The 67112-nt window shown below is 43.5% G+C and overlaps 2 protein-coding genes across 7 annotated transcripts in view; one reads left to right on the top strand and one right to left on the bottom strand.

Annotated features, from left to right (window-relative positions):
• The window catches only part of LOC123992655 (protein C-ets-1), a 50499-nt gene extending 45241 nt beyond the window's left edge, over positions 1 to 5258 (bottom strand). Inside the window, exons 1-3 of the mRNA XM_046293993.1 lie at positions 5133 to 5258; positions 3764 to 3858; positions 916 to 1072 (exon numbers count right to left, since the gene is read on the bottom strand). Of these exons, the coding sequence (XP_046149949.1) occupies positions 916 to 1072; positions 3764 to 3832 (226 nt within the window). The 5' untranslated portion in view covers positions 3833 to 3858; positions 5133 to 5258. The remainder of the gene's footprint in view (positions 1 to 915; positions 1073 to 3763; positions 3859 to 5132) is intronic.
• Positions 5259 to 28084: 22826 nt separating this feature from the next.
• Positions 28085 to 66837, top strand: LOC123992654 (Friend leukemia integration 1 transcription factor-like). 6 transcript variants are annotated; one of them, XM_046293990.1, is made up of 10 exons: positions 28085 to 28239; positions 30802 to 30876; positions 39047 to 39258; positions 39594 to 39748; positions 40487 to 40690; positions 48059 to 48127; positions 62833 to 62892; positions 63698 to 63757; positions 63905 to 63952; positions 64224 to 66837. In XM_046293990.1, the coding sequence occupies exons 2-10, from the start codon at positions 30832 to 30834 to the stop codon at positions 64748 to 64750; spliced, it is 1380 nt and encodes a 459-aa protein (XP_046149946.1). In that variant the 5' UTR covers positions 28085 to 28239; positions 30802 to 30831; the 3' UTR covers positions 64751 to 66837. The 6 variants fall into 6 exon arrangements, with proteins under 6 accessions (XP_046149946.1, XP_046149945.1, XP_046149948.1 ...); XM_046293989.1 differs by having other exon boundaries at positions 28086 to 28239; positions 39591 to 39748; XM_046293992.1 differs by lacking the exons at positions 28085 to 28239; positions 30802 to 30876 and adding an exon at positions 35189 to 35337.
• The last annotated feature ends 275 nt before the right edge of the window (positions 66838 to 67112 follow it).

The raw sequence follows: 67112 nt of genomic DNA, 5'->3' as shown, positions 1-67112 counted from the left end.
TGGGAAAAAGACGGCTGTCCTTTTGTCCTCCTTTCCCCTGTGCCCCTGCATCCAGCCTGGGAGGAGACGGAAGAAAGCTGGTGCCTGGCCTAAGCACCACCCCCCCAATCCCCCATGGCGTGTGTCCCAGTCCCCTGAATAAATCACTCTTAAGAAAGAGGGAGGCCAGAGTCAAACAGAGGCAATGCACTGGGAGGAATGTTCCAGTTTAAAATAAACGGCAGAAAAAAACAGAGTGCAGGAGGAAAAATGCGGAGCATGTGGAGGTCCCCAGAGGAGGAGAGGAGGAGGCATCTGGTAAAGGCATTCGGCCCTGGGGTCAACGTCACCATGGTCCCCAGGGAGGAGGAGACCCACAGGGGGCCTCGGGGCTGCTCAGCCGGCCGCTCTGTATGCAGCACTCTGGAGCAAGACAGACTGCCTGGACTGGTGTGTGTGTGTGTGTGTGTGTGTGTGTGTGTGTGTGTGTGTGTGTGTGTGTGTGTGTGTGTGTGTGTGTGTGTGTGTGTGTGTGTGTGTGTGTGTGTGTGTGTGTGTGTGTGTGTGTGTGTGTGTGTGTGTGTGTGTGTGTGTGTGTGTGTGCGAGTGTGTGTGTGTGTGTAAGATGTGGGGATGAGGTGTGTGTGTGTGCCTGTATGGGAGTCACAGTTAATTTGCCACACCTCTCCACAAAAAGTAATTTGTTTGCAGTGAACACTTGATCCACAATGGACAATCTCTTTCATCCCCAATCTCAGATCCATTTTACCCCAATATAGTTTATGTTTATATGAGGCTGTCCATGTGTTCCTTTGAGAAATTTAAAAGGCAGATTTCTCTTAATTCACTGTATTAAGTGCAGTGACCTGAACAAACAGGCAAACAACTGTGTTCTGTAGGATTTGTTCTTAGGCAGAGGCTTCCTTTGGCTCCTACCTGTGGGTATGAGGTCATGTCCATTGGGGACCTCCTGCAGGGTGATGTCCTGGGGGTAAAGGGTTTTGGGTGGGGGGTAGTGCTGCTGCTGCTGGGGGTGAACCACCATACCAGGGAGCTGGGTCAGTGGTCCCATAGCCACCCCTCCACTCTGCCTCTGTAAAGGCAACACAAAACAGGGGGTTAGCTAACTTAGCTTGGAAATGGTCTAGGGCTTGGCAATTTGGCCCAACATATTATACCACAATATGTTTCTTATTTTTGACAGCATAGTGGTATTTTATGTTTCTGAATAACATGTTTTAAATGTTTTATGAGTAGTGCATGACCCTAGGATGGCAACAAATGAATTCTAAGTAGTTTTAATGGGATTTCTCCATCATGATAGTTTTATAATCAACCAAACTAGGACAAACCTGACAGTGAAGTAGTCCAATTTGTAGAACGTTTCATTTATTTAACACTGTATTCAATTACCTTTATATTTAGTACTGTAAAAATCCATACCGGTATGTGGATCCATACCTTAAAAGATGATATATCGCCCAACCCTAACCTGGTTCCTACTGCACAGCAACAGCCAGGCACAGATGCAGTATATCTCAACCTCACATTTGGTTTACTTTTAAACTGTGTTTGCTTACTGTACATGTGAGTAAAAGGTTTACTGACATACTGTAAGAATGTCAATGAGCTCGATTGTAAGGGGGAAGAGACCAAGCTAGAGTTTTAAAAATACTATTTTGGAGTGGAGATGGTTTTGTTTTACGCTTTCAGTACAGATAAAATGAAGGCTAAATTGGATTCAATAGGTTTATCTTTGTTTCAATCTGTTGTCCCCTCAGATTGGACTGAGCGGAAGTCCAAAGTGAATGAGTAGTTGGGAGGAGGACCATATAGGAATACTGTACGTATGTGGATACAAGAAATAGCAGGAGAGTAGATAACGGATCAGGACTATTCTGAGAACCTTTTCCATTGACTCAAAATCGCACTAAGCAAGCACATGGAACATGATTCAGTTCTGATGCAGTTCTGATGCACTACTTCAAGAAATGGGTGATCATACTCTGGTGACACTCTGAAAGTGATATCTGATGCATACCTGGTAGGGATGTGATGACCAGTAGCAAGAAGCATAGGAGCCTCTACAGTAGCAGTTTCCATCTATCAGCTCTATCAGCTCACCATAGGGACAATAGTGGTGGCTCCTGTAACCTCACCACTTTACTGACTACCGCCTGGTCGGTCTTCACAACAGGCATGGCTAGGAGTAGAGACCTCAGATCAGGGTACCTGACTGACTGCCCATCTGATAAGGACTCTTGTTAAAGCGATGCCGGGTTTATCAGTAGGCTGTCAGCTTTACAGCCAGCTAATAGTGAGAGGGGACTATGGAGTCTAATCTAGTGAAGTCTCTAGGGGGTACGTGGGCCGATGACGGCACTATCAGTCCAGTCTGGCAGGGAGAGGGGAGTGATAGCCAGGGGAGGCGGGCAGTCGTATCGGCACTGTTAAGCACAGGAGGTGTGTGGCACCTTAATTGGGGAGGACGGACTCATGGTAATGGCTGGAGCGGAATAAGTGGAATGGTATCAAATACATCAAACACATGGTTTCCATTTGTTTGATGCCATTTCATTTGCTCTGTTGCAGCCATTATTATGAGCCATCCTCCCCTCAGCAGCCTCCACTGTTTTAAAGTGATATTGGAGGACCAGCAAAAGTAGATTGCCATGAGTCCTCCATCCCTTGTGTGGATGAACCTTTGATACCACACATCTGATATGTGAAAGTAGGAGAGTCAGGGGCAATTCAACTACAGCCTCTTCCACAGTCTCATTTTACAGGACATGGTCACAAAACATGGAAACCTTGGCCATTTCTTTCACATAAACAACCTCTTTTCATCCAGAATAACATGGAAAATCACAAAAGCAGAGGGCAGGGAAATCAGAGGACCTTTCTCTACTAATAAATGTCAATTCATAGGAAAATCTGTGGCAACCTAGGTTCACCTTTTGACCACGTCTGGCCTCGGGTACAGTAATCTCAATTTCAAAGGCATGCAGAACCACCTGAGCCAATTAGGGGAGAGGGAGCTTTATCCCTCCATGTTTTGTACCAGAGCCAGGTTGGGTTGATATTTGCATGTGACCTCGTCCTCTTTGTCTAACAGGGCTACATTCTGCATACAAATGGGAACATTTCTGCCAACGCTTCTCGGCCTTCACCTTTCAGAGCTCACCTGACAGGAATCCCAATGTCCCTGATTCCTGTGATCTGACAGGCTGTATTCATATGGTCCTTTCATTTGGATGGTGTTAAAAAGACTGTGTTTACAAATAGCCTAAATAACCTGCTCTATAACACATCAATATGGTATTACATGGTAAAGTGTTTTCCTGTGAGGGTGCACTGCATGACTCCAAATAGACTCAGTGATGGTTGGGCCCCACACTTCTAAGTATTTACTGCCGATATGGTTAGGAGGTAATAATTGTTTTGCAGAGCAGAGTTGATTGAAACTATTGGTTTCAGACCTGGGTCTTCGTCGTCCATCTCTTATTCCACTGCAGCCTCCCAAGACAATGTTAACCTTACATTCACCTCTGGTCCATAGTGGTCTAGAATGAATAACTGATAGTAGCATTTTTTTACGACAAATAAAGTGCCAATTTTTTATAGTAAACTTAACAACGCTCCAGTGTTGCAGAAGGTTGATGGAATCCAGAGGTGCATTGCTAACACACACTTGCATACTCCTCCTACATCGTGGCATGTGGTAGGTAGCTAGCCCGTCCACAGGCTGTAACAGGAGTGTGATTTATGGTGGTCGGGGTCTTACCATCGCGCCCAGACGGTCACAGGGGTGAAGGGTCGAGTAGGAGGAAACTGGATCCATGTAGTAACTCATCCTGGGGTCTGGATGGAGCAGCAGGCCTGTGGAAGGGATCAGCATACAAACAGCCGAGGCGGGGCCCCTATCAATCACACACTGTTTACACTGTGTGTGTGACTACAATAAGCTGTCACCACAGTTCTACAGAGTGGCACCACCCCACACTGCCCTGTGTAACATCTAATGCAGACATCCCAAACAACATTGCGATAATTCTTCCTTTTTGCAATGTTGACTTTAAATTACATAATCACTTGATGGAAATGTGTTTAGAAATAGAGGATCTTTAATGAATAACAACTTCATAATTTCCTCCTCTTTGCATGGGCAATTTTTTTTTTTAATGAGCATGGACAACAATGCAATAACAGATACTAAATTCGAGCCGACAACATCCCAGTCAAGATTATAATGAATTCAGTTGCTAGTGTGTCTCCATATTTGGACATTTATATGAGGCAGCTTTTTCAATATTCAGAGCTGAACATGTTAAGTCACACTAGCTCCAGCGTTGATAGATAATTCTTTGCCTGATCCCCCCCTTCTTTACCTCCCTAGCGCTCTCCTCCTCCTCCTCTGTCCCTCCCTCCCACTCTCCTTCCTTTCCTCCCACTCACTTTGGGCATCTCATTATCATGTGTTTACTAGTAGAAACATCAACAGACGGGGAACAGGAACCCAGCTGAGAGGAGAGCGTTTCCAGGGGAGCTGACAGACAACGTGGGTAGGGACAAGTGGCCTCGAATGTATGCCTTATTTACCACACATCACAAATAGTTTATCATTGTCAAGTGATAACTATTGTAATTGACTACAAGAGGATCATATGTATCATAAATCTCTGCAGCCAAAGTCACAAAATTACATTAGGACACCAATAGTTAGCAATCAATTAAAGGTGTATTGTGAGGTAAAACATTATATATAAACATATTTTCCAAATGACTGGGTCAATGGCCAATGACACAGCAGATAATCCAAACAGATACGCACGTGATATGCTATTGCATATCAATGCAGATATACCACAAATATTATTAAGCTGTCATTAACATTATTTTCAAAACTATTTTTACGTAGGTTTGATCAAATAAACGCGGTCTTCTCCGTTTAGTTCAAAATGCACCAGATTGCACAGTTCATTCACGCTCCAACAGCATTCCCCTCGGGAAGCGGGACTGCACTTCAAAGCGAGCCTTACAACCCGACATACACATCACACTCCTGTTGTTTCTCCTATTTATATGTAAACAACACTATTTTATACTAACATATATCTACTGGATTTGTAAAATTGGTAAGAGTATAAACTTACCGTGTGTTGTGAGTGAAACTTCCTGCAGGTTGGTTGAGTGGTGCGCTCTGTAGGCTAGTTGGCTGTGACAGTTCAGCTGTAGACAGACTCAATGCACTGATGCTGTACCTGGGCTTATAGTGAATCCAAGGAGGAAGGAATATGCACTTGCCTGATTTAAGTCCCACCCTCGAATCATACCAAGACCCACTCAAATTCCCTTTGGGGTTTTCCACACAATCGCTGAGTACCCTAACTGTTACTCCAAAAAGAAAAACGTGTTATTGTTTAGTGACACATCTGGGTTTTCACCATCAGTCCTATGCAGGTTTGTCAATCATATAGACTTTTTTCAGTGTCATCTTGAATTCTTACCATCAAGCCAATGATATGAACATCTCGCTTGGTTTTGCAGGCGTAGTTGGTACTTGGTGACAATGGATAGGCTTCCTGGGTGGCCTGGAAAAAGTCCCCAATTATGGGCACACAGGCCACACAGTATCACATTAGTGAAGTGTCAGGAAAGGGTGAGACCTAGGGAGTGGTCAGTCAGTTGTTAGGACATACAGGCCAAGGGCCCTTTCTATCCTGCCTGGTGTCAGAAGGCATGTGCTCATCAACAGTGTGCCACCACCAAGGTGTCGCAAACAGCACATGTAGTTGCAGCACATGGCTGTATCCAGGTCTATAAAGGATGCCTTTGAGAGGTATCTGGTTCCTGAATATTTGTCATCTATTTGCCCCTCCACAGCTCTCTAGTGGCTGGTGCCCCATCGCCGTTCAGCCCCATCCCAGGCCATGCGTGTGTGACGCTGATTAGAGCCTTGACGGAAACCTCAGCCAGTAGTCTGCGAAATGAGAAGAGGTGATTCCACACGCTGGGAAGTCTACAAGCCCTCTGTATCTGATAGGGTGCTGTGATATACAGGAAACAACATGATATGTATCTATTCATTTGGTTATTAACTGCACTATAAGTATTTTTCTATCTGTAAAAAAGCATTCTACTGGAAAACATGATGGTGAAATGCGAAAAGCAGGGATTTATCAGCTCAACACTTGCGACTCATCTGAAACACCCTGTGACTCTGTGATGTTCTCCTGACCCTGGCAGAACATTTGTTTGAATGATGAAGTACCAAGCCCCTGGCAGAGGCTGCCTCTTTAAAGTACATCTTGTTCAAGTCCAAGGTGAGAGGCGTGAAGGAGTGCTGTAGATGAGGAGCCCAGTGGCAAGCTGGGATGGGGCGTGTGGCCTGCGCTTTCTCAGCACCCCATTTGAAGCTCTGACGCGGGCCCCCCGGCCCCCCCTGTTCTCCCCTGGCCCCCTCAGGGCACAGATGGACAACACGTTGGGGGCAAAAAGGGGAGGGGATGAGTAATTGCCATGCGAATAGAGGAGATCAGGCTCGCCCCTCTGATGAGCTAAATTGAATAAAGGGGCAGGAATGCGATCCAGATCTATTCTAATGCCCCCTCAATGCTGTTTCAATTATCGGCATTGGGAGTTCAAAGGGGAGGCCCCAATACACTTCTGCTCCACATGAAGCAGCTCTCATCACTTAACCTCATGCCATTGTTGTGCCACCTTTTTACGCTCAGTCACTCTCTCTCACTCTTTCCTTCTCTCTCTGGCTCAACTGCATTCATGCTTTACATTAAACAGACAGTGAACACCATGCCATCACCACCAGTAAGCCCCATAATTCAAAGAGTAGGAACTTTTTTTATTGCCAACTGTACCTTTCACCAAAGTCATGGTGTTACTTGACGTTCATTTTCTCCATCCTGTTTTTTGTCTTAGTGAAACTACAGTTGCATGTACTCTGGTTATTTATTTCACTATGTTTTACTTTGAGATGGCTGTTTGCTTTTTTAGCTTCATGGTTAGCTACGTCTTCTTCTGCATGAAGCCCAAGTCTACCCTACTGTTAGTCACTAGGCCATCAGACAGACCCTTCTGGGTATTAAAGGAATAGTTCACCCAAAGTTTGGCAGACATTTTCATACCTCAAACGTGATTTGAAGTCAAACGGAACCCGTTTCCACACCATCTGTTGTCTATAGGCATCAGGAGAGTTCTGCAGGTCTCAGTCCTCAGTGAACTGGCACAGGATTGGCATGGTAAAGTTGGAACACTATTGAAGTATTAAAAACATCGAACAAACTAAGATTTTGGGTGAACTATTGTGTTTAAACTGAAGTGAAAAGTAAGATCAGTGCTCTCCAGATGAGCCAATAGAACATGAGTAAATCAGTAAGAATATTGTTATGGCAAATAGAAATCAAACCTGGATGGTTTTCAAAGATAGATAGGTGTCACGCTCTGATCTGTTTCACCTGTTCTTGTGGTTGTCTCCATCTCCTCCAGGTGTCGCTTATTTTCCCCAGTGTATTTATCCCAGTGTTTCCTGTCTTTCTGTGCCAGTTCGTCTTGTTATTTTTAAAGTCAACCAGTGTGTTTTCCTGTGCTCCTGTGTTTTCTATTCTCTTTTTCTAGTCTTCCCGGTTTTGACACTTGCCTGTTTTTTCTGGACTTCAGACCTGCCTGCCTGACACTTCTGCCTGCTCTGACATCGAGCCTGTCTGCCACTCTTTACCTCTTGGACTCAGAATCTGGTTTTGGCCTTTTTCCTGTCCACGACCCTTCTCTTGCCTACTCTTTTTGGATTATAAATAAACTACAAAGACTCTAACCATCTGCCTCCTGTGTCTGCATCTGTGTCTCGCCTTGTGCCCTTAAATTGGGAGAGTTGAGTGGTGCTGAAGGGTGGGACTAAAATATACTGTATCAGTAAAATGTATATAGGTTCAGAACTTTTGTGAAACAGCACAGTTAAAAATATATGGCAAATAGAAATCAAAACTGGATGGTCTTCAGAGATATATGGAAGGGGTTGTGGGTAGCTGGATGGGATTCAAAACAAACAAAAGATGACTATTGTAAAATATACTTGTCCGCAAAATGTAAATAGAATGTATAACCTGGAAGTAAAATCCTAAGTGTTGTTGTCCATTAACTTACTCCAATTAGGGTGGTAGGGTTAGGGGAATATAGTAGGGTTAGGGGAGTACATGGGAATATGGTAGGGTTAGCGTTATTACAATGTTTATACTCCCCTAACCCTACCATATTCCCATATAGAGGTTTGGACACACCTACTCAGTCAAGGATTTTTCTTTATTTTTACTATTTTCTACATTGTAGAATAATAGTGAAGACATCAAAACTATGAAATAACACATATGGAATCATGTAGCAACCAAAATAGTGTTAAACAAATCAAAATACATTTTAGATGTTAGATTCTTCAAAGTAGCCACCCTTTGCCTTGATGGTCCTCCTGTAGCTCAGTTGGTAGAGCATGGCGCTTGTAACGCCAGGGTAGTGGGTTCGATCCCCGGGACCACCCATACATAGAATGTATGCACACATGACTGTAAGTCGCTTTGGATAAAAGCGTCTGCTAAATGGCATATATTATTATTATGACAGCTTTGCACACTCTTGGCATTCAACCAGCTTCACCTGGAATGCTTTTCCAACAGTCTTGAAGGAGTTCCCACATATGCTGATCACTTGTTGGCTGCTTTTCCTTCACTCTGCAGTCCAACTCATCCCAATTCATCTCAATTGGCTTGAGGTCGGGTGATTGTGAAGGCCAGGTCATCTGATGCAGCACGCCATCACTCTCCTTCTTGGTCAAATAGCCCTTACACTGCCTGGAGGTGTTTTGGGTCATTGTCCTGTTGAAAAACAAATGATTGTCCCACTAAGCGCAAACCAGAGGGGATGGTGTATTGCTGCAGAATGCTGAGGTAGCCATGCTGGTTAAGTGTGCCTTGAACTCAAAATAAATCACAGACAGTGTCACCAGCAAACTAGCCCCAAACCATCACACCTCCCCCTCCGTGCTTCACGGTGGGAACCACACATGCAGAAATCATCCGTTCACCTACTCTGCATCTCACAAAGACACGGCGGTTGGAACCAAAAATCTCACATTTGGACTCATCAGACCAAAGGACAGATTTCCACCGCTCTAATGTCCATTGCTCATGTTTCTTAGCCCAAGCAAGTGTCTTCTTCTTATTGGTGTCCTTCAGTAGTGGTTTCTTTGCAGCAATTCGACCACGAAGGCCTGATTCACGCAGTTTCCTCTGAACAGATGAGGTTGAGATGCGTCTGTTACTTGAACTCTGTTAAGCATTTATTTGGGCTGCAATTTCTGAAGCTGGTAACTCTAATGAACTTTTCCTCTGCAGCAGAGCTAACTCTATGTCTTTCTTTCCTATTGTGGTCATCATAAGAGCCAGTTTCATCATAGAGCTTGATGGTTTTTGTGACTGCACTTGAAGAAACTGGTAGGTGTGCCAGTCCGGATTGACTGGCACACCTGCTAATTGAAATGCATTTCAGGTGACTACCACATGAAGCTGTTTGAGATAACGCCAAGAGTGTGCAAAGCTGTCATCAAGGCTAAGGGTGGCTATGTTGAAGAATCTCAAATATAAATGTATTTTGATTTGTTTAACACTTTTTTGGTTACTACCTGATTCTATATGTGTTCTTTCTTAATGTTGATGTCTTCACTATTATTCTACAATGTAGAAAATAGTAAAAATAAAGAAAAACCCTTGAATGAGTAGGTGTGTCCAAACTTTTGAATTGTACTGTATATATATTTACAAAACAAATATATGTGGGATTGGAAATAATGCACACAATTACATTGATGGAAACTACAATCTATCTGCAATATTAAATAAATATGAAATATGAAATATGAAAGCTGAATTAAAAATAAGAATATCATTTAGAAGATCTCTCAGTCCTGTGTGTTGTACTTATGTCGCCTCATTGGCAGTATGCCTTTGTCATCCCAATTCCCAATATTGTTTTAATCAACACCCTCCCCCTCTCCCCAATGGTGTGCTGTGGTATGTTGAGTGGGAGTAGACCAAGAAAACTTTGTCTCACTTTCTCATTTTTGAATATTCTAGAGATAGAGCTGACAGGTGGTATTAAAGGTATTTTATTAGCAGTGTTCTGATTGCTCTAGATAAACCTGCCTGGGCTGCGTTTGTCTCTTTCAGGGGAGAGAATGACAATGGGGAGTTCTCTTCCCACTCCCCTCACACAGGAGATGGCCATTTTCTTTGATATGACGCCCGAATCCTTTCCCCACTGAAGAAACTGCCCCGCAGATGTTGCTAGGCCAACTACAAAGAAGGAGCTCTTTATGAGGAGAACGTCTATTTGGGTCCCTGTGTGTTTCTGTTTCCGAGATGTGGTGCTTTGAGAGGCAGAGGCCTAATCTTTCTGCTCCAAACATGTTTTATTCCTTGCTTAGATATTTTTAGATTAAAGACCCAATTCAAATTACTAAAGTGAGGATGTAATATTTTCTGACCGTATCAATGTGCGACCACAAAGTAGAGTTTTAGGTCGTTGAAAAAGCTGAGACCCTATATTGGCATTGGTAAAAAGAAAGAAACACTGGAGTACCAAACTCAATGAATACTCAAGTCATGGAAAGGCTCTCTGTATTGGTTTGAGTGGGTTTATACAGAAGTGGCAGTGGTTAGATAGGTTAGGTTCACACTCTGACCCAAAGAACTGTGACTATGTTGCAGTCTGACTATGAAGCAGAGGTCTTGGGAGATATATTATCTTTAATTAAGGAACCAATCCCTTTGGCAAGTTGTCTAAACAGGCCTAAATAGGGCTACTAAATCAGACTAACATCCTCAGTATTTGATCGTTTGGGAGCGTGCACTCGCCCCAGATGGTTCATGTTTCTGTACCCAGGACAGGGATCTTCTGTTTAAGCGTTGCCTTGACAGACCCGGTTCCACAGAATCACACGCTAAGTCTCTCTTGAAATATGACACTGACACTGTCACAGTACTATTAAAAAAATGCTTCCCACTTCACCTCTTGAGTGAAGGACCAGAAAGTAAAAGTAAAACCTTTTAGAAGAGCAATTCACATGTATGGACTTGACTTGCCATTTTTGGAGATGGTGGCACGTGTACAGAGTTTGATTTTGACCCAATAGAATGTTTGTTCTCAGAATTTTTATTCAAGATCATCAAATGTACCAAGTGACTGCAAGTTGCAACACAGGGATTCAAATCATCCCCTCCTTATGTCTCTTTTCAAATACAACAGTGTGATGAAACATTTCAGTGAGTTAACTAACTGCATTAAACATAGTTCTAGCTCAAGAAACAGAAAAGAAAGATGAGAGAAGGGGAGACAGACGGGAGACGGAGTAAAGAGGAGGTAGAACAAGATGCTCAGTCCAGCGTGCCCTTGATAAGCTGCTGGCAGAGCTCCAAAACAAACACCCACGCAGCCCCCCCTCCCCTCCTCTGTTCAGCCCCAGCCTGGGCCCCAGTCCCAGCGCCAGCACTAGCTATTCTTCTTCATTAGCCGCCCAGAACTGCTTGCCATGTAGTTAGAAGAGGGGTTTTCTGAATGCTTGTGAAACACGCTCTCATTAGAGACGTGCAAGAAAGCTGGTGAAGAGAGAAGAGGGCTGGAGAGGAGGATGAGAGAGAGGGGTCAGCTGGAGGTGCTTGCTTGCTTTGAAAAAAAGAGGGAGATGACAGTGTAAAACAGCCTCCCTTGTGACTCCCTCTTCGGTGTGTTTTGGACGATCAGTAACTCCATCCTAGTCCAGTTGTGTTAGCACTGATAGCAACATAAGTGGCACAAGCAGATCTGTCAGCCTCACTCAGCTCATCTACGCTGTGATCTGTGAAGGTGCAGCGAGGCTTATCAATGGCAGGGTGATGAGAGGGAAGACGTTGCTGCTTGTCAGTGAGTGATTTTCACCAGGGTCTGGGTAGTGTCCAGTCCAGAGCCTGTGCTGTCTTCCTGTCTGCCAAGGGAAATACATCACTCCTGCCACCCCTCACTCATACTCTCCCTTACTCTTACCAGGCCTTGATTTCATTAACATATCTGAATGGATGTGAACTTTTCTCTACAACCCTCCACAATACTGCAGGTACTCCAGCTGCAATAGCAGAGATCAAGACAAGACACACTTTCCCAACAATGGAGGCCTGCTAAAGCTCATCCTGAGAAAAGCAGAAGCCCCTAACCCCTGGTTCCCTCTTCCCTTCCCTCCTCTCCCTCCACTCCCTCCTTCCCCTCCATCAGGCCAGGCTTAGAGAAGTGTTTACAGAGACAGAGCCTGTAATTAATGACAGGATAGTTCATTTGAGTCCTGGTTTTGTCCTGTGGAGGTATATAGATATAGCCAGGGGGTTAGATTACAACTCCCCCCCCCATCCCATCTCCATCTCACCCCTTCTCACTCACATTCAGTCTTATCCCATCACAACTGTCCTCCGGAGTAGAGTTTCTCACTAGCTTCCTCCTGACTATCCCACTTGGCTCCCCTTCCCATGCCCACCTAACCCCCCACACAATTTCCACCCATCCCCTTACCGTGCAGCGCCGGGGGTATTTTTATCTCAGAGTTTATGTTTTAAGAATGTATAGTCCATCCTTTACCGTGAATCTCTCTGTGAGGAAAGGGGCTGCTCTCTGTCTTCCCCCCTTCTTCTTTCCGTCCTTCCCTGCCTCCCCTCATATTCTCTCTCCCTTCACCACTCTCTTTGATTAGCCCCCCCACTCAGTATCTCTCTCTCTCTCTCTCTCTCTCTCTCTCTCTCTCTCTCTCTCTCTCTCTCTCTCTCTCTCTCTCTCTCTCTCTCTCTCTCTCTCTCAATTTGATTCAGAGGGGCTTTTTTGGAATTTTTGTTTACATTCCCAAAGCAAGTTAAATAAACAATAAACAAAAGTGAGTAGAAACACAAAACAACATCAACCAAATGTTTTTTTTAAATGTCGTACATCAGCTGATATCTCAAAGTGCTGTACAGAAACCCAGCCTAAAACCCCAAACAGCAAGCAATGCAGGCATGAAGCACGTTGGTTAGGAAAAACTCCCTAGAAAGGCCAAAACCTAGGAAGAAACCTAGCTATGAGGGGTGGCTAGTCCTCTTCTGGCTGTGCCGGGTGGAGATTATAACAGAACATGGCCAAGATGTTCAAATGTTCATAAATGACCAGCATGGTCAAATAATAGGTCTGGGACAGGTTGCACGTCCGGTAAACAGGTCAGGATTACATAGCCGCAGGCAGAACAGTTGAAACTGGAGCAGCAGCACAGCCAGGTGGACTGGGGACAGCAATGAGTCATCATGTCAGGTAGTCCTGAGGCATGGTCCTAGGGCTCAGGTCCTCCGAGAGAGAGAAAGAAAGAGAGAAAGAGAGAATTAGAGAGAGCATACTTAAATTCACACAGGACACCGGATACGACAGGAGAAGTACTCCAGATATAACAAACTGACCCTAGCCCCCCGACACATAAACTACTGCAGCATAAATCCTGGAGGCTGAGACAGGAGGGGTCAGGAGACACTGTGGCCCCATCCGATGATACCGCCGGACAGGGCCAAACAGGAAGGATATAACCCCACCCACTTTGCCCAAGCACAGCCCCCACAACACTAGAGGGATATCTTCAACCATCAACTTACCATCCTGAGACAAGGCCGAGTATAGCCCACAAAGATCTCCGCCCAAGGGGGGGCGTGAACCGAGACAGGAAGATCACATCAGTGACTCAACCCACTCAAGTGACGCACCCCTCCTAGGGACGGCATGAAAGAGCACCAGTAAGCCACTGACTCAGCCCCTGTAATAGGGTTAGAGGCAGAGAATCCCAATGGAAAGAGGGGAACCAGCCAGGCAGAGACAGCAAAGGCGGTTTGTTGCTCCAGAGCCTTTCCATTCACCTTCATACTCCTGGGCCAGACTACACTCAATCATATGACCCACTGAAGAGATGAGTCTTCAGTAAAGACTTAAAGGTTGAGACCGAGTTTGCGTCTCTCACATGGGTAGGCAGACCATTCCATAAAAATGGAGCTTAGAAATTCTAGGGACAATTAGGAGGCCTGCGTCTTGTGACCGTCGCATACGTGTAGGTATGTATGGCAGGACCAGATCAGAGAGATAGTTAGGAGCAAGACCATGTAATGCTTTGTAGGTTAGCAGTAAAACCTTGAAATCAGCCCTTGCTTGACAGGAAGCCAGTGTAGGGAGGCTAGCACTGGAGTAATATGATCCTTATTTTTGGTTCTATTCAGGAGTCTAGCAGCCGTATTTAGCACTAACTGAAGTTTATTTAGTGCTTTATCCGGGTAGCCGGAAAGTAGAGCATTGCAGTAGTCTAACCTAGAAGTAACAAAAGCATGGATACATTTTTCTGCATCATTTTTTGGACAGAAAGTTTCTGATTTTTGCAATGTTACGTAGATGGAAAAAAGCTGTCCTTGAAACATTCTTGATATGTTCGTCAAAAGAGAGATCAGGGTCCAGAGTAACGCAGAGGTCCTTCACAGTTTTATTTGAGACGACTGTACAACCATTAAGATTAATTGTCAGATTCAACAGAAGATCTCTTTGTTTCTTGGGACCTAGAACAAGCATCTCTGTTTTGTCCAAGTTTAAAAGTAGACAGTTTGCAGCCATCCCCTTCCTTATGTCTGAAACACAGGCTTCTAGCGAAGGCAATTTTGGGGCTTCACCATGTTTCATTGAAATGTACAGCTGTGTGTCATCCGCATAGCAGTGAAAGTTAACATTAAAGGAAAATAAACTCATAAAGGTTTCAAAAGGATAAAGACATTTCAAATGTTATATTATCATCTACAGTATGTACAGTCTTTTTAACAATGTGCAAATAGTTGTAGTATGAATAATAACGGAAGATAAGTAAACAGATAAGTATTGGTTGTATTTACAATGTTATTTGTGATCCACTGTTAGCCCTGTTTTCATGGCGGGTCACAAATCTTGCTGCTGTGAGTGCACATTGCGGGATTTTGCCAAACAGATATGAGAGTTTATCAATGTTAGATTTGTTTTCTTTGTGGGTCTGTGTGATCTGTGGGAAATATGTGTCTCTAATATGGTCATACCTTTGGCAGGAGGTAAGAAAGTGCAGCTCAGTTTGTGGGCAGTGGGCACTTAGGCATACGTAGCTCTCGAAAGAAGAAAGACTATGGCGGCCTCTCTCAATAGCAAGGCTATGCTCACTGAGTCTGTACATAGTCATGGATTTTCTTAAGTTTGGGTCAGTCACAGTGGTTACGTATTCTGCTACATTCTATTCTCTGTTTGGGGCCAGAGCGCATTCCAGTCTGCTCAGTTTTTTTATTTATTCTTTCCAGTGTGTCAAATAGTTATCTTTTTATTTTCTCAACCGAAATGTGTCTTCTGCTTTTAACCCAACCCCTCTGATCAGAGAGGTGCAGTGGACTCCTTAATCGACATCCATGTCATTGGCACCCAGAGAGCATTTCATTTTGGAGGTTACTCAAGGGCAAAATTGCATATTTTTCCACCTTATTGGCTCAGGGATTTTGAACCAGCAACCTTTCGGTTACTGACCCAGCACTCTTAACCACTAGGCTACGTGCTGTCTACAGAATTACCAGATCATCTGCAAACTGTAAACATTTGACTTCTGAGTCTAGTACGGTGAGGCGGGGTGCTACAGAATGTTCTAGTACCCTTGCCAAATCATTTATATACTGTATATGTTGAAAAGAGTGGGGCTCAAGCTGCATCCCTGTCTTACCCCACAGCTCTGAGGAAAGAAATCTATGTGTTTATTGCCCATTTTAACTGCACACTTGTTGTTTGCATACATTGATTTTATAATATTGTATGCAACACCGTTGTCCATTATTCCAAATCGAGTCAAAAGCTTTTTTGAAATCAGTCAAGGATGTGAAGACTGTTTTTGTTTTGTTTTGTTTGTTTGTTTGTTATTTAGGGTGTGTAGGATGTATGCCTTGTCTGTCATACAATATTTAGGTAAAAAGCCCATTTCACATTTGCTCAGAACATTATCGGAGTCTGCTGTTGAGGATTTTTCATGGACTCCTGTTGATGCGGATTCCATTGGTAATTATTGGGGTCAAATTTGTCTCCACTTTTGTGGATTGGGATGATCAGACATTGGAATATGCCAGAACTGAGGATGATGCTGAAGAGTTTAAAAATGTGGTCTGCATATTTTATCATTTTGTTTAGTATACCATCAACATCACATGACTTTTTGGATTGGAGGGTTTGTCTTTTGTTCTGTAGCTCATACAATATAATTGGAGAATCCAGTGGTCAATAGCTGATTCTAAGTTTTGCAAATGATAATGAATAAGTGTTTGCTTTTGCTTCTTTGTTACAGTTGAAGTCGAAAGGTTACATACACCTTAGCCAAATGCAATTAAATTACAGTTTGTTAACATTTGTGGAGTGGTTGAAAAACACGTTTTAATGACTCCAACCGAAGTGTATGTAAACTTCCAACTTCAACTGCATATGGCGGAAAAGGTTGGAGAAGTGGTTTATCCATACATCTCCATTTTGGATAAATAGCTCTTTGTGTTGTTGTTGTTTTTAGTGTGTTCCAATTCTACCAGAAGTGATTTGATTCTATGTATTCTTCAGTCACATTGAGCTGTTTTCTGACATGTTGTTCCTTCTTTTTTCTTAGTGTATTTCTGTGCTGTTTTCGTATTTCCCCATAGTGAAGGCGTAGGTTCTGTTTTTTGGGGTCTCTGTGTTTTTGGTTGGATTGGTTTCTGAATTTCTTTCTAGGCTCTTGCATTCTTCATCAAACCATTTCTCATTGTTAGTTTTCTTAGGTTTTCTGCTAGAATGTTATTTATTTGATATGTTAGCTGATAGGTCAAATAAACTGCTCAGGCCTTCTACTGCTAAGTTTACACCTTCACTATTGCAGGAAAATATTTTGTCCAGGAAGTTATTTAGGATCGATTGTAATCGTTGGCCAACTGTTTTTTGTCTACACTACCCTCCTTCCATCTATTGCATTTTTTTATAACTTGCAGTTTGTTCGTCTTCAACATCTCATGGTTGAGTATTGATCTTTTCAAGAAGATTGTGATTTTTTCTGTGGTCTGATAGGGGTGTTGTTGGCTGACCGTGAACACTCTGAGAGACTCTGGGTTGAGGTCAGTGATAAAGTAATCTACAACACTCCTGCCAAGGGAAGAGTTGTAGGTATACCTACCGTAAGAGTCCCCTCAAAGCCTACCATTGATTATTTACTGACCCAGCGTGCAACAGAGCTGCAAGAGTTGTGACCCATGTTTATTGTTTATTTTTGCGTAGTTGTGTCTAGGGGGGCATATTTGGGAGGGAATGGTGTCACCTCCAGGTAGGTGCTTGTCCCCCTGTGTGCTGAGGATGTTAGGTTCTTGTCCAGTTCTGGTGTTTAGGTGACCACAGACTTGTACATGTCCCTGGGCCTGGAAACAGTTAAGCTCCCCCTCTAGGATGGAGAAGCTATCGTCATAAAAGTATGGGTTATCTAGTGGGGGGATTTAGGTAGCACACAGAAGGACATTTTTCTCTGTTAAGATTATTTCCATTTTCATTTCTAGCCAAATGTAAAATGTTCTTGTTTTGATTCATTTAATGGATTGGGTTAAGTCTGATCTATACCAAATTAACATACCCCCTGAGTCTCATCCCTGTGTAACACCTGGTAGTTTGGTGGATGGGACTACCAGCTCTCTGTAACCAAAGAGGACAACCAGGGGATCCATCTCCTCTGGACCATGTTTCTTGCAGGATGACAATGTCTGTATTTCTTAAATCTGGGGTCCTGATTTTTAGGCCAAAGGCAGATGACCTCAGACCTTATATATTCCAGGATGAGATAGTAAAATATTTGTGTTCCATAGTGTCCCGTGTTGTTTTTGTGTGGTTTAGGCATGGGCCATTACTTTTTCTCTCTCCTGCCCCGTTGCTGATTGTGTAGACTCAGAGTGTTGTTATCAGTGTTGGTGTCATTGTGGTTTCCTCTCTGTCTATGTTTAATCTAAGCCTCTCATCATTCTGCCTGCTCACCCTCACCACCAGAACCGTCTGTGGGGGCCAAGGGCGCTGTCAGCACACCACTAGGTACATCATTTAACTTTATTCTGTACATGTTAACTGTTTTATGTTTGTGGACATACAGGTAACTGACTAAATAAAGGAAACACCAACAGAAAGTGTCTTAGTAGGGCTTTGGACCACCACAAGCCAGAACAGCTTCAATGCACCTTGGCATAGATTCAACAAGTGTCTGAAACTCTATCGAAGGGATGCGACACCATTCTATCAAGAGAAATTCCACCATTTGGTGTTTTGTTGATTGTGGTGTAAAACGCTGTCTCGGGCGCCATTCCAGATTCTCCCATATGGGTTCAATTGAGTTGTGATCTGGTAACTGAGACGGCAATGGCTTATGGTTTACATCGTTTTCATGCTCATCAAACAATTTAGGGACTACTCGTGCCCTGTGGATGGCGGTATTGTCATCCTATGGAGGCATAGCCATGGTAGCTAAAATAATGGCCTGCCCAGCATTTTTATACATGACACTAAGCATGATGGGATGTTAATTGCTTAATTAACTCAGGAACCACACCTGTGTGGAAGCACCTGCTTTCAGTATACTTTGTATCCGTCGTTTACTCAAATGTTTCCATTGTATATGCAGGAGGTATCCATTTCCATACAGTATGTCATAACACTGACTATCAAGAACACCTGTGACTAAACTCTGAACTCTGATCTCTGGGCATGTTTGGTCCTCAAATCTAACCGCATGTCTCTGCTATTGGAAACTGAACAGACCCAGTAAGATTGGATTCTTCTCTCATGTCAATCATATCAGTTGTCACTATGCATAAATTATTCAAAGTCTAAATGTTTTTAAAGTTGCAGTCAATTTCTTTATTACGTATAATGGTCCTCTGGTTACTAGCATACTAATGGTGAATAGACTTACATGAGGTTCTCAGTTTGTTCCAAAGCTCAACTGTGCCCTCTATCAGTGGAACGCCACACTACGGCCATTTCTCAGCCAGTCCTCTCAGTAGCATGACAAAGTGAAGAAGTGCAGTACTGTTTCAAGTGGCAGATTACATTTGGATAAACATGTTTTTCATGAGACCTGCTCAAGCTGAGATAATTACTTTGACTCAGGCATTTTCCACATTTGAGTCTATTTATCTTTCCCAAAAACAATTTAATATAGGATTTTAGTTTTTTACATTTACATTTAAGTCATTTAGCAGACGCTCTTTTACACCAAATGACTAAAGTGTCTATGATTAAACACAGTGCTGAATAAATTGTCTTTATGTACACAAAGCCCATTATAAGAACTAGTATGGCCACCTGCTGGTTTTAACTTGCCTTACAGTCAGACCCAGAGAACAGCACCATATGTTAACACTTTATTCTCCAGATACTGTACTTAGGTAGCGAGGTTCGTTACAGAAACACCCACCACAAAAGGACCAAGCAGCGTGGTAATGGGCAGCAGCAGTGATCGCAGGACTCATGGACTTGGGAGGAGATTCTGGATGGCAAGGGACCATGGGCACAGGGAGGAGAATATAGCCGCCCCAAGGCTGAGCTGGAGGCAGCGAAAGCCGAGAGGTGGTGGTATGAGGAGGCAGCATGGCGGCGCGGCTGAAAGCCTGAGAGGCAGCCCCAAAAATGTATTGGGGGGGTGGCACACGGGGAGTGTGGCGAAGGCAGGTAGGAGACCTGCACCAACTTCCCGTGCTTACCGGAGAGAGAGAGGGACCAGGCAGGCACCGTGTTATGCCGTGAGGTGCACGGTGTCCCCGGTGCGTGTGCATAGCCCAGTGTGGTACATCCCAGCGCCTCGTATTGGCCGGGCTAGAGTGGGCATCGAGCCAGGTGTCATGAAACCGGCTCAGCGCATCTGGTCTCCAGTGCGTCTCCTCGGGCCGGTGTATATGGCACCAGCCTTACGCATGGTGTCCCCGTTTCGCCAGCACAGCCCAGTGCGGGCTATTCCACCTCGCTGCACTGGCCTGGCTACGGGGGAGCATTCAACCAGGTAAGGTTGGGCAGGCTCGGTGCTCGAGACCTCCTGTGCGCCTTCACTGTCCGGTCTATCCGGTGCCACCTACACGTACCAGCCCTCCGGTAGCAGCCCCCCGCACCAGGCTGTCTCTCCGTCTTCTCCCTACAGGTGCTCCGGCCCGTCCAGTGCTGTCAGTCTTCCTCTCCAGCGTTGCCAGAGTCTCCTGTCTGTCCTGAGCTGCCAGAGTCTCCCGTCTGTCCTGAGCTGCCAGAGTATCCCGTCTGTCAGCCAGAACCTGCCAGAGTCTCCCGTCTGTCAGCCAGGTCCTGCCAGAGCCATCAGTCAGCCAGGAGCTGCCAGAGCCGTCAGTCAGCCAGGAGCTGCCAGAATCGCCCTTCACTCCGGACCTGCCGGAGTCTCCCGCCTGTCCGGCACTGCCGGAATCTCCCGCCCGTCCAGCGCTGCTGGAATCTCCCGTCCATTCGGGACCCATGGCAAGGGTCCTCAGTCCGAGGTCGGCGGTGAGGGTCGCCGCTCTTAAGAGGCCACAGAGGTGAATAGAGAGGAGGAGAAGGACTATGTGGTGCGGGACTTGGACCCCACTCCATGAGCCGTCACCGCGGACAGACACCCGCGCAGACCGGCCGGAGTCCGCACATTTGGGGGGGGGGGGGTACTGTCACGTTCTAACCTTAGTTCTTTTGTTATGTCTTTGCATTAGTATGGTCAGGGTGTGAGTTGGGTTTGTTTTTCTATGTTGGTTTTTGAGTTCGGCCTAGTATGGTTCTCAGTCAGAGGCAGCTGTCAATTGTTGTCCCTGATTGAGAATCATACTTAGGTAGCCTGGGTTTCAGTTTTGGGTGGTGGGTGTTTGTCTTCCGTGTCAGTGTTTGTCGCCACATGGGACTGTTTTGTTTATTGTTTTGTATTTCGTAGTGTTCAGTTTGTTTTAAAATAAGCATTATGGACACTTACCACGCTGCGTTTTGGTCCTCCGATCCTTCTCGCTTCTCCCCCTCAGAAGAGGAGAACGAGGTTTGTTACACATATACAAATTGGTTTGTCTCTCTCTCTCAATTCAATTCAAAGGGCTTTATTGGCATGGGAAACAAATGTTTACATTGCCAAAGCAAGTAAAATAGATAAAACCAAATTTAAATAAATAATCAGAAATTAACAGTAAACATTACACTCAAAAGTTTAAAAAGAATAGAGACATTTCAAATGTTACATTATGGCTATGCACTGCACCGGTTTTCGTCGTCAGATGAGGAAGAGTAGTCGGACCAAAGTGCAGCGTGGTAAGTGTTCATGTTTGTTTATTGAACTGAAAACTCATACAAAATAAGAGAATAAATTAAACCGAAACAGTCCTGTAAGGTGCAAACACTAAACAGAAAATGACTACCCACAAAAACCCTGTGTGAAAAAGCTATCTAAGTATGGTTCCCAATCAGAGACAACAATAGACAGCTGTCCGTGATTGAGAACCATACCCGGCCAAAACAAAGATATACAAAAACATAGAAAAAGGAACACCCAAATCACACCCTGACCAAACCAAAATAGAGACATAAAAAGCTCTAAGGTCAGGGCGTGACATGCACAGTGTTGGAACAATGTGCAAGAATGTAAACTACAAAAGGGAAAGTAAATAAATAAGGGTTTTATTTACAATGGTGTTTGTTCTTCACTGGTTGCCCTTTTCTTGTGGCAACAGGTCACACATCTTGCTGCTGTGATGGCACACTGTGGTATTTCACCCAATAGATATGAGAGTTTATCCAAATGTAATTGTTTTTTCATTCTTTGTGGATCTGTGTAATCTCAGGGAAATATGTGTCTACAATATGGTCATACATTTGGCAGGAGGCTGGGAAGTGCAGGTCAGTTTCCACATCATTTTGGAAACAGTGTTCACATAACCTGTCTTCTCTTGAGAGTCAGATCTGCCTACCCGGCCTCTCTGAAGAGCAAGGATAAGCTCACTGAGTATAAATAGTCAAAGCTTTCCTTCATTTTTGGTCAGTCATAGTGGTCTGGCGAAATGGCATTCCAGTTTGCTCAGTTTTTTGGTTAATTCTTTCCAATGTGTCAAGTAATTATCCTTTTGTTTTCTCAGTATTTGTTTGGGTCTAATTGTATTGCTGTCCTGGGGCTCTGTCGGATCTGTTTGTGTCTGTGAACAGAACCCCAGTACCAGCTTGCTGAGAGGACTCTTCTCTTGGTTCATAGGTGATGGCTTTCTAATGGAAGGTTTTGGAATCGCTTCTTTTTAGTTGGGTGTAGAACTTAAAGGCTGTTATCTAGGTTTGGATAATTAGTGGGTATCATGTAATCATACTAATTCTGCTCTACATGCATTATTTGGTGTTTTACATGGAAGATGTACAACGTAAAAAAATAACAATTTGGTGTTTGTCCCATTTTGTGAATTCTTGGTTGGTGAGTGGACCCCAGTCCTCACAACCGTAAAGGGCAATGGGTTCTATAACTGATTCAATTATTTTTTGCCAGATCCTGTAATGTCGAATTTTAGCCTAGAAAGCCCTACTTTCCTTGTCTCTCAGATCGTTCACAGCTTTGTGGACGTTACCTCTGGTGCTGATGTTTAGGCCGAGGTAGGTATCGTTTTTCATGTGCCCTAGGTCAACGGTTTCTTGATGGAATTTGTATTTCTCTCTCTCTCTTTCTCCTCTTTGAATTCTTGTCTTCTGGAAGAATGTGTGTTGTTGTTGCGGCCTGGCTGTCTGGCTAGCTTGGCATCAGTAAACTGCAGCGTCTGTTTACCATTTCACACATTTGTTAGTACTGCAGGCGAACTGGGGGGGAGACAGAGAGAGAGAGAGAGAGAGAGAGAGAGAGAGAGAGAGAGAGAGAGAGAGGGAGGTGGGAAGCTCTGCTTTGTACCATTGTTATCTTTTGGTTCATTAACTGCTCAACCTTCTAAAGATGTCAGATAGGAAACAAATACACTTTCTTTTCATGTTGAAGTTGAGTCAGATACCTATTTTGGTAGTCCTGCATTGTTTTTGTTTTAAAATACTTCACTAAAGTATAATACAGATACAGATGTCTGTATTTTGGGGTATAATAAGTGAAAGGATAAAGGCGTAGTATGATATACTAATTTCTTGTCATGTCTCGTGCAGATCTGCCAATGAAACTGAACATATTGTTCACATCCATAATTACACGTCTTGGGACTGCTTCTTATCTTCATATTGTTCACATCCATAATTACACGTCTTGGGACTGCTTCTTATCTTCAAAATGCTTTGTAAGATGGCTACAACACTAAACTAGGTGAGTTGCTCTAGCTTGGACCAGAGAGCCCTCTAGTGGTCTGAGGATGTAACAACTCCTAAAAGAGGGAGATCAGTAGTGGGTTTGTTTATTAGATCCAGATTTGACCGTCTGAAAGCACAGATTAATGATTTTTATAGTCTGGTAAACAGCCCACATTGAGAGAGTTCAGGCTGTCAGACATGTCTGGGGGGGACGGGGGCCTCAAAGTAAATCTCTGAGAATGCATTGCACGGTAAACCTGAGAGCCCTACCGCCTTCAGCCACCTTCTTCAGGGGCAAAGCAGTTAGACCAAAATGAGAGGTGACAGCATATTCATTTCAGCCTGTGTTTTTCTTTAAGTTCTTTTTAAAATGCTGTAGAAGGATGAGCGGTCAGCAGATTTCTATTCCAGGGATGATTTAGGCTTCCTAAGTGGCAGTACACTCTACTGGTCGCTCCCTCTTTTTTTCATGCACTATATGCCTTTTTGACGGCTTTATTTCATTCCCATGTAGTTTATACAGGGATGAATCCCCTTGAGTTTTAATATTTTTAGTAAGTGTGTAAAACAGCACCTTGGTTCCCATATGCAGTAAGGAAAAATGTCAGCCTTCTTTGCAGTTTTGTACTCACACAGAGAAACATAAACACACAGGATAAGTACTATTTGATTACAAGGGGGATATACATTAAAGGTGTGGTGATACAATGGTAAGGCATGTATTCACCACACACAGCCATCCATTCAGGGATTTTGATGAAACGGATAGCAGAACATGTTGTGTATAATGAGAGCATGTATATTGTCTCCACGCCAAACTTTGATCTAAAGCATCAAAGGTCCTCTCCCAAAGTGCTGTCTGAAAGATAACCCTCGAGCCGAAGCCAGCGAGGCCTTCATATAAGGGACTGCTTATGCCTCCATGAGGTCAAAGAGGGTGTATTATTGATATTCCCAGAGCGTGATGAGTGGCAACACATCAGGTGGCTCGCCGGCCTCCCGTTAATTTATAGGGATGCCGTTACCTTCATAAATGGTTGCCTCATGAAATTACTGCAGCACTTTAATTTAATACTTCCCCCTGCTAATTAATATGACACATGTTAGCGTGCCTCTGTTTACACGGAGTGGGATTGATGGGGGCATTTTCCTCTCGTCGTCTATGAATTTATACTACATACCATGAATCTGGAGGGTTCTTCTTCAAGATATTCAACTGTAACAGTCTTTCATGAAAAGACGAATGATGAGACTTATATAGGTCTTATATTCTTCTCTACTCATAGTCCATAAGCCCCCCTCCACCCCACCCACTCCCTCCTTACCCCTCTCCTAGGACCAGAACTCCCTTCCCCAGAAGTCACAGGTCTTTGGGTTTAACTGCGCTGCATCTGGGCTTGACGGGGGCTACCGTGAAAATATGTCATATTCCGCCCTGCCTTGCCTTGCCTGGTGCCACACTCCCATTTTCTCTGCCCCTGAGGAGTTAAAAACAGGGCTGCAATGGGAGCTATCTCCATCTCCAGATCATCTCTCCTGGTAGCTCCTCCAAATAAATAACCAATTATAGTTCAGAGTCAGTAAGGGGCTTCATTTACTCCAGTCGATGTAATCAGAGCTGTCTGTACGACATTGCTGCCACAAAGTCCTAAACACAACTGTTTTGGTGAAATCCCAGAAGAGGGTGTAGAACTCTGGAACAACCCATGATGTTAACACCAGTCAGGGGGCCATGGCCTGCCAGTGGAATGGAGATGTGGCACAGACCTGACTGAAGACATGTTTCTTACAGAGCAAGACAAAGTGAATGGCTAGAGCCAAGAGATACAAAGAGAAAGCTAAAGCTTAGCTACTGTAACAATTGAAACTATGCAGATTGTGTAACTGTAACATCACAATGACCATCCTCAGGTGCACAACTCGCTTACAATTAAATACAAATCTAAGCAATGGTAACTGTGAGGTTGTTTTTCTTAGAAACTTTCTGAAGTTAGATTGGAAGGCTGATTGGATGGCATCTCTCTGATTTGGCATCAGATTATCATTACTATGGTTTTTCTTTTTTTGTGAAAAATAGTTTTTATTGTGTCACAAAGGCAATAATAACCCTACCTCCCATCCCAAACATACCCCTGGTAGCCCCACCCCATCCCCAACCTGGGTCAACGCATAACATATATAAAAATATATATTAAAAAAAATACAACTCTACAATGAAATATAAAGTACACACAGTTAGATTTATGACAAGTATAAATAAGAACATCAAGAAAGCCATTGTATCCCAAACCTGCACCTTCTCCAGCAAATGAGAGATTTCTGAAGCAGCTTCTTCCCACATTTCCAGAGTAGTATGTTTGGCTTTATTCACCTGGGCAGTGGATAACTCCAACATAACCACATCCTGAAAGTATACCAACCATCCTTATATGACGGTCATGTGGTGGCAACCAGCATTGAACAACAAGTATTTTGGCAGCAATCAACCCAGACAACCAAACCTTAAATGTGTTTTCATTCAGCTACAGACCAGAATAGACATTAAAGGGAAAAACATTTTTACAAAATGTGGGCTCTTATAGGAAGCAACCACTCCCCCCATTGTTGCCTAGAAATTAGCTTTGGCTGGGCTAATAACTCACAAACTAGCAAAGAATATGAACAAATGTGCACAGGTGTGTACATGCAGCTCTCGCTTTGATATCAAAAGAAGCGCATCTACTCGCGAATGCCCCACTAAAGCAGTTCTCTGGCCATCAATCGTTACTTTTTCTTGTTGATCATATAGACCCCTTTCTATCTTTGCAAAGGGCGATGGGCGATGTGCAAGTTGGTGGCAGAACAAAGGATAGTTCTTATACTTAAAAAATAGTTCAACTTCAACCACTAAAATGTTTCTTTGGCTGTCTTTTGCTACAGCCGATATCAATGAGCGTTAGCATTCAGCTAACAACTGCTGCATCCAAAATAGTTATTTTGCAAAGATCACAACCAAATATAGTCTTAGTGACTGTTCAAGAAAGAATCAAAACATAATTGTAAGCATATGAGAACCCCAAAAGTGTTTTTTATGTAATAAAAATGTAAATCTAGGCTATGTTGAATGGGTTTCTGATGGCGATGGCTTTCTTACTGCAGCCAATACGTCAGTATGTTGTGTACGGAAAAAGGTCTATAAATACAGCAATTCAAAGTGAATTGCACAGATCCATTTATGGCAATGGCTATTTGCATATTGGCCTAGTGTAGCTCTCCCACAGTTAGTTTTCCATACTAAGTCTTGCATAGTTTGTTTTGTTTCGGTATGTTACATTGAAAGTGGCTAATATTGCGTTGATTCAAGCACAATTCCCACAGTTGAGCAAAACATTGATAGTGTTAACTAAAGGGGAAAACTCTAAAAAAGTTGAGTGAAAGCTGAGTGAAGTCCAATCTAGTGTGCGCCAACCATGCTGTTTAGAGGGAGCATTGTTGCTCAGTCTATGTTATGGAAAGAGCAAGTGTTCTTAATGTTTTTTATATTCAGTATGTGAAAATGCACGTTTCTATGTTTTGCAGTAAAAATGGATAGAGGAAGTTAAGCATTTCCAGTGACATCATCAACTAATTAGTATGCAATTAGCAGGCAATGCCTACTCATAATTGGTTAAAATCACATACTGAGTTGCACACAGATTATGTCATTGCAAACACATATCTTCCTCACTATTTTTTACAAAAAAAACATAGAAAATGCCATTTTCACATATGTTAATGTTGGGGTGGTGCTGGAGAGTTGTACAATTTTGACATTTTCCTTTAAGGTTATTGTAGATAACTATTGAAACCTTCTCAATTTAACTTTGGTAGTCCTGCATGAAATGACGACCTTGACGAGGCTGTAAAATCCAATGCTTGGTAAACTTTTTTTCACTGTGAATTGCCCAACATCCTTTAAGGGACTCTTGGGTGCAGGATAAGCGCACTGTGTAGGAAAGGAAGTTGGTGAACTGAGTGGGGTCAACTGAACAGGAAAGACTCTCACTGGAGACGCGTGTTTCTGTCACGAGGCCGTGAAGCGCGGAACCTGCTATGGCTGCCGTTATTCCTGTGGGGCGGGAACTATCACAGGAGGGGGCGATGGAGCATGAAAAAATATATGCCCCAAAGAATATCCGCTTTGCTGGAGATACATTCCAAAGTGAAATCTGAGAAATTCTGATTTTGTTTCTAATGGATTGGCATTTAATTAAATGGGCCTGAGCTGTTGTAAATGCGTAAAGGGGATTTACAACAGAACACATTCCATCAGACATGATGTTAGGACTGTTTGTTTGTGAGATAACATGATGTTAAACAACAGAAACTGTTTCATAGGGATGATATCAATAAAATATAATTTGTGGTTTCAAAGTTGGCATGATATTTATTTTGATAAAGTATTTTATTTAACTTTGGTACAAAGTTCATTCGTTTTCCTGTTCTATCCATAACATACACATAGCCTGCATGGACAGGTGTGCAAAAAATGCCTATATTTTATTTAGTCAATAGCTTACGAAAGGAGGGCGGAAGGACATTAAGCCGTAGTCTTTTCCACATTTCAAAGGACCTGCTTTTTTATGCTGCTGTTCCTATTTCTTCTAGATTTCTTCTATTTCATGTTCAGTTGATTTGCAACTCCGGCTCCCTCTCACACTAAACGCAACGAGAAGTGTTTCGCTCTCTTCCAATTGGTTGCCGACTGGCGGCTCTCATATCACAGTCAGGTTCTCATTCATACACCCAGCCTTCTAAAGATAACTTACTGTCATCCATGGTACCGACTTTGAATAGACGGGACAAATCATTTCAATTGGGGAATAATTCAATTGAAAGAATAGACGACTGACAACATAACGACAGGTGGGTGAGGAAATTCCATGTGTAAGAAAGATACTCGTTGTCTTTTCTAACCATCCACAAACCTGTGCATGCAGCATGTTTGGTGACCATAAATCAATTCCACTGTTTTGTTACTAATTCTAGATTCATGCCTTTTCTTAAAACTATCTAATTTATCAAGATTCCATGCCAGTCTTCGGATCTGGTTTCATTTAGCTTAAACACATGCTTTCAGGCTATCATCCGATAAAAATTTAATTTTTTCGTTTACAAGTTTGTTTTCGAAATGTGTTTTGGTTTGCCCTAATATAACTCGCTTTCAAGGTTTCTAGATGAGTGAGAACTGTGGTTAGAAAAAGTGCATAGATTAGGGAAAATCAGTTCGTTCTCATTTATGATGGATGACAGCACGCGCTTGTGCAAGGTAAGATGCTTAAAATGTAACACTAGAGGCTTTCAGCCCACGGGCTGTCTCCGAGGAAAGCCACTGCACTTATTCAACAGTCCTCCTGAGCCGCGAGTCGCCTAATTGGCTACAGATGCGGAATTCTATGCTCTTTTACCGTTTAGAAATTGGATGCATTTGGGATACTTTATGAGGCGAGCCTAACGTTTGCCTGCAGAAGCTGAAAATAAAAAAATAGTGGTCATCAACAATTATCAATAGTGCCACGATCATAAGCCCCTTAGATAATATACCAGTAGCCGAGGTGATGCGGCAGAAATTCAATAACCAAAATATTTCAGACAAACATGAAAGTATTCCATAAATATGTGAGTGTGGGCCTTTAAAATATCTGCTCACACACTAGTCAATTCGTGTGTTTCATATTTACTTATTTAGAGATTGCTATAACATGAATTCTGGATGTGTAGGGGTCTATCTGTTTTCGTCGTATTTTTGCTATGTGGTTGTTTTTAACATAATGCCGCTGTTGTTTTGGGGTCCCTGCGCCATGTATTGTAGGCCTATATTGACAAGTGCTATCTTACCTTTCGTTATTCACAGTTTTCACAGTGACAGTGAGTGTCTCCTGTCAACGGACGAATCGAAATTAATTATGCTATGGCTGCAATCTGCATTGACAATAAAAAGTTAGTTTTCATTATTCACTCGTTCTGTTTTTGGAGACCAGTGTTTGTCTCAGTGTAATTTGGTAGATGTTAGGAATGTTAAATGTTGCACGTGCCAATCTTCTTAATCATTCCACACTGAGGGAACCGCCAAAGACTTCGTCCTCGAGCTGCCCTTTCACCCTAGCCTTTGTAAGCTGCACTTATTAAAGAGAAAAGTGTTTCAATATGTGGTAAGCTTTGGGGAGAAAAGTATGGAAGGTTGGGGTTTGGGATCTCCACCTGAGTTGTCTATCGAGCAAGTTAAAGTCATTCAACCATGGTAGTGGTTCCAATCATCATGAACAGTGGTATTATGGATGCGAATATGTGACTGGTTATTAGATTATCATTGTGCCACTAAATATGTGATGAAGGAAACAACAGTGCACGGACGGTCATACGGCTGAATGAATCAAGTCTGAGTCCAAAAATTTACAGTGGGCCTATGAACCAAATCTGAACCTATTATATATTTTGGTGGAAGTGCTTTCACAGAATGGAACGCAAATCACAAAACTGCAAAATCGCTCCTGGCGCGCTCCAGAGATCTCTAGCTGTGTTGGTTATTGATAACTTTGCCAATAACTTACCCTGATATCACAACAACAATAGCAAAAGGCTTCCGAAAGAAAAACAGTTTTCGAATTGTTTATTTAATTTAATGTGTGGCCTGAGGCTAGGCCTATACATAAAAAAAACATTTAACTTGAGGGCGATTAGAAAAAATATCAAAACAAAGCTAACGTGATAACAACCAGAGTGCAGAAAACGGAACTATCAGCCTGAGGGGAAGATTTTCAGTAGGTATCACTGCCATTGAACATTCACAAAAGTTTGCATGGGGCCCTGAAAATACAAGTTATTTAATTTAACATTAAAAAAATAGCTTGCAAAAGAGTCAATGAAGTATGAGTTAATGGATGAATGAAGCTTGAATACTGGATGTGTGGATATTAGTGCATTATGAAGAAAAGTTGTTGATGGTCTAATGCATTACTGAAGGAGTGGGCGGGAGAGTTTGTGATTCCAGTGTTACGTCTAGCGGGAGAGTTTGTGATTCCAGTGTTACGTCTAGCCTATACTATAGCTCTTTACCAATAGGAAGCTGAGTCATTCTTCCACCAATCAGACATGACATATTGCCATGACATAATATTTATTATTCCCCACACTATAGGCTTTAGTTGTCATTACATTGTTATTACATTATTGATTATTTTCGTCTGCATTGAACCACAATTGATGATCAATATGCCCATAATTATTAGAAATAATATAATTGTTCACATTAGCCAACTAGTATAATTATTGTGCACATTATTAGCATTTTATTACTATGTTTTACAATTATATTTATGTGTGTGTTTATCATTATTTTATTGCCTTATTATTTTAGAATATATTGCTCTTTTTCACTTTTTCCCCTTTTTTGTGCTAATATTCCTCTCCCCGGGGCCCGTTGAACAGTGTTGAAGACCTCTCGACCCTCTCGGTTCTATGAACATGTTTCAGACCGTGCCTGACACTTCGTCATACGTCAAGGTAAGACAATATCTTCTCTTCGAGCAGGTAATTTTGCTGTACGGTCTGGGACCTCCCTAATTTTCTATTCATGATGATCCTTTGTGAATAATTAGCATCTTCTTGTCATTCTTTAAATAGCTATCGGTAAGCATACCCTAGGCCTAATATGATAGGTATCAATTCAATCTTGTCACAATTGTCTCTATTCAGTTGATGTTATCATGTTATAACCGTTATGCAAGAATAGACCTGCATTCAAACATTGTATGGTAGCCTACTGTATAATGTGATTATCTGCATTTGTCTGGACATCACGATTAATTGAATGTCTTTGCCTCCAGTGCGGGACGGTTATAGCACATTGTTATATTTGACATCATGCAGTTTTTTCTCTCTCTCCGCCACAGTCTCAAAGAATGTAAACAAAGCAAATAGTGGACATCTGTTTTTCACGTTTAAAACTCTGTGCATTGAATCACGTGGTACAACGTGGAATTCCTGCAAACTGACAATGTATAGGCCTTGGGACGATTTGTTGGAAACGAAATATGCAATCCCATTGTTAATCTCATAGCCCGTATTAAAGTGCACAACCCACGGCATGCCATAAACTACGTGTGAGAAACGATCAGTGTAAGTGCAGTCGCCGTGTATTATGGGAATGTATGCCTACCTGTCATTGAGTGCTCACTATAACACATCAACATTTCCGTAGGCTATTATGGGAATCTGGCTGTTTTAAAATAGTATAGGAAATGTGATGCCATGTCTTTCTGTCATAGATCATTGGTCGAAGACCAATTGCATATAGGCGGAGCCTGTATGCTTATGAAAATTAACATTTGTGCTTAGTCAAGCATTTGTGCTTAGTCAAGCATTTGTGCTTAGTCAAGCATTTGTGCTTAGTCAAGCATTTGTGCTTAGTCAAGTATATAAAATGTCTTTATACTCAAAATATTCCAAGAGTGACTTGTTGTACTTTGTCGACTTATTTCTCTTTGCATATAAGGGCTCTTTTCATACATCCATACCGTTTGTAGCGTTCTGCAGAAAATGTCACTGGCCACATTGCTTGAGTTCTCTGAACAATTACCGATTTGTTTTGGGAGATTTGAACAGCAAGGAATGTTTGACGAGAAAATATGCTTTGAAATGAGCCTTTCTGCTCCCTAAATAAGACAACAAGTCAATGACAGGGAAACAAATCCAGGAACCTGTGTAAAGTGTTCTTAGGTGAACAATTGAATGCTTACGACTGCTTAAACAACCAATATTGAACACCAAGTTCGTCAGTTCAATTAATATCACTTTGCCCTCGTTTTAATCTAAACTTTCACTGAATTATTTTGCATTTGGGAGAAGATATTAATTGTTCAGAATGTGAACCAGGCACTTCTCAAGACACATTTATAAGAAATATTCTGCTTCATGGTCTAGCATTGGTTTTGTTTGATTAAGGCCAGGCGAGACTCAAGCTCTCCAATAAAAGTACACCTCAAATGAATTATGTCCCAGAGCAAGGGGCCAAACGGTTCGGTCTCTGCTTTTTTTCTGAGTATTTTTACTTGGACTTTATTTTTGCCGGAGAAAGAGAAGGGACTTACCTGAAGTCTCAAGTCGACTGAACAATCTTAAATGGCCGATCCATGTGTATGTCTATGTACTGGTTAGAATAATAGGCCTAAAACGTTTGTCACATAAATTAATTTATAGAAGTCACAACAGACAACTTGTAGGCCTAGGCCTATTGGAATTTGTTTAGTCTTTTATGAATTAATATTTGGTCACGAATAATATAAACATATGCCTGTTTCAGTAGGCTAATAATCTTGCCTAATAATTCAAATGAAAACCTATAATAATACCGTCATAATGATCACCGTCATAATTTATCATTGGATCATTTGGTAACTTAATGGAGACGTTTTAGGTCTATATGGGCTATTATTGAACATTTGTAAGCATGTGAAGTTGTGAAGTGCTATAAATTCACGATGAGCATAAACTGAAACTAACCCACGTGTATTGTCCAATGGAGGTAGGGCTTCCCAAGGCTCGTGGTAGGAAATGTCTGGCTGTCAGATTTCAGCGTCAAGTCAGATGTTCTGTGGTTCGCTGTATAAACCAACTTGCATCTGTTTATTGGCCTCCGAAATATTCGTTACCACTCTCTTTGCTATAGCCTGCTCTTACGGCAGGTTAGCCAAGTGGTTAGAGCGTTGGACTCGTAACCGAAAGGTTGCAAACTCGAATCCCCTGACAAGCTGACAAGGTGTCGTTCTGCCCTTGAACAGGCAGTTAACCCACTGCCGTCATTGAAAATATTGCCTAGTAAAATAAAGATAAAATTACTTAGTCTTTAGTATGCTAGCGATTTGCCTCGGTTACTGTGGCTCTGTGACCAAATCAATCAATTTGGTCACATTATACCTGAAGTAACCTCAGGTGTCAACGAATCACAGAAGATTTTGTTTGCGTTTTACGGGGTATTAGGCATATTTGAAATACTTATATGGCCCATACAATGACAGTCATTCACAATTAGGCCTACTAGCCAACAGGCTATTAAAAATAATAAACATTTATTATTTTCAAAACGCTAAGCCATACCAACGCCCTCTGCTATTGCAAACGGGTCTAAAATGAATGGAATCTATAATTACGCAATAATGCACGAGGATGTGTGGTATTGCGGAGTGCCTGGATACAGCCCTTTTTAGCCGTGGTATATTGGCCATATACCACAAACCTCCGAGGTGCATTATTGCTATTATAAACTGGTTACCAACGTAATTAGAGCAGTACAAGTAAATGTGTTGTCATACCCGTGATATACGGTCTTATATACCACGGCTGTCAGCCAATCAGCATTCAGTCCTTGAGCCACCAAGTTTATAATAATGAATAGTATACCATGACATTCATTCGGCCTACTTTCTTTCGGCCTAACTCCAATACAAAATCAAAACAGGAATCTTGAATAAGAAAATGTAACGGCCACTAAATAGTTAAACACGGTGTCTCCCTTAATTACACGAGGCTGAATTGGCCTCAGGCAGGAGAAGCCTTGACCCCAAGCAGGATCCAGATGTGGTGGTGTAGAGGGGGCCTCTCCCCCAACAGACCCCCAAGTCGAGAGCAGACAGGTCGGCCAGTCTGTCAGTGGTAGCGTCGCAGGCTCCTTTTGGCCGCTCTATGGCCTGGTCGCTCCCCCAGGCAGAGCCCATTGGTCTGGTCACGTTCAGGGCTGGCTCCATGTCTAGCATCTGCGCTGAAATTGTGTCTGAAATGACAAGGACAATTTCCAAATGTAGAAGGAAAATAGTTGGGGATGGGGACTGGAGATTTTTGTCCATGGGTCCAGTAGTTTAAGAAAGTAGTTCAACTATAGCCTAGGTTTAATAATAATAATAATAACAACAACAACAACCAAAATCATATTACAAGCCTATAATAATGTAATAACATGGGAGTAAGTACACTTCATCATTACTTGAACAAAAACCATACACATTTACTCATTAACTAATCTCCAAACATATTAAGAGACGGAGTTCCCCTTAGCAATATTTGGAAATATACAATCATTATCATTCCCTCCTGTGTTTGATGCAGACTCACACGTGTAGAGCAGACCTTGATATTATGCCTCTGGGGCGCTGCGTGCTTGGGTTTTATTAGGAAAACTTCACAGAGGCTTGGAAGGCTATAACAAAGAGTAGCCTAGATCGCAACAACCATCGCCACAGGTAGTTCAAGTTCGTATTCCTCTTGGTTTGATTTACAGTTAATTTCATCAGCACTCTCGAGGAAAACATCTGTCTGCTTTGAAAGTGAAACGCTATTTTATATATCTATCTCGCAGTGGAAACGTGAATATAAAAAGTTAATAGAGTTGGGAATGATTTGGGCTACAGTAAAATCATAATTGTGGAAAAATGTTTCACGCATTACTTTAAAGCAATACATACGGATATTATAAAACATAATGGAATCCCATAACAGCCTATAGCGGTTAAAAGTATAACTTTTTAATTAGAAAGTAAATGTAACATAATACATGTATATTGATGGAATTGCTGAAAAAAACTCATTCGCCAGTGTCTGTGACTTATGGATAACAAAAATGCTCAAATGTAGCCTACAGCAACATATGCATAACGCTGGCAACCATTCTATAAAAGTTTCCGAGTAAAAACATTAACAGGGGGGAACACGCAATTGTTTCCCCTGCTTATCTCTTTGTGACAAGTATCCTGCTTTTTGGAACTGCAATGAAGGCAGGGCTTGAAGTGACACACATAGCTTCCTTCGCAAAAGCGGTGACTTCCCTTCCCAAATGTAGAAAAAAAAACATCCGGTTAACTGTCTCTTTCTCTCTGAGATATATCGGGGGCTGGAATTAATTCAGGAGCGTGTCATGTTTGGAATATTGTTGGGGTCCGCTGAAAATTACGCAAAATGGACGGAACTATTAAGGTAAGGGTGGAGGACGGGGTGTACGAGTTTGTGAAAGCTTTGCTTTTCGGAGTTGCGCCTCATTTTAGCATGAGTTGCTATGTCTGTGAGTAGTAGCCTACAATGTTGGGCAATGAACGGCTTTTTATTTTGCTCCGAAATCGGTAACCAGATGTCATTCTATTTTCCTCTTTATCTCGAAGTTTCCTTTTCCTTTAGGAAACTCTGAAAGTGAAAATAAGATTTGGTTGGATGCGAGCGCGTAGACTCACGTCTGAAATTAAACAAAGTGCTTATTTTAATTAGTGAAAAGTATGTATTTATATAACAAAATGTAGGGCAATTATATTTCTCCAGTTGATATAGTGATGAGGAGGGATTAAGCAATATGTAGGCGATATATGGCTGTACTGTTAGATGAACGTGCGTTTCTTTGTCAAGTAATGTATGATGTGTCAAAGAGGGGCTGCGCAATAGTGGTGGCACGGTGACCGGAGATGCTCTCGCAGTTCATGGTTCAAAACGTTAATGATGGTGTTTTGGTGGTTCATGTCGTTTATTATGCAGGATATACACGGATGTACAATCCCTGCGTAAAACCATATATTTTATACGCATATTTTCGGTTGTAAAAAGAGTGTTAGAACAGTTGGCATTTTTAGTAGCCTTGTCAATGGCCAAAAAGTCATTTGGAAATATCACGGGTTAATTGAGAAGCGAAAACTGCGCATCTCCTTGTAATTCACTATTAACAAACGGCTCACAAGCTCACCTGGGTATTTATGCTTATATTGAACACAAAAAGTAATTAATTATAGGGAGGGTGCATATTTTACTTTTGAGGGACGGGTATTCAAGCGCGGTCTTCGGTTAGCCATGCAAGCCTCCGGTATTGAAATTCCAGATGCATTGCTATGCAGATGTTTGATGGTTAGGTCCCTGCATTCCACACCACGGTATTGTGTCTTGAGTTTGAGTAGACATGGCCGATTGTCCTATAGACATGGCCGAGTTATTTTGCTCCGATATCCAACGAACTGGACTATTATAATAGCCATGTAAACGTATTGTCTGTCAGTGTGTTTTCTTTGCTGGTTGAAAGAAGCTGGTTTGTGTGGTTGAAGTGGCGGCTGGGTGAGGTGTACGTTTTTGAACAGTATAAGCGTTGACTGCACAGAAATGTTTAATTTATATTAAATAATTCTCACCCGACTGGTTTGTGATTGTTTAACACTCAAACATGCAAAATAGAAAAATGTAGGCCTTGTGAAATGATTGTTTAATTATATTATCCTAAATTATCATGTATTGATGACAATACTATAACAACAATAATGACTCATTATTATAAATGTATCAGGACTGTGTATGTCTCTCTGTGGTCTCTCTGTGTGTATATTTGATTGACTACTAACTGTATTCCGACTTTAGTCATTTAAAAAAAAGGGGGGGGGGTGTTATCGAGCCATGAGAGCTTCCTGTTCTACACAATCTGGTTTCCTGACAGGTTTCCCTTTCCTCCTCAAACAAAGGACAGGAATGCCCCCTGAATCGCAACGATGCTGATGAGTGTGTGTGGACAACAAAATAGACCTTTGCAGTCTGGAAGTAGCGCACTGGGCACTGGCGCACAAACCCTTTAACAAAACGCGACATTATGCATTTGCATTTGCAGGCGCTGTAAAGCATCTGTGGTGGCCTAGGCACGTGGCAGCTTCCACTGTCAGTTTCCCAAGAATAGTTTAGAAAGATCTGTTAGTTTATGAATGAGGGTGGTGAACAACATTACACTATTTTGAGATGATAATGGCACCCTATGTACCATTTAATGATTGATATGTACAGTAAATAATTTAGAGAAAGCAAGACTTGGAGTGCAGTTATTATTGTCCCCTGAGAAAAAAAATGGTAGGCTACTTGAATAGCCTAGATGGGAAGGGTTGTTGGCACAAGATGTTCAGAAGAGACAAATGTAGATCAATTAACTGTATTTCTGTCCCACCCGTACCATAGACAGTGTGTGTGTTCCACACTGATACAGAACACACATCCCAAATAGACTCAGAGTGGTGTGTTAGACTGTTTGTAAGTGCATACATTCACACTATTTTTAAAACCTGTAATCTTGATCGGCACATGCCAATTGCCAATCATGGTTTACATGGCAGGGGCTGATATGTCAGTGTAAATGTAATGTGCAACGGCCATAATAGCAGAGCTGCACATTCCCTCACTGCTCTCAACATATAATCCACAGCCCTGGCCAGCTGCTGAATAAACCACCCTGATAGGGTATATGGCTGCCAGACTGCCAGTATCCAGCTACAGTATGATGGTTTGACTGATGAAATCACAGGCATGTCTGTCCAACTCTGACTGCGTTATCTGATGCTGTCTCACAGTATCATCCCTCCAGCCCTCCCAATGAATGTCCTCAAAAGCTGTCACCTTGGTCAGTTTGGAACCTCTGGCACATCACAGACACATACAGTCAGTGTTAGTGAATGTACTTTGTAGCAATAGTTTGCTGAAACGTACTGTACGTGAACATAATATTAGCGGTGAAGAAAGAAATTCCCGTCCCAAGATAGACATCTCAGGAAATGAGTACACAGGCTGTAAACAGCAGACTGGCCACTGTATGTATCATTGGAACTTCAGGCTAACTCTGCTTCACTTTTTCACTTGTTAGGACTCATTGAAATGTGGCACTACTAGCCTTTTCTTTATCCATGTTTGCTATTTCATGAACAAAGTCAGACGTGTTTTGATGCGTACATACTTTGTTGTTCGACAGGGGAAGAACCGTGTGCTAATGGCACATCATTGTCTTGATCGAGAATGTTATCTTTGAACATATCTTTAATCCCCCAAGATTACAGATACCTCTGTCTAATCTGTGACATCAGATGCTATCAGATCAGATGTGTGTCAGACGTGAGCATAATCCTTGAAATGGCTTAACTTTAATGACTCTAGATCAGTTTGTCTCTATTGCTACTGCTTTGTTTCATTACAATGATTCATTGACAGAGCTGAGGCAAGGCAGGCCTCACCAGCTCCTTATTCATAGTAAACGGAGGGTTTAAAACTGATTTAGCTAAGAGGCTGCCCCAGTCTATACAGGCAGCCATTTACCTGTATATCTCATACATACTCTACATCTCTTTGGCTCTGTGTATAGGTTATTGTATGTCACATCATTGTGAATAGCAAGTATTGTATTCCCATTAGCCCATATACATCTCTGACAATGCTAGATCTGGTATGTATGCCATGCATCAGTTACCAGGCATGAGACGGAACACGTGGACACAGACAGAGGAGTGTACCAGTGGAGACGTTTGTTTTATTTAATAAACGTACATTGCTCCAGCAGAGCTATCAATGTAGAACTGATCCCATCGCTGATCCAGTTGAGTCTTCAGCTGCCATTCTTTCTCTGTGGAAGGAAAACTCAGACTAGATCTTTTTGTGTGTAGTAGTCATCCAAATTGTAGTCATGTTTGAAGTCATGGTAACATCAACAGGAAGCTGTAGTTGCTAAATAGGCCCAATTGCTCTATACACAAAGCACTTAGGATGCCAGATTGTGATATGAGACATAACTGCACATAATTACTCTAAACAAAATGTGTCTACAACAAGTGAGAGATTGAAGTTGTGAGATCCCAGGTTCTCTCTGTTGTTCTAGAGCCCCGCTATAACCTGCTCCTCCTCTGGCCTGCAGGAGGCACTGTCAGTGGTGAGTGAAGACCAGTCCCTGTTCGAGCCTCCTTACGCTGCTTCTGCCCCTCTACCCAAGACAGACATGACTGCATCTGGCACACAGGACTATGTCCAGCCCCACAAAATCCACCCATTACCCCCTCAGCAAGAGTGGATTAACCAGCCAGTCCGAGTCAATGTCAAGAGAGAGTATGACCACATCAATGGATCCAGGTATGTTCAGCAGTATGCAAAGTCCATCTCACTAGACTCCAGGTTTTATGCCTTGTCCCTGTATGTCTTAATCTCTGCTGATTAGAGTTGATGTTCCCTAGATTAGTCTAGATTCAAAAGGACAGTTGATCATAACAATTGCTTGTGCACAGTTAGATACCATTTTTGGCCACTTGCAGAAATTGACACTTACATTCAATTGGGCTCTCTAGCTCCACTCCATTGGCCCTGTGGTTGTCTATATTTCAAAACATTTTCATCTCCCTTTAATACACACTTTGAGACCATATAAAGATGTCTCTCCCTGACATTGACACTGTGTGTCTGTGCAGCAGGTTGTCCCCAGTGGACTGCAGTGTGGGGGGTAAATGCAATAAGCTGGTGGGGGGCAACGACACATCTCAGATGAGTTACGGAAGCTACATGGACGAGAAGAATGCTCCGCCCCCCAACATGACTACCAATGAGAGGAGAGTGATCGTCCCCGCAGGTAACAATTACTTCTATGATACAAACCACATGGTATTTCTTTATAATGAACTTGTTTTTATTTTATTTCTCATGTTATTCATTTTTCATAAACTAGACTTACAAGTTGTATGACTCTCCATTCCAGGCTGTGAGAAATGTTTAATTCTCAGTAGTTTTTCTTCATAGTCAGATGGAGGGCGTATAAACAGGCTCTCAATTGGCATTCATTTTCTGATGTCATAGAAATGTTTTTATTAGCCTCAGATCTATTTAGCTGGGCCACGGGGGAAGGATCTTTGATGCATTTGTTAGTGATGTTTTAGCCTACTCATGGGAGCATGACTCAACACATAGAGGCAACCGAGGTCTGTTCAGTCAAAGAGCTCTTTACAATAGCTAATTGATTCACATATTACAGAGAGTTATTTATGAGGGATAAATGCTTTGGGAAACATTCTCTCTCTGTCAGTCTTGGAAGAGATTTATTGTACATCAGCTATACTGTAGAATATATGCAGGTGCATGATTACATAGGCTACACAATCTGGGAAAGGATGGGTCATATAAATGAATTGAAAGATGGATGAATGAATAACTAGATGAATAAACAAGTGACAATAACGGATGAATACATTAGCCATCATTTGGAAATAATTATGACACTAAAACTTGAATTGCATTCTCAATCACTGTGAAAATAGTAGATTGTCCAGTGATGTTTACAGTACATTACCTCTGTCCCCTTGTCTTCCTCCAGATCCATCGTTGTGGTCTCAGGATCATGTCCGCCAGTGGCTGGAGTGGGCCATCAAGGAGTACGGCCTGCTGGAGATGGACACGGCCATGCTCCAAAACACAGACGGCAAGGAACTGTGTAAGATGAGCAAGGACGACTTCCTCCGACTCACCACCATGTACAACGCTGAAGTCCTGCTCTCTCATCTCAATTATCTCAGGGAAAGTAAGTTCTGGCAGCCATTTGAATTGATCTATACTGAACAAAAATATAAATGCAACATGTAAAGTGTTGGTCCCAGCTAAAATAAAAGATCACAGAAATGTTCCATCCGCACAAAAACCTTATTTCGCCAAAATGTTGTGCTCAAATTAGTTTACATCCCTGTTAGTGAGCACTTCTTCTTTGCCAAGATAATCCATCAGGTGTGGCATATCAAGAAGATGATTAAACAACATGGTCATTACACAGGTGCACCTTGTGCTGGGGACAATAAAAGGCCACTCTAAAATGTGCCGTTTTGTCACACACCACAATGCCATAGATGTCTTAAATTTTGAGGGAGCGTGCAATTTGCGTGCTGACTGCAGGAATGTCCACCAGAGCTGATGCCAGAGAATTTCATTTTAATTTCTCTACCACAAGCTGCCTCCAATGTCGTTTTAGAGAATTTGGCAGGACGTTCAACCAGCCTATGGCGTTGTGTGCGCGAGCGGTTTGCTGATGTCAACTTTGTGAACAGAGTGCCCGATGATGGCGGTGGGATTATGCTATGGGCAGGCATAAACTATGGACAATACATTTTATCAATACCAATTTGACTGCACAGAGATACTGTGATGAGATCTTGAGGGCCATTGTTGTGCCATTCATCCTCTGCCATCAACTCATGTTTCACCATGATAATGGACGGCCCCATGTCGCAAGAATCTGTATACAATTTCTGAAAGCTGTAAATGTCCCAGTTATTCCATGGCCTGCGTACTCACCAGATATGTCACCCATTGAGCATATTTGGGATGCTCTGGAGTGACATGTACAACAGCGTGTTCCAGTTCCCGCCAATATCCCGCAACTTCACATAACCATTGATTAGGAGTTGGACAACCTTCCACAGGCCACAATCAAAAGCCTGATCAACTCTATGCGAAGGAGATGTGTCGTGCTGCATGAGGCAGATGTTGGTCACACCAGATACTGACTGGTTTTCTGATCCACACCCCCTACCTTTGACCAACAGATGCATAACTGCATTCCCAGTCATATGAAATCCATAGATTAAATTAACTGATTTTCTTATATGAACTGTAACTCAGTTCATATAATTGTTGCATGTTGTGTTTATAATTTTGATCAGTATATGTCTGATGGATCATAGAGGTGTAGACCTGTAGTTTCATAGTGATCTTTGTTCTCAATGTCGTAACAAACAGTGATACATTGACCAAAACAGAAGTTCTCTGTCTCTTCCATTAGACAGTTTGTACTGCAGTCTCACATTGACATACTGTACATCAAGTCTCGTTCACCCGGGTATGTGGGAATGCCAGAAAACGCGGTTTACCCGTTTGTAATGTTTTACATTGGTATTTTGCCTGGATAGTTTTTTTCATAAAGAGTAGAGTAGGCTTAAATAGCACAGACATTTCAGTCTGTTTCTCAGCCCATTGCCCCTGTTTTTGGATGTCAACTGAGGGTAAGAATGCCAAACCAAGGGGAATAACATGACTCACTGTGTTTTGTCATCATAGTCATGGTTTTACATTCGCCAGACAATGATACAGCCTTACTGGAAACCTGGACCGCATTTCTCCAAAATGGTCGCCCTGCAGGCCTTGGCACATATAGCCATTACAGCCATGAGGACTTAAGAGTTTTTTCCCTGTAGATAACCATCATCTCTGGACTGTAACCCGTTCTCCCTCCACTTAGGAGTGCCTTATTCCACATATGCCACAGTAAGATGAAGCCCATGTGCATTGCCTCAGGAATCACGCGAGTGAGTGAGGTCTGTGTTCAGCAGAGCACAGGAAGTGTATCTGTAATATACAATGGAGGCAGCTTTGCTGATTAATTGGAAGGCCTTTTGTACATTACGGCCTCGCATGTTTTGGCAGCGAGACGCGGCTGTAAAGAAACAAGTTTTCTCTGCACCATAATGCAAATGCCATCTATACGCAAGATATCAGGAGGACAGGCAGCATCTGGCATAGCGTACAGATCATCGGGACTGTGTACCATTCTGTGCTGTGCTGTATAGTTCAGGTTTTATAGACATCGACTGCATTGTATGGAGTTGGTGGATGGCAATCAAAAAACATACTAAGCCATAATGTTGGATGCCATCCATAAAATCAGTTATTTCAGTAAACCAGTAAATATATCTCACCCTCTACTGTATGTATGACGGTTATCCTCTGCTGTTTGCACTGTACTGCAAGAATAGCAGCTACAGCTGCAAAACTCCACCATTTGGGTGGAGCCCCAAATGGTTAACTAATGGTTTAACATTTCTCTTAAAAATTGTGATGGGTCTTCTTGCTGTGATGTAATGGGAACTTTATTCGGTGGGTGTCAACAGTTTTCTCTGTGCTGTGTGTGGCATCTGGGTCCAGGGAATGGGGATGGCTGCCGTGAGTATAACAGCCCCATTGTGTTACAATGCAGCATGGACTGGAGGCTCTGTGTGTCTGACTGGCCCTCTCTGCAGAGCAGTTTTCATTAGGAACGGTTGCTGCGGGACTTAGCCTGGCTTAGGCGTGCTGCACTGCGTCTTCTCCCCCCACCACAATTCTTTTGATTTAGTTGTTGTGTGTTTCGGAATCCTCCGCTCGGCCATTGAAAATGCTTTGGACCCCTTCCCAAGCCATGAGACAAATGCTCTCTCCTCGTCCCATGCCTGGCTGACCAGTGGCAGGCCTTTTGAGAAATGAGCAGCAATAGGGCATATATTGGGAGGGGGGCTCGGGTTGAGGTGGGAGGAACTGTGTTAGTAAAGGCACGACGTCGGATGAGGGTAGAGAGCTTCCAGGGTTTATCCTGGAAACTGAAGCCGATCTCTTCCACCCCTGCAGCACAAACAAACACAATCACAGACAAGGAGCTAGCCCATCCAGAATGCAGACCACTGGCTTCACTCACGAGGAGAGCTGGAGCAGAGCCGAGCTCTCGGTTCAGACTCAGACACACATATAGAAGGAGAGGGAAAAGGAGAGGGAGAGGCAGGCCCTGGAAGTTTTTAGTGATTACAGGCAGTCTGATGCCTCACACTCTCCCATCCTCCCCCCTCCACTCTCTTCCCAACCCGACGACGGTCCGTCCTCAACGAGCTGGAATCATTTCATACACATCTGTGTACACCATGTGTGTTACTTTGGGGTCAGTTTATTGAAACTCTGATTAACATTCTTCAGTGTCATTAAGCTTGTTCACTGTAGGCCAGAGAAGGGCATGGACATTTCCCCTCCCTGCGGCTATAAGCTAACAGTAACATCACACACCTGTCTGATTACTCTTAGTCATACACAGGGAGTAATATAATAAATGCACATGCCAGCAAGACATTCTGCACATATCTGAATCTCTGTCTCCAGCTGCGAACAGTAATAAGGGTGGTTGCCCGTGCATTATTTTGGCCCCATAGTTGGTCACTTATCCAGATTTTTATACGCGATGGCCGCCTTTTCTGCAATGTGCTTTCAATTTGGTGCGCAATTTGAGAATTTGTTCAAATTAGTCTGTCAGGGAGGGACTGAGGACTGTTTGCTTTATTGCACTCATGTAGGTCGGTTTGATACCACGTGTGCTGGAACAAACCAAGCACAGAACAGTGAAACCTCCATCAAGGAGAGACTGTATCCTCAGCCACAGAGACAGGAGAAAGGGGGAGAGAGAGAAAAAGAGTGAAAGAAAGAGTGGGAGTTTTTATTGAAGTGCGTGGAAATGGCCTGAAGTGGCTTTGATTGAGTGCCATAGGAGAGTAGCTGCATTGCTTTCTTTCCCAGCTGTCCCTGCTCTGGTCTGGTCTGCTCTGTTTGGCTGACTGTGGCTGGATGGATTTACAGGAGGGAGTGGAGAAAGTGATAAGTCTGGGCTCCCAGCCTCCCAGGCTGCCTCTGCTCCTGATCCAGCCTCCAGCCTCCCAGGCTGCCTCTGCTCCTGATCCAGCCTCCAGCCTCCCGGGCTGTCACTACTCCTGATCCAGCCTCCAGCCTCCCGGGCTGCATCTGCTCATGATACAGCCTCCAGCCTCCCAGGCTGCCTCTGCTCCTGATCCAGCCTCCAGCCTCCCGGGCTGCCTCTGCTCCTGATCCAGCCTCCAGCCTCCCGGGCTGCCTCGGCTCCTGATCCAGCCTCCAGCCTCCCAGGCTGCCTCTGCTCCTGATCCAGCCTCCAGCCTCCCGGGCTGCCTCGGCTCCTGATCCAGCCTCCTGCCTCCCAGGCTGTCTCTGCTCCTGATCCAGACTCCAGCCTCCCAGGCTGTCACTGCTCCTGATCCAGCCTCCAGCCTCCCAGGCTGTCTCTGCTCCTGATCCAGCCTCCCAGGCTGCCTCGGCTCCTGATCCAGCCTCCAGCCTCCCAGGCTGCCTCTGCTCCTGATCCAGCCTCCAGCCTCCCAGGCTGCCTCTGCTCCTGATCCAGCCTCCAGCCTCCCAGGCTGCCTCTGCTCCTGATCCAGCCTCCAGCCTCCCAGGCTGCCTCGGCTCCTGATCCAGCCTCCAGCCTCCCAGGCTGTCACTGCTCCTGATCCAGCCTCCAGCCTCCCGGGCTGCCTCTGCTCCTGATCCTACTGCTGCTGCTGGTGCAGAGTGGGGAAATTCTCAAGCCCTCAATAGTTTATGCAGACCATAAACATCTGGGCTGAAGAGGAAAAGGTGGTTTTGAGTACGCTCCTTTGCAGCCATTCTCTCTCTCTCTTTCTCTCTCTTTAGGTTTTTATGGAGGTCTCCCTGCATTTGTTCTTTCTATTGGCAGATTAGCACTCCAGTGTAGGTGCTCAGAGGCCTGTCTGCTTGCCTCTGTTGTTAGCTGTTAGGTACCATTACACAGCACCCCTGGTTGGTTTGGATTGGACAGGGAACTGGGCTAATGTAGTCTAGTGAATGGGGTCTCCTAGCCCTCCTTTTAAGGGGCACTAGTCTCACCGCACACGTGGGTGCCCCTCAGTTTGTTGATGGAGAAAAGGGTATTTACATGTTTGAGGGGGTAGTATAGATTTTAGCTTGGTAGGATCAACAACAAGCCAGGACTCAGCAAAGGCCAATGACGTCTAACCATCTCACAGGGATGTCTGTCAATATTATGGTTGAAGGGCAGGGGGCATTTTAAAGAGTCATCATTCATTGAAAAGAAAATTAAACAATGCTATTGAAGTTATTTTGTAATAGAGGAACAGACTCTGGGCAGATGTTGCTTGGTTGGAGGAGGCTGGACATTAGCCAGTCATCCCAATGTGCAGTCAGATTACTGGGAAGTGTTTGTTTTTTGAGGGTGAAGAGCGCGCCCAAATAAATAGGCGGTATAGCCAAGCCTCCCTCGCCTAAAGTGTCAGTGTTGGCGTTCCCCATTTCTCTCTCTCTCTCTCTCTCTCTCTCTCTCTCTCTCTCTCTCTCTCTCTCTCTCTCTCTCTCTCTCTCTCTCTCTCTCTCTCTCTCTCTCTCTCTCTCTCTCTCTCTCTCTCTCTCTCTCTCTCTCTCTCTCTCTCTCTCTCTCTCTCTCTCTCTCTCTCTCTCTCTCTCTCTCTCTCTCTCTCTCTCTCTCTCTCTCTCTCTCTCTCTCTCTCTCTCTCTCTCTCTCTCTCCTTATATTCGCGGTCCCAGTGTTCTCTTTTGGATCTGTTTTCTCTGGGGCGACCCCATGTGGAACGCAGTAGGAGAGGGGTTTACCCTACCCCCAGTGTTCTTTTTGGATCTCTTTTCTCTCTCTCTCTCTCTCTACCCTACCCCCTCTTCTCTCTCTCTCTCTCTCTCTCTCTCTCTCTCTCTCTCTCTCTCTCTCTCTCTCTCTCTCTCTCTCTCTCTCTCTCTCTCTCTCTCTCTCTCTCTCTCCCTGAGGAAGAGTCGGTGCCGTGCCTGCCCCATGCTTACACTGAGAGTGTGGAATAATGTTTGTATGGGGAGCTGCGTTTGATTGCTGTGTAGGGACCCTATCTCACACAATGCTTCCCCTGTTCAGCGGCCACAGGTCCAAATCAGGACCAGAGCCTTGGGGTGGGGACGGCTGCGGTGGAGCGAGAATGGGGTTTGGGGTTAGAATTTGTGTGTAGAGTCCCCCTCCCCCGTCTCCCTCCACCAGCCCCCCTAAAAACAGCCCCCAGATCTGCCTTGCTGTGGGCCCTCTCATTCCCCTACACCCTCCAAAATGAGCCAAGGCACGCCACTCCAAGGCTTCCCAAGTTGTAGCCTATACTGTTATTCATCTCTCCATCTCCTCCTGCCCATTCAGAAAATCTCCTAGAGTTCCTTTCCAACTAGCAACTCCCCATAGTAGTAGTCTTTGTATTCAATCTTACACTCTCCATAGCAGTAGTAGCACTGGTGTTTTCCCAGTGCATTTTTGGTCTGTTTTTCCTCTCTGATTTATGCCTAGGGGCAGCTAAAATTAAGAGAGCGTTTTGGTGCTGCTTGTGTCAGCAGAGGAATGCGGAGCACAGTTCTGCTCTATAAGGTGAAATGAAAAGCAATCATGCTATTATACATACTGTAGTCTTGGTTTCTGGACTTTAATAGTCAGGGGGTTTGTGGTGGAATTGTTCCCTCAGCACAGCATTCCGAGTTTAAAGGATTACATATTAAAATATTGCTGGGTCGATTCTTTATTGGGTAGAATGGATTAATTGTTTACAATGTACCATGGGCAATTTTTAAGTATAATTTTAAAAGGCATCTCAAATGAAAGGAAATTGAGATCTACGTACAGAAATCAATGATCTTCTTACTGCCACCCTCTGGGTATTGTCCAGTGTTACTACTCACAGCTAACCGTTGTACACTGAGTGTACAAAACATTAGGAACACATTCCTAATATTGAGTTGAATCCAATGCTTCCCACATGTGTAAAGTTAGCTTGATATCATTGGGTGGTGGACCATTCTTGATATACCCTTCTTGGAAACTGTTGAGCATGAAAAACCCAGCAGCATTGACGTTCTTGACACACTCTAACCGGTGCGCCTGGAACCTACTACTATACCCTGTTCAAAGGCACTTAAATATTTTTGTCTTGCCGATTCACCCTCTGAATGGCACACATACACAATCCATGTCTAAAATGTCTCAAGGCTTAAAAATCATCCTTTAATCTGTCTCCTCCCCTTCATACATTGATTGAAGTGGATTTAACAGGTGACATCAATAAGGGATCATATCTTTCACCTGGTCAGTCTATGTCATGGAAAGAGCATGTGTTCCTAATGTTGTGTACACTTGTGTGCATAATGAATAATTAATCATTAAAATTAATACTTGAATTAGTATACTATACTCTATAACCTATTAGCCAGTATTTTTTTTATTAATCATGCCCTATGCACAGATAACTGTGAACTTTAAAATCATACACCTCTGATGTTGTGCCTATCTGGCATGTTGCAGGTAGCTCATCATTATCCTACAACACTCCATCTCACATGGATCAGTCTCCAAGCCTGGCTGCCAAAGAAGGTAGGACAGCATTATCTTCCAAAACATTACTGCTAATGTTAAATATGGGCAACTGTTTTCTATTTCAGAGTTTTTTTTTTTATAGGGGACTATGTTTCCTGTATTGAAGAGAGCCAGGTATATGTTGAGAGAGAGTGAGAGGGAGAATTGAGAGAGAGGACAGAAAGAGTGTTCTCATTTAGCCAAAACAATAGAGCTGCGGCACGCCACTCTCTGTCTGCTACCACAGAGGCAGCAGCTGCCCCGACACCCAGGTCCTGGCAGCACCAGGCAGAGACATAGTTATTAACAGGTGAATCTTTTGTACAGGGGAATAATACCAGGCAGAACTACCCCAGTCTGTGCTATTCATGGCCTACCTGCACATGGGGGAAAGTGAGTGCCACCTCAGAATGGAGGGGAATTAGCAAGACAAAAGGCACGCCGTGGCTAACCTCACTATCCACAGGAGGAGATAAAGCAGGATAGGGTGGGGGGCTCAGGGAGATAGAACGACTAAGGTCATTTTTGTGGAGGGCTGTATTTAAAGGACAGGTGGTTCAGCCACAATGCAAACAGAGAGGAGGAGACAGAAAGGGAGATGAGTTGTTTTTGTTTTCACAACTTTGACTCAATCAAGGAGGGAACATCTGGTGGTGGGGAGGAAAGGTTTTAAAGGGGATTTGTATTTGTGTGGGTTTGGGAGTGGGAGTGGGAGTGGTCTAGGTCACTGTTCAGTGTTTAAATGTGTAGATTAGCGTTCTGTGTTTGGTGTTTATGAGGCTTGTTCATTCTTTCCGTTTGTTCTGATGTGTGCGTCCTATATCTGAGAGATATAACCCCTGATTCTTGGAACTAAACAGTCTCCATATAGACTTCCATAAATTTTTTCAACTGGCACCGGGGGACCTTGTGTTTTGTGAGGCCTGTGGACGTACTAGAGCAAAGCAACCGACACGTACTGTAGGTGTTCGTGAGAGTCATAATTAGTAAGGATAACTTGGCTATGTACACAGGGTACCAGTACTGAGTGGATGTGCAGGGGTGTGAGGTAATTGAGGCAGATATGTTCATACTGTATAACTAGGAATAAAGTGACAGATAGTAAACAGTAGTGCAGCGTATGATGAGTCAAAAAAGTTAGTTAAAAAGTTAAAAATGCAGGTAGTCGAGGTAACTATTTGGTTAACTATTTAATGAACTATTTAGCTGTCTTATGGTTTGGGGGTAGAAGCTGTTCAGGGTCCTGTTGGTTCCAGACATGGTGAGTCAGACCCACCTAAGCCTATATTAGTGTCTGTGAAATGAGGTACATATCCTTTACATGTGGACTGTGAAGTCACCACCACATTCAGTACGCTAGAACAGGCTGCAATAACAGTGATATCCTGGCTCACAGGAAAAGGGTGTATCTAGGTAGGGGGAGAGAAAGAGACAAATAAATGTTTAACACACCCCTCCAGTCCACCGCTGAGCTACACTGTTCTGTTCCCTCCAGTCCACCCCTGAGCTACACTGTTCTGTTCCCTCTAGTCCACCCCTGAGCTACACTGTTCTGTTCTCTCCAGTCCACCGCTGAGCTACACTGTTCTAGTCCACCGCTGAGCTACACTGTTCTGTTCCGTCTAGTCCACCCCTGAGCTACACTGTTCTGTTCCCTCCAGTCCACCGCTGAGCTACACTGTTCTATTCCACCGCTGAGCTACACTGTTCTATTCCCTCCAGTCCACCACTGAGCTACACTGTTCTATTCCCTCTAGTCCACCGCTGAGCTACATTGTTCTGTTCCCTCTAGTCCACCGCTGAGCTACACTGTTCTATTCCTTCTATTCCACCGCTGAGCTACGCTGTTCTATTCCACCGCTGAGCTACATTGTTCTGTTCCCTCTAGTCCACCGTTGAGCTACACTGTTCTATTCCCTCTAGTCCACCGCTGAGCTACACTGTTCTATTCCCTCTAGTCCACCGCTGAGCTACACTGTTCTATTCCACCGCTGAGCTCGACTGTTCTATTCCCTCCAGTCCACGACTGAGCTACACTGTTCTATTCCCTCCAGTCCACGACTGAGCTACACTGTTCTATTCCTTCTATTCCACCGCTGAGCTACACTGTTCAATTCCACCGCTGAGCTACACTGTTCTATTCCCTCTAGTCCCCCACTGAGCTACACTGTTCTATTCCCTCGCCACGACTGAGCTACACTGTTCTATTCCTTCTATTCCACCGCTGAGCTACACTGTTCAATTCCACCGCTGAGCTACACTGTTCTATTCCCTCTAGTCCCCCACTGAGCTACACTGTTCTATTCCCTCGAGTCCACCGCTGAGCTACACTGTTCTATTCCCTCTATTCCCCCACTGAGCTACACTGTTCTATTCCCTCCAGTCCACGACTGAGCTACACTGTTCTATTCCTTCTATTCCACCGCTGAGCTACACTGTTCAATTCCACCGCTGAGCTACACTGTTCTATTCCCTCTAGTCCCCCACTGAGCTACACTGTTCTATTCCCTCGAGTCCACCGCTGAGCTACACTGTTCTATTCCCTCTAGTCCCCCACTGAGCTACACTGTTCTATTCCCTCGAGACCACCGCTGAGCTACACTGTTCTATTCCTTCTATTCCACCGCTGAGCTACACTGTTCTATTCCACCGCTGAGCTACACTGTTCTATTGCCTCTAGTCTACCGCTGAGCTACACTGTTCTATTCCACCGCTGAGCAACACTGTTATTTTCCCTCTAGTCCATTGCTGAGCTGCACTGTGCTGTTCCCTCTAGTCTACCGCTGAGCTACACTGTTCTGTTCCCTCTAGTACACCGCTGAGCTACAATGTTCTGTTCCCTCTAGTTCACTGCTGAGCTACACTGTTCTATTCCCTCTAGTTCACCGCTGCGCTACACTGTTCTGTTCTCTCTAGTCAACTGCTGAGCTACACTGTTCTATTCCCTCTAGTTCACTGCTGAGCTACACTGTTCTGTTCCCTCTAGTCCACTGCTGAGCTACACTGTTCTGTTCCCTCTCTGAACTACACTGTTCTATTCCACCGCTGAGCTACACTGTTCTGTTCCCTCTAGTATGAGCTCACTGTTCTGCTCCCTCTCGTCCACCGCTGAGCTACACTGTTCTGTTCCCTCTAGTCCACCGCTTGTTCTGCTCCCTCTAGTCCACTGCTGAGCTACACTGTTCTGCTCCCTCTAGTCCACCTCTGAGCTACACTGTTCTATTCCACCACTGAGCTACACTGTTCTGTTTCCTCTAGTCCACCGCTGAGCTACACTGTTCTTTTCCCTCTAGTCCACTGCTGAGCTACACTGTTCTGCTCCCTCTAGTCCACCTCTGAGCTACACTGTTCTATTCCTTCTAGTCCACCGCTGAGCTACACTGTTCTATTCCACCACTGAGCTACACTGTTCTGTTTCCTCTAGTCCACCGCTGAGCTACACTGTTCTGTTCCCTCTAGTCAACTGCTGAGCTACACTGTTCTGTTCCCTCTAGTCCACCCCTGAGCTACACTGTTCTGTTCTCTCCAGTCCACCGCTGAGCTACACTGTTCTAGTCCACCGCTGAGCTACACTGTTCTGTTCCGTCTAGTCCACCCCTGAGCTACACTGTTCTGTTCCCTCCAGTCCACCGCTGAGCTACACTGTTCTATTCCACCGCTGAGCTACACTGTTCTATTCCCTCCAGTCCACCACTGAGCTACACTGTTCTATTCCCTCTAGTCCACCGCTGAGCTACATTGTTCTGTTCCCTCTAGTCCACCGCTGAGCTACACTGTTCTATTCCTTCTATTCCACCGCTGAGCTACGCTGTTCTATTCCACCGCTGAGCTACATTGTTCTGTTCCCTCTAGTCCACCGTTGAGCTACACTGTTCTATTCCCTCTAGTCCACCGCTGAGCTACACTGTTCTATTCCCTCTAGTCCACCGCTGAGCTACACTGTTCTATTCCACCGCTGAGCTCGACTGTTCTATTCCCTCCAGTCCACGACTGAGCTACACTGTTCTATTCCCTCCAGTCCACGACTGAGCTACACTGTTCTATTCCTTCTATTCCACCGCTGAGCTACACTGTTCAATTCCACCGCTGAGCTACACTGTTCTATTCCCTCTAGTCCCCCACTGAGCTACACTGTTCTATTCCCTCGAGTCCACGACTGAGCTACACTGTTCTATTCCTTCTATTCCACCGCTGAGCTACACTGTTCAATTCCACCGCTGAGCTACACTGTTCTATTCCCTCTAGTCCCCCACTGAGCTACACTGTTCTATTCCCTCGAGTCCACCGCTGAGCTACACTGTTCTATTCCCTCTATTCCCCCACTGAGCTACACTGTTCTATTCCCTCCAGTCCACGACTGAGCTACACTGTTCTATTCCTTCTATTCCACCGCTGAGCTACACTGTTCAATTCCACCGCTGAGCTACACTGTTCTATTCCCTCTAGTCCCCCACTGAGCTACACTGTTCTATTCCCTCGAGTCCACCGCTGAGCTACACTGTTCTATTCCCTCTAGTCCCCCACTGAGCTACACTGTTCTATTCCCTCGAGTCCACCGCTGAGCTACACTGTTCTATTCCTTCTATTCCACCGCTGAGCTACACTGTTCTATTCCACCGCTGAGCTACACTGTTCTATTGCCTCTAGTCTACCGCTGAGCTACACTGTTCTATTCCACCGCTGAGCAACACTGTTATTTTCCCTCTAGTCCATTGCTGAGCTGCACTGTGCTGTTCCCTCTAGTCTACCGCTGAGCTACACTGTTCTGTTCCCTCTAGTACACCGCTGAGCTACAATGTTCTGTTCCCTCTAGTTCACTGCTGAGCTACACTGTTCTATTCCCTCTAGTTCACCGCTGCGCTACACTGTTCTGTTCTCTCTAGTCAACTGCTGAGCTACACTGTTCTATTCCCTCTAGTTCACTGCTGAGCTACACTGTTCTGTTCCCTCTAGTCCACTGCTGAGCTACACTGTTCTGTTCCCTCTAGTCTACCGCTGAACTACACTGTTCTATTCCACCGCTGAGCTACACTGTTCTGTTCCCTCTAGTACACCGCTGAGCTACACTGTTCTGCTCCCTCTCGTCCACCGCTGAGCTACACTGTTCTGTTCCCTCTAGTCCACCGCTGAGCTACACTGTTCTGCTCCCTCTAGTCCACTGCTGAGCTACACTGTTCTGCTCCCTCTAGTCCACCTCTGAGCTACACTGTTCTATTCCACCACTGAGCTACACTGTTCTGTTTCCTCTAGTCCACCGCTGAGCTACACTGTTCTTTTCCCTCTAGTCCACTGCTGAGCTACACTGTTCTGCTCCCTCTAGTCCACCTCTGAGCTACACTGTTCTATTCCTTCTAGTCCACCGCTGAGCTACACTGTTCTATTCCACCACTGAGCTACACTGTTCTGTTTCCTCTAGTCCACCGCTGAGCAACACTGTTCTGTTCCCTCTAGTCAACTGCTGAGCTACACTGTTCTGTTCCCTCTAGTCCACTGCTGAGCAAAACTGTTCTGTTCCCTCTTGTCCACTGCTGAGCTACACTGTTCTGTTCCCTCTAGTACACCGCTGAGCTACAATGTTCTATTCCACCGCTGAGCTACACTGTTCTGTTCCCTCTAGTCCACTGCTGAGCTTCACTGTTCTGTTCCACTGCTGAGCTACACTGTTCTATTCCTCCACCGATCTACACTGTTCTATTCCACCACTGAGCTACGCTGTTTTGTTCCACTGCTGAGCTACACTGTTCTATTCCACCACTGAGCTACAGTGTTCTGTTCCACTGCTGAGCTACACTGTTCTATTCCATCACTGAGCTACACTGTTCTATTCCATCACTGAGCTACAGTGTTCTGTTCCACTGCTGAGCTACACTGTTCTATTCCATCACTGAGCTACACTGTTCTATTCCATCACTGAGCTACAGTGTTCTGTTCCACTGCTGAGCTACACTGTTCTATTCCATCACTGAGCTACACTGTTCTATTCCATCACTGAGCTACAGTGTTCTGTTCCACTGCTGAGCTACACTGTTCTATTCCATCACTGAGCTACACTGTTCTATTCCATCACTGAGCTACAGTGTTCTGTTCCACTGCTGAGATACACTGTTCTATTCCATCACTGAGCTACAGTGTTCTGTTCCACTGCTGAGCTACACTGTTCTATTCCATCACTGAGCTACACTGTTCTATTCCATCACTGAGCTACAGTGTTCTGTTCCACTGCTGAGCTACACTGTTCTGTTCCCTCTAGTACACCGCTGAGCTACACTGTTCTGCTCCCTCTCGTCCACCGCTGAGCTACACTGTTCTGTTCCCTCTAGTCCACCGCTGAGCTACACTGTTCTGCTCCCTCTAGTCCACTGCTGAGCTACACTGTTCTGCTCCCTCTAGTCCACCTCTGAGCTACACTGTTCTATTCCACCACTGAGCTACACTGTTCTGTTTCCTCTAGTCCACCGCTGAGCTACACTGTTCTTTTCCCTCTAGTCCACTGCTGAGCTACACTGTTCTGCTCCCTCTAGTCCACCTCTGAGCTACACTGTTCTATTCCTTCTAGTCCACCGCTGAGCTACACTGTTCTATTCCACCACTGAGCTACACTGTTCTGTTTCCTCTAGTCCACCGCTGAGCTACACTGTTCTGTTCCCTCTAGTCAACTGCTGAGCTACACTGTTCTGTTCCCTCTAGTCCACTGCTGAGCAAAACTGTTCTGTTCCCTCTTGTCCACTGCTGAGCTACACTGTTCTGTTCCCTCTAGTACACCGCTGAGCTACAATGTTCTATTCCACCGCTGAGCTACACTGTTCTGTTCCCTCTAGTCCACTGCTGAGCTTCACTGTTCTGTTCCACTGCTGAGCTACACTGTTCTATTCCTCCACCGATCTACACTGTTCTATTCCACCACTGAGCTACGCTGTTTTGTTCCACTGCTGAGCTACACTGTTCTATTCCACCACTGAGCTACAGTGTTCTGTTCCACTGCTGAGCTACACTGTTCTATTCCATCACTGAGCTACACTGTTCTATTCCATCACTGAGCTACAGTGTTCTGTTCCACTGCTGAGCTACACTGTTCTATTCCATCACTGAGCTACACTGTTCTATTCCATCACTGAGCTACAGTGTTCTGTTCCACTGCTGAGCTACACTGTTCTATTCCATCACTGAGCTACACTGTTCTATTCCATCACTGAGCTACAGTGTTCTGTTCCACTGCTGAGCTACACTGTTCTATTCCATCACTGAGCTACACTGTTCTATTCCATCACTGAGCTACAGTGTTCTGTTCCACTGCTGAGATACACTGTTCTATTCCATCACTGAGCTACAGTGTTCTGTTCCACTGCTGAGCTACACTGTTCTATTCCATCACTGAGCTACACTGTTCTATTCCATCACTGAGCTACAGTGTTCTGTTCCACTGCTGAGCTACACTGTTCTATTCCATCACTGAGCTACACTGTTCTATTCCATCACTGAGCTACAGTGTTCTGTTCCACTGCTGAGCTACACTGGTCTATTCCATCACTGAGCTACACTGTTCTATTCCATCACTGAGCTACACTGTTCTATTCCATCACTGAGCTACAATGTTCTGTTCCACTGCTGAGCTACACTGTTCTATTCCATCACTGAGCTACAATGTTCTGTTCCACTGCTGAGCTACACTGTTCTATTCCATCACTGAGCTACACTGTTCTATTCTATCACTGAGCTACACTGTTCTATTCCATCACTGAGCTACAGTGTTCTGTTCCACTGCTGAGCTACACTATTCTATTTCACCGCTGAGCTACACTGTTCTCACCCTGGTTCATACCATCAGGCCAATGGGCATGCTCGATAAGAATTTATTTTTAAAAATGATTTTATTTTGGGAGTTTTAGACAATAGACATAGACAAAAAAACAATAGACATGCTCAATAAGATTCTGCAGTGTCACCTCTGCCCGATCCTTCCTGGTTCTCCGTGGCTGGTATTCTGAATGGCAGACCCAGTAGGTGAACTCCCCTCAACACCATTTCCCCAACACACAGAAGTGATTTCTATTATGGGCTACCATAATAGCAGTGCTCCTTTTGCTTCAAGAAATGCCAGCTTTGAGACGTTTATCAACTTTCTATCGCCAGATGTTCACAGTCATATTGCCTGTAGAAAAGGGTCACATACCATCTCAGCTCTCTCAGGGTATAGTAAGCACCGTTATTCAGCAGGAGACCTCCAAATCTTTTCCAGACTGTCTGATGTAAAAAGATAGATTATGAATAGTTAGCAAATAAAACATGGAATGCAGCAGCCATGAAAAGTGTGTGTGTGTGTGTGTTCATGTGCTTGCTTGCATGTGTGTTGAGCTAAAGAGTACAGGGAGATAGTTTGGAGATTCAGTGATTTACCACAAGGCTCCTCAGTGTTCACAGAGAGGGAAGCTTTAGAGATTGATGGGCTATTCTTTGTCTTTTATCTTTCCCTCTATGGCCTCCCAAGTGGAGGACTGCTGATTTATATTGGTTGTACAGTATAGCCAGGCATACATACAACACTCTATTCATTGTATGTCCATTGTGTAAGCTAAAGATTGGCATCTGCCTCTTCCTCAAATACCTATTTCCTTTTCTCACAGAGATGGCTTTTAATAAAGCACCTGTATACAGTATAAAGAGCCATGCTCTGTCTGAGTCTGTGTCTTTGGCTAAAAGTGGTCCATGACTAGACTTCTCTCTCGCTGGTTCTCAGCCCTTGTTTTGAATAGCTGGTCTGCAGTCAAGTCTCCCAGGACGAGTGAGCGTTGCACCACACCCCAGCCCAGAGTGAAAACTGGCTCCACTCAGAGAGAGCCTGGAAAAAGAGGGAGAGGGACTCCGACGTGCCATACTTCTGGGGTGTCTGTTGAGTTTGCATGGCTGACTGTGTTCCTGACCTGCTGTGCTCATCTGGACTCTGGTCATCCTTCCTTGTCTGTCGGCCTGGCTGCCCTCTCTCCTCTCCCCACCTCTCCTCTCTTCCTCTTGGCTCCTCATCTCTCCTCTCCTCTCATCTCCTTTGCTGAATGGTGTCCCACTTTACGTCTCATGTCCACCCCTGCCCCTCTGGTCAGACCCTAATCGAATCAGGTATAGGAACTTCCCCACTGTCTATAGCGGTGAACCCTTAATATGAGGATATTGCAGGCATGTGACCCTCTCTCATGTCAAAAGGCTACGTAGTGGAGCCGAGCATCGTCTATCCAACCACATCCTCCACTCTTTACCAGACAGTAGCGGGATACAACGCCATTGTTTTCTTTTCACATTCAAATGTTGTGTTTCGTCTGCCTGGCTCTCTTGGTTCTTTCTCTCTCTCTCTCTCTCTCTCTCTCTCTCTCTCTCTCTCTCTCTCTCTCTCTCTCTCTCTCTCTCTCTCTCTCTCTCTCTCTCTCTCTCTCTCTCTCTCTCTCTCTCTCTCTCTCTCTCTCTCTCTCTCTCTCTCTCTCTCTCTCTCTCTCTCTCTCTCTCTCTCTCTCTCTCTCTCTCTCTCTCTCTCTCTCTCTCTCTCTCTCTCTCTCTCTCTCTCTCTCTCTCTCTCTCTCTCTCTCTCTCTCTCACCCCCTTCTGTTTGTGACACTTCTGTTGGAAGGAGGTAGCCCCTGTATGTTTTTTTTTTCACAGGGGGGGGGGGGGGGGGGGGGGGCAGTAAAACAAAGAGAGGTTGTCTGCAGGCGAGGCAGGCAGGAAACACAACTCTCTTAGGACTCTCCTCCAGTCGTTGCTCCTAGACTATCCCACAAGCCCACTGCAGCATGGACCTGACCGCCTCTGCTGAGACCCCGACTGTTATTCTCTCTCTCTCTCAATTCAATTAAGGGCTTTATTGGCATGGGAAACATGTTAACATTGCCAAAGCAAGTGAACTAGATAATAAACAAAAGTGAAATAAACATTAAAAATTAACAGTTAACATTACACCTAGAAAAGTTCCAAAAGAACAAAGACATTACAAATGTCATATTATGTTCAAAATTACAGTTAAATTACAAAAGGGAAAATAAATGAACATAAATATAGGTTGTTTTTACAGTGGTGTTTGTTCTTCACCGGTTGCCCTTTTCTTGGGGCAACAGGTCACACATGTTGCTGCTGTGATGGCACACTGTGGTATTTCATCCAATACTTTTATAAAGCACAAACACACATGAGTAAAAGGAAATAAGTTTAAATAACATCCTGTGAAAGTGTTCCGAGATGTGATTGAATGCGAAATGTTTTCCAATTGTCAATGTAAATTTATAATTTATGAGAGACAATAAAACACTTTGTAGTGATATTGCCTTCTAGAAAGCCAGTGTTTTTTTCAATTACAGCTTTGAATCAAGTTTGTGGTGGAGAAGTACTCAACACTAAAGTGAAGTGCATTTTGATTTATTCAATGTTGGTTGAAGTAAACCAGTGGAAAGTCTGCATTTCCAAATGTTTATTATAAAATCAGCATGCTTTTGATCACAAGAGGGCAGTGTTGGATAATGTTTAGAGAGGTCATGACATGGATCTCAACCAGTTCTAGATGAGTCAGAGGGAGCCACATTATGGGGTGTTGGAAGGTTAGTTGTGTCAAGACCTCCTGTAAAAGATGGGTGTCTGCATCACCACTGTGAAGCATGTTATTTTCTAGCTGTACAATTGTCTGTATATGTAACGTGACACACACACACATGACACACTCAGCAGGGCCTTATATGATCACCGCTTATGTGACACACACACACACACACACACACACACACACACACACACACACACACACACACACACACACACACACACACACACACACACACACACACACACACACACACACACACACACACACACACACACACACACACACACACACACACACACACACACACACACACACACACTACAATTTAGAATCTTCCGTCTTCACGTTAGACACCTGCTGTGTCTCTTGCTGATGTTGAACTCATCAGGGTCTTATATGATCACCACTTATGTGACCAAGCGTAAAAACACTGGTGACATGATCATTTTAACATTAAAAGATGAATATAGTCATTATAATGTATGACATTACATCATCAGCTATATGTCATATTAGTAGTACATTATATCAGCTATATGTAACATTAGTAGTACATTATATCAGCTATATGTAATATTAGTAGTACATTATATCAGTTATATGTCATATTAGTAGTACATTATATCAGCTATATGTAATATTAGTAGTACATTATATCAGTTATATGTCATATTAGTAGTACATTATATCAGCTATATGTAATATTAGTAGTACATTATATCAGTTATATGTCATATTAGTAGGACATTATATCAGCTATATGTAACATTAGTAGGACATTATATCAGTTATATGTAACATTAGTAGTACATTATATCAGCTATATGTCATATTAGTAGTACATTATATCAGCTATATGTAACATTATTAGTACATTATATCAGTTATATGTAACATTAGTAGTACATTATATCAGCTATATGTCATATTAGTAGTACATTATATCAGCTATATGTAACATTATTAGTACATTATATCAGTTATATGTAACATTAGTAGTACATTATATCAGCTATATGTAACATTATTAGTACATTATATCAGCTATATGTAACATTAGTAGGACATTATATCAGTTATATGTAACATTAGTAGTACATTATATCAGCTATATGTCATATTAGTAGTACATTATATCAGCTATATGTAACATTATTAGTACATTATATCAGTTATATGTAACATTAGTAGTACATTATATCAGCTATATGTAATATTAGTAGTACATTATATCAGCTATATGTAATATTAGTAGTACATTATATCAGTTATATGTAACATTAGTAGTACATTATATCAGCTATATGTAATATTAGTAGTACATTATATCAGTTATATGTCATATTAGTAGTACATTATATCAGCTATATGTAATATTAGTAGTACATTATATCAGTTATATGTAACATTAGTAGTACATTATATCAGCTATATGTAATATTAGTAGTACATTATATCAGTTATATGTCATATTAGTAGTACATTATATCAGCTATATGTCATATTAGTAGTACATTATATCAGTTATATGTAACATTAGTAGTACATTATATCAGCTATATGTAACATTAATAGTACATTATATCAGCTATATGTAACATTAATAGTACATTATATCAGCTATATGTAACATTAGTAGTACATTATATCAGCTATATGTAACATTAATAGTACATTATATCAGCTATATGTCATATTAGTAGGACATTATATCAGCTATATGTCATATTAGTAGGACATTATATCAGTTATATGTAACATTAGTAGTACATTATATCAGTTCTATGTAACATTAGTAGTACATTATATCAGCCAAATGTCATATTAGTAGGACATTACGTCGGTTAACGTCGGTTAGATGTGTGTCTTGCTTCACTGGCTGTTATATGTCCTCTTGTCTAGTGACACTCTGCATGTGGTACAGTCTTAGCCGGTAGCAAAGCTAACTGTCAGGGGTGCTACAGTCATTGCCAGTCAAATGAAGATTAAATTGTATCTACTTTCAATTTAGAATGTGCAGTACTGCTTTTGATGCCTTGATGGAGAAAATATACATCCTCTTTTATATCTGCACATCTGCATATCTGCACATGTCAAGGAGACTGATTACATCTGGTATCAATCCAGCTTCCCAGACCACATTCAGTCAGTTGTGAACCACACAAACGTGGGGCAATTCTTTCCAACTCAGTTACTTTTGCAGAATTTTACAATCATCAATTTCTAGGATGTCTATCTGTCTGTTGTGTGTCTGTATGTGTGTATGTTCCCCTCCTGTATGTGTGTATGTTCCCCTCCTGTTTGTGTGTCTGTATGTGTGTATGTTCCCCTACTATATGTGTGTATGTTCCCCTCCTGTTTGTGTGTCTGTATGTGTGTATGTTCCCCTCCTGTTTGTGTGTCTGTATGTGTGTATGTTCCCCTCCTGTTTGTGTGTCTCTATGTGTGTATGTTCCCCTCCTGTTTGTGTGTCTGTATGTGTGTATGTTCCCCTCCTCTTTGTGTGTCTGTATGTGTATGTTCCCCTCCTGTTTGTGTGTCTGTATGTGTGTATGTTCCCCTCCTCTTTGTGTGTCTGTATGTGTGTATGTTCCCCTCCTCTTTGTGTGTCTGTATGTGTGTATGTTCCCCTCCTGTTTGTGTGTCTGTATGTGTGTATGTTCCCCTCCTATATGTGTGTATGTTCCCCTCCTCTTTGTGTGTCTGTATGTGTATGTTCCCCTCCTGTTTGTGTGTCTGTATGTGTGTATGTTCCCCTCCTGTTTGTGTGTCTGTATGTGTGTATGTTCCCCTCCTGTTTGTGTGTCTGTATGTGTGTATGTTCCCCTCCTGTTTGTGTGTCTGTATGTGTGTATGTTCCCTCCTGTTTGTGTGTCTGTATGTGTGTATGTTCCCCTCCTGTTTGTGTGTCTGTATGTGTGTATGTTCCCCTCCTCTTTGTGTGTCTGTATGTGTGTATGTTCCCCTCCTGTTTGTGTGTCTGTATGTGTGTATGTTCCCCTCCTATATGTGTGTATGTTCCCCTCCTCTTTGTGTGTCTGTATGTGTATGTTCCCCTCCTGTTTGTGTGTCTGTATGTGTGTATGTTCCCCTCCTGTTTGTGTGTCTGTATGTGTGTATGTTCCCCTCCTGTTTGTGTGTCTGTATGTGTGTATGTTCCCCTCCTGTTTGTGTGTCTGTATGTGTGTATGTTCCCTCCTGTTTGTGTGTCTGTATGTGTGTATGTTCCCCTCCTGTTTGTGTGTCTGTATGTGTGTATGTTCCCCTCCTGTTTGTGTGTCTGTATGTGTGTATGTTCCCCTCCTATATGTGTGTATGTTCCCCTCCTGTTTGTGTGTCTGTATGTGTGTATGTTCCCCTCCTGTTTGTGTGTCTGTATGTGTGTATGTTCCCCTCCTGTTTGTGTGTCTGTATGTGTGTATGTTCCCCTCCTGTTTGTGTGTCTGTATGTGTGTATGTTCCCCTCCTATATGTGTGTATGTTCCCTCCTGTTTGTGTGTCTGTATGTGTGTATGTTCCCCTCCTGTATGTGTGTCTGTATGTGTGTATGTTCCCCTCCTATATGTGTGTATGTTCCCCTCCTGTTTGTGTGTCTCTATGTGTGTATGTTCCCCTCCTATATGTGTGTATGTTCCCCTCCTGTTTGTGTGTCTGTATGTGTGTATGTTCCCCTCCTGTATGTGTGTCTGTATGTGTGTATGTTCCCCTCCTATATGTGTGTATGTTCCCCTCCTGTTTGTGTGTCTGTATGTGTGTATGTTCCCCTCCTATATGTGTGTATGTTCCCCTCCTGTTTGTGTGTCTGTATGTGTGTATGTTCCCCTCCTGTATGTGTGTATGTTCCCCTCCTGTTTGTGTGTCTGTATGTGTGTATGTTCCCCTCCTATATGTGTGTATGTTCCCTTCCTGTTTGTGGTCACCATGGTGCAACCTGCTCATGAAACTGTCCTTTTATCAAAGACATCTTTTGGTTCCTCTAGTTTTGAGACATAGTTGTATGCCAGATAAACCCACATTACCTGGGCCAGATATCCTGCTGCACATGGTTTCTTGGACAGGCTTGGATAGGCAGGCAAACCTTTTTAAATACTCCAATATAAAATGTTAGGAAGTGCAGTAAATTGGCAAATCTCTCTCTGCTTCTCAGACCCATCATATGATGCTGTACGGCGGACTGGATGGTCGAACAACATGCACAATGGAAAAGGTAAACATAGTCTTTACTTTACAGAGTCGCAGAAAGACTAACCACACAAGGAATTAATATATGGTCCTACCCATCATGCATCATATTCTTTTTTTAACCTTTATTTAACTAGGCAAGTCAGTTAAGAACAAATTCTTATTAACAATGACGGCCTGGGTTAACTACCTTGTTCAGGGGCAGAACGACAGATTTTGACCATGGCGATTTGATCCACCAACCTTTCGGTTACAGGCCCAATACTCTAACCACTAGGCTACCTGCCTCCCCACTAGGCTACCTGCCGCCCCACTAGGCTACCTGCCGCCCCACTAGGCTACCTGCCTCCCCACTAGGCTACCTGCCGCCCCACTAGGCTACCTGCCGCCCCACTAGGCTACCTGCCGCCCCACTAAGCTACCTGCCGCCCCACTAGGCTACCTGCCGCCCCACTAGGCTACCTGCCGCCCCACTAGGCTACCTGCCTCCCCACTAGGCTACCTGCCGCCCCACTAGGCTACCTGCCGCCCCACTAGGCTACCTGCCGCCCCACTAGGCTACCTACCGCCCCACTAGGCTACCTTCCGCCCCAAAGCTCAAAGCTTCATAGAGCAATTTGTGAGAGCCCACTCTCAACCCAAGCACGCAATGATTAAATCCTCAGTCATCAAACCCTGAAATCTGGGAACTTTAAGCACTTACCCTATCCACCAGTTACTGCCCTGTTTTCTTTGGAAGATGTTAAGATGTGTACCGTGGTTTATCCATGACCGCCCAACTGGCTTTCTTTCCTCCTGTTTCTTTCCCTTCCCAACCCCTCCCTCTTCAGGCTCGCCGGTGGTCACACAGAACGTGTCCAAGTCCACTGAACAGCCCAGACCTCAGCCAGGTAATGTATTTTACCCTGCTCATTCCTTCCATCATGTGTGTGCACTCCACCTGAGACAGTGGGTTACACCTATCTCATTGGGATGGGTGTCAACCTAATGTATAGTAATAGATGCAGACTAACAGACCTCTCTCTCTCTCTCCACAGATCCTTACCAGATCCTGGGGCCCACCAGCAGTCGACTGGCCAACCCAGGTAGGTACGAGAGAATGTATGAGACTAATCATATATTCGATGTAAACTACATTTCCCAACATACATTTCTTCATTATGGCCCCTGTGTATTGCTCTTTAAAATTGACATTTTTATCTGCTGAGAATTGTTGGAATTCTACTTTAGAATTGTCATTCTACTTTATTGCAGTTTTCAGGAAGTACATAATGAGTTATGGGTCTTTGATCAACTGGCTGTTAGGTGTTCAGTTATAGAACAGCTGTTGATTTGACCTGTGTGTGTCCTGGTCAGGTTCAGGACAGATCCAGCTGTGGCAGTTCCTGCTGGAGCTCCTGTCAGACAGCGCCAATGCCGGCTGCATCACCTGGGAGGGCACCAACGGAGAGTTCAAGATGACTGACCCTGACGAGGTGGCGAGGCGCTGGGGCGAGAGGAAGAGCAAGCCCAACATGAACTACGACAAGCTGAGCCGCGCCCTGCGCTACTACTACGACAAGAACATCATGACCAAGGTGCACGGCAAGCGCTACGCCTACAAGTTTGACTTCCACGGCATCGCCCAGGCCCTGCAGCCCCACCCCACCGAGTCCTCCATGTACAAGTACCCCGCGGACCTTGCATACGTGCCCTCCTACCATGCCCACCAGCAGAAGGTCAACTTCGTGTCCCCACACCCTCCCTCTATGCCCGTCACCTCTTCTAACTTCTTTGGACCCACCGCTCCGTACTGGAGCTCCCCAGGGGGCATCTACCCCAACCACAGCGTCCCCCGCCACCCCAACTCCCACATGCCCTCTCACCTGGGCAGTTACTACTAAACCCCACTGCACCGTGACATCTTCCCCCAACCTCCCCTCCTCTCCCCAAAACCAACCACACCAGGGCTGACCTGCACTCTCGCAATGAAATTAAACTAAGACCGAGAGAAAGGGGGATTCTCCGCCTCCACCCAAAGTCTGCTCTTGACTGGCAAAATGAAGGACGCGAACTGAAGTATAAAAAAAAACTGGATGCTGTGATCCAAATGGAATACTACTTATTTACAAGACTATACTGTTTCCATGTTTGTTTTCTTTTGTTGATGTGCGCAACAGTGCGTCTGTGTTTTTTCTGCCTTTCTGTCCCCTGAAAGCCGCACCCAATGGACCAGTTCAGAGTGCCCCCAAAATCTGGACACGGTTACCCACACAGACGCAGCCTTATCAAGAGACCATAGAGGCTCTCATACCTACTGTGTGCCTGATCACAGACATGGACCCATTCTCTATGGGACTCAATTGACATTTTTCTCATACAGTGAAACTCCTGCCTTGTTCCTCGTTTCCGTCTCTGGGGTCTCAGATCCACATCATGTCTGTCTGCCTAATGTTCTGTTATCAGTTTGTCAGTCCGTCTGCAACTCTTTATGTATGGAACTGTGTTCATCTGGAACTGTGGAGGAAGGGCTCCGAAGGAAAGGACTTCTCAGCACTGAATGAAAATGAAATATTGGCAACTGGAATACGCCATTGATTCACACTTAACTTATCCTCCAAACTGGAAGTAGGCGAGTTGGAGACCAGAGTTGGATGTGAAGCACTGTAGCTATGTTTTTAGGGGGCCACACACCAGTTGACTGTTGTTACAGTAACTATGTTTGTCCTCTTCAGCCATTGGTTCTTTCCATTCCAGGATATAAGTCATTATTAATGTGAATGCCCTCTGGTCCATGGAACACATCATCAATTTGACAATCACAGTTGTTTCTAGAAGAGCTACGTGTCTCACGGTGGTCTCTCCCTCTTCTGTCCAGCCCAGTCAAGTGTCGACACAGAGTGACTTACCACAGCACTATGTCGTGTCATGTCAACCCTCACCTAACTGTCTCTGTGCATTCATACAGCACTGCCATTTTAAAACGTGCATTTTCAGATGGTTAAAGTTTGTTGTATGAAAGAAACAAGTTTATTTAAACAGCTGAATCTGGACTTTTGTCTCAGTACTTCTTGAAAATAAATGGTTTACTAAATAAAGAACAAAACCAGTAAAGTAAGAAAGGATGAAAACAGAAATCCTCAGATTCGCGAACGCTGTGCGTTTGTCAGACATATTTTTTATTGTTTTGTGAACATCGGTCAACTAGGCATTAAAGCAACTTACTGTATAAATTATGCAGAGTTATTTTCATATGTGACACAGTTTTAAAAAGTCAAGAGAATTAATACGAGTTGACCTCGGTCAAAAATGCAATTTTTTAAAAGTCCGTTACTGATATGTAGTATGTTCAACATTTTTAAACGTTTTATATCTGTACATTTGGGCAATACATTTTTACGTTTTTATTTTATTTTATTTTATTTTTTTAATTAGTGAACACAAGATTTGTTCTAGTTATAATCAAATACCACAAATGCCTGCTTGAATCATAATCCTATACTTATAGTCAATCTGTTATTCTGTATATACCATGATTATGGTTGCTTTTAATTCTAAAATAGGCCAACAAACACCCATGTCTCATACCATTAGGCCAACCGCCCAGAAATTGGCAGCTTTTGTCTGTGCCTTTAAAATGGCCAGGTATATTATGCAAATGAGTGCAGACACCCCTAATATTCACTGGAAGCATCTCTTGAAGCTCCATTGGTTTAGTGGTTTGAACTAAAGGGAATTTGTTAAATTTAACATGAAGGTAATCATCAAAAAATTTACCCTTTACGCCCACCTCTCATAAATAGTCATGTTCAATGAAAGGGAACTGTTACTTCATATATTCAATGCATTTTGGATATTAAATGTATAAATATGATGTAATTTTGCAATTAACCATTTTATTTTTTTTGTAATTCCTGCGATGTATTAAGTAATACCTTTTGAAATAGGATTTTTTGGGGGGACAAAATAAAAGTTTTTACTTCTGAACAGATTTACTTCTCTTGGTCCATTGTCTGCCAGAAAGTAGAATAGTGCTCTTTAGCTATTAGGCAAAGTTACAACATGAAATTCATAGTGTAGCTCTGTTTCAATCAATACTTAATCATCATTACTAGCCATTTCAACCGGACTATAACCCAATTTCATTCATTTTTAGATTTTCAGTGTTTAAAAATTGATTTGTGGAGAAAATACATTTCCTCTGGAGAAGAGATACAGGAAATACTTTATGAGTTTCTCTGATGTTTAGAATAATGACACCAACCA

The sequence above is a fragment of the Oncorhynchus gorbuscha genome, linkage group LG13 (assembly GCF_021184085.1).
Source record: "Oncorhynchus gorbuscha isolate QuinsamMale2020 ecotype Even-year linkage group LG13, OgorEven_v1.0, whole genome shotgun sequence".
In the NCBI taxonomy this organism is placed as follows: Eukaryota; Metazoa; Chordata; class Actinopteri; order Salmoniformes; family Salmonidae; genus Oncorhynchus; species Oncorhynchus gorbuscha.
This window is presented reverse-complemented; position numbering and strand designations above follow the sequence as displayed.

Coding starts and splice junctions, on each gene's coding strand:
- LOC123992654 (XM_046293986.1), top strand. Junction 62,893..63,697: donor CAACATGCACAATGGAAAAG/GTAAACATAGTC, acceptor CTCCCTCTTCAG/GCTCGCCGGTGGTCACACAG. Junction 63,953..64,223: donor CAGTCGACTGGCCAACCCAG/GTAGGTACGAGA, acceptor TGTCCTGGTCAG/GTTCAGGACAGATCCAGCTG.